The following is a 56,741-nucleotide window of genomic DNA, read 5'->3' on the forward strand; positions in this document are numbered from 1 at the left end:
CTGGCTCACCACAACCACAATAGTATCAACAAATACTTATTAAGCACTTACTAATTGTCTCTCTTCAGTAGCTTTCAACAACTGTTTGTGACCATGCACTTGTATGTGTACCCAGGCAGTCTTCAAAGGAGGACTTCAGCCCTGAAGAGGGCAAGGGAGCAAAAGTCACACACAAGACAGAAGCAGACAGACCGACAGACACACACACACACACACACACACCACAGACAAGCCCACACATGTGCACCAGACCCCAGCCTATCCCAAGGAATCTGCAAATCACATTCTGTTCAGAGAGACTCAGGCAAAGTCTCCAGGGGTCTCTAGTGTCCCACCATGCCCCTCCTCACCTCCCAGCAGGCATTTCCAAGGATAAAGCAACCAGCAGCATTTTCCACAGCAAGGTTTGACATGTTAGGACATGTTCCTGAGGGCCAGAGGGCCAGTCTAGACCGTAGCCTGCTGTCCGGGCATGCCAGAAAGCAGGCAGCTCAGGGGGAGGGAGCAACTTGGAGGGAGCTCAGCTAGAGGACGGGAGGGCCCAGACCAGCTCCCACCCCAGACTGGGCCCTTGTGGGGTGGGTGAGGGAAAGACAGAAGACCAAGGCTGGAGAAGGAGGATTTGAGGAGAGCTCCATGGTGGCTGTAGGAGCTACCCAAGCCAGGGAGGAAGTGTGGGGACGACGGCTCCATTTCTTAGAAAAGGACTGGAGAGTCCCAAACAGGGACAGTCAGCTTTCAGAGGAATTCACCTCCACGTAGAAGTGAGACCCCAGAGAAAAGGCGGAACAGAGAAGTTATATTACTGAGCAAAAGAAGTCCTGGGGGTTTTGTTTGTTTTGTTTTGTTTTGGTACTAGGGATTGAACCCAGAGACACTTTACCTGAGCTACATCCCTTTGTGTTTTTATTTGGAGACAGGGTCTCGGTTGCTTAGGGCCTTGTTAAGTTGCTGAAGCTGGCCTTGAATGTGCCATCCTCCTGCCTCAGCACCTCCACAGTCTGGTTGCTGGGATTATGGGCATGGAGGTATGGATCTCCGCACCTGGCCCTGCGCTTGGGACCCCGCACTCCACCCCCCACCTCCCCTCTCAAAGTCGCACTTATGCTCTGGTTTCCTTGACTAGGCTAGCCCCAATCACATGGCCCTGCCTAACCTGATGCGGGAGGGGGCTGGGAAATGACCGAGAGCCAAAGGATCAAGACCGATCATAATGTATCACAGAGAAATCTGTGAAAGAATTTGTGACACACAAAAACACTTCCAGCCTCCCAAACTTACCACCTGAGCCTAAAATCTCACCGTTTGAAATTCATTCCTTTGGCATAAATTCATTAAATAAGATCATATAGGCAAAGTACGTAGCCTGGTACGGAGGAATCATGCCTATAATCCCAGCAACTCAGGAAGTCGAGTGATGAGGATCAAAAGTTCAAGGTCAGCCTCAGCAACTTAGCAAGACTGTCTCAAAATTAAAAAATAAAAGGGGCTGAGGATGTGGTTCAGTGATAAAGCACTCCTTGGTTTAATCCCCAGGAACCCCCCAAAAAAGAACCACTGATTAGAAACACTCCCTGAAAAAGCATCCCTTGAAATTCAGTAGTCCCTTAAACATTAGTGGGTATCTTAGGACGGTTTCTCAGAGAACACATTGAAGTGGAGAGTCATTTGAAGGAGGTTTATTGGGGAGCGTGTTTGTAACCCACACCTGTCTGGGTATAAAGGAAACAGGATTGGGCAGAGGGAGGAGCTGAGGTCTTATGGGATCTAGAGGCCTCAGTCCATCCCACAAGGGGCCCTGGAGTTGGGATGGCCCTACAGAGTTCTCTAAAGGAAAGCAAGGGGCCAGGCCTTTACAGCCCTGCTCCAATTCATCATTTGGATGTCATTTCCCTGCAGCAAGCGGGTACATGCCCTCAGGCAAGACAGCACTCCTATCTGAAGCCAAGTCCTGAAGAAACCAAAGGCATCCTTAGCAGCAAGCTTGGCAGCCACTGGGGAGAAAAGTGCCTGGCCCACAGGGGTTGTAGGTGGCCCAGTGCAGTGTAAGCAGATCAGCTCATGTGCAGGGAGCAAAGGGTTCTCCACACCTCTGCACACACTGTTATTCCCACCTCCACTCTGAGCTCCTACTCACCCTGCCTGGCCTACCTTGCGTGACCTCCTGGGCTGAGTCTTCCACAAAGCTCCATCTGGACCCCAGAGCCTGGTGAGCAAGTCTGTCCACTGGGCCTTGTTGGCCTGCTTGGTTTCTGTGCCTACTGAGTCCTCTGAGCGGGGAACTTGGGGGGGGGAGCCATATTTTATTCATCTTTGTACCTCAGGAGCCTGGCAGCCTTCACTGGGAGCTCTGTGAATATTTATGGAAGGGCCATTTTTAGCCTGCACTCTGGGGTGAGGCTTTAGTGCCCCTGCTTCTGTGACCTCTCTGTCATTTATCCATCCATTTACTCATTCATTCATTTAAAAACATACATAGTTAACCTTCCCTGCTCAAACCCAAAACTCAAACATTAACCATCATTGGCCCTTTCCTATGTGTTCTACCCCTACCTTGAATTTTACATGTAACTATTTAAAACAATCATTTTGTCACATGTGGTCAATTATTCCAGGTCCTCTCCTACATTTCCCAGTCCCCTCCTGCTACAGTTAGACAGAGCCATGCCAACTGGTTCTAGCCAATGAAACATGATACTAAGTGACATTTGTTCCTTTAGGGGTAAGGCCAGATGAAATTCTCCAGTCTTCCTGCTCACAGTTATGGCAAAAGCAAGGTCTCATGTCCTAATGATGCCGCCACCACATGGCAAAGCCTCCATCATTGTGGGTCCCAGCAAGACTGTAGGGAGCAGAGTGTCCCTTAGCTTGCATGGGACAAGTATGTGAGAAAGAAGGAACCCTTGGTTGAGTGAAGTCCCTGAAATATGGAGGCTATTTAATACTGCAAATAGCCTAACCTAAGATGTATCCATGTCATTGTGGGAGGTTGTGGTTTGTGGATGTCTGTGTCACCCAGTACTGTATACCTCTGGGTATTCAAACTCTTTTACTCTTGCTTCCCCTTGAATGTGTCCAGCTTGTGATTTTTTTAAGTACTTGAGATTGAACCCAGGGGTACTCTACCATTGAGCTACATCCCCAGTCCTTTTTACTTTCACTTTTTTTCCTTCCCAATTTATTTTTTTATTGATTTCTTTTAAATAAATGACAGTGGAGTGCATTCAATTCATTTTATTCAATTTTTCATACCTCTGGTGTATATAAATTTACTTTTATTTTTTTGAGACAGGGTCTCCCCAAATTGCCTCACTAGCTTCAAATTTGTGATCCTCCAGTCTCAACCTCCCAAATTACTGATTAGGTGTGTACTAGCACACCCAGCTAGTTTATGAGTCTTTCTACCAACAGAATGGAACAAAAGTTACCATGTATCAATTCCAGGCCTAATCCCTAAGAAGGGCTAGCAATTTCTACTTTAAAAAATATTTTGAATTTATTTTAGTTGTAGATGGGCACAATATCTTTATTTTATTTATTTATTTTTATATGGTGCTGATGATAGAACCTCACATGTGCCAGGCAAGCTCTCTACCACTAAACCACAACCTCAGCCCCAATATCTGCTTTTGCATGCTTAGGGACCTCAACCTCCTGTGTTAAGATGTTCAGTTCCTCTAAGATCACAATGTTGTGAGAAGTCACATGCAGGGTAAACTTGGCTCCCAGCTCATAGCTCCAGCTAATCTCTCAGCCAACAGCTGGCACCACCTTGCCAGCCATGTGAGGACCACCTTGGAAGCTGATTCTACAGGCCCAGCTGAAGTCACTCAGAGACAAGGCGTCCCAATAAGTCCCTGACTAAACTAGATAATTGTGAGCAAATAAATAGTTTTGGTTGCCACTGTGGATTATTTTGTTTGTTTGTTTTACCAGGGATTGAGCCAGGGGCATTTATCCACTGAGCCACATCCCCAGCCCTTTTTATTTTGTATTTTGAGACTGAGTCTCCCTAAATGGCTTATGGCTTTGCCAAACTGCAGAGACTGACCTTGAACTTTCCATCCTCCTGCCTCAGCCTCCAGAGCTGCTGGGATTACAGGCGTGTGCCACCACCCTCAGCACCCCTGTGTTTTCACTTGGTTTGTTAGGCAGTCATACATAATTAAAACCTCATTCAATCCTTCTCTCTCTTTTTAAATATCCAAATTATCCCTTCTATCAGTGAGCATTTGGGTTATTTCCAATTTTTTTGTTGTTGTTATTATACACAGGGCTGCTGTAAATTCTCTTACCCTTGTCTCTGGGCACGTGGACAAGAGTTTCTCTTGGATGTACATCGAGGAGTAGAACTGTCCCACAATCTTCCTGAGGAGAAATGTGACTGGAGAAGCCTCCACCCCAGACATGTGTGCCTTGCCATCTCTTTGTCTTTCAGGATTATTGGGACAAGTCTAATGCACATTAGGTTGTCACTGCTTGTGGCTTTTTGGGGAGAACAAAAAGGAATCCAAAGAAATGAAGCCCTACTGGTGGAATTTCAGATACGGTGACACCTGAGAATAGACCCTGATGGGCAGGGGGAAAGACCCACGGACTCTGAGTCTGACCCTGTGGGCTGCCCCCAAAGACCCCAAGGCTCTTTAGCCCAGAACAACCTTCTGAAAGATCCCAGGGGCTGGGGCTGGGGCTCAGCGGTAGAGCACTCTCCTAGCACATGTGAGGCCCTGGGTCCAATCCTCAGCACCACATAAAAAAATAAGTAAATAAATAAAGGTATTATGTCCAACTACAACTAAAAAAATAAATAAATATTTTTAAAAATCCCAAAAAGAGCTGGAATAAGTGTTCTTTACTTTTTCTCTTCCTTAATAAGTTATTTTAAGCCCCTCCAAAGAAAAAACCCTGCCCTACGTACATCAGAGTACAGAGGGCCTATAGAGCCTCTGATGCTCCGCAGGGCTGGGTCAGTGATGTCAGGACCTCAGATCCACTCGCCATCTCACTCGCCATCTCAGCCCCCTGGCTCCCCAGCCAGGATGTGTTTTAGACTCACACGTGGTTAGGGAAACAGGCCCCAGGAGGTGCTGGCTTTGTCTGGGCTGAGGTCAGGGCAGGTCCGTGCTCTGGATGTGGCCCCTCCCTACTGTACTCCCCCTCCCATCAGCTGCTTGTCCTTGTCTTGGCTTCCCTAGGGTGGCTCTAAGTGTCATTGGAATGGCGATGTCACCAGAGCCACTGTGTAATGCAGTAGCTGCAACCCCGAGCCCTGAATACTGGTGGCCCCACTGCAGCCAACCAAGAGTCCTCAGTGATGCCTCCTAATCCTGTACCTGGGGGAAGACTAATTGCTGACGTCTCCCCTCCTGGCACCTCCTAGAAGCTCAGGAGTGGGCTTGGGAAAAATACCGGGGCTGTGTTAGGATGATACTAGCCACTGTACCAAACCATCACATCTCAGTGACAACCCAACACAAGTGCACTTCTCACCCACATATGAATCCAATAAAGGTGCTCAGTTGGCAGGTGGCTGACCTCCATGTGATGAGTCAGGGATCCAGGCTCCCTCCATCCTGTGGCTCCTCTATCCCCTAGTGCCTCAGGACCTCTGCCTCCCGCTGGAGGGGGAGAAAGGGCGCGAAGAAGGCGTGTGCATTTTGTCACACCTGGCTCAGAAGGACTTGAAAATCATCTCCCACACACATTCCACTGGTGAGAACTTGGCTTACAACCCCACCTAGGTGCACAGGTCTATGCGGTCCCTGGATATGTGCACAGATTTCTAGCCATCCCCCCACCCCAATAGCAGGGAACCCTGCAGAAGGGACCCCTTCCTTCCCCCATCTTCCTTCCAAGAGGGTCTTTTCCTGCTGAGTCTCGGACATGGCCACAAGGAAGAATAGTGCCACCTCTGCCGTGCCCAGTGGCCTCGTGCCTCAGTATCTTCGCCTATAAAATGGGTCTTTTCATATCTATGATCTTACAGCTCCCCTGAGAAACCGAAAACGATGAGGCAGACAGATCCCCGTCAACCCTGCTGAGAGACTGAAAAGGAGGTAGACACTATCCTCCCCAGTTCCCAAAGGAGGAAGCAAGACACAAAGAGACAGTGTGTGCGGCCTAAAGTGTGCACACAGCAGGACTGACTTCCTCCTTCGGCTACGCAGCTCTTTTTTTTTTTTTTAAACTAGTCAACATCAAAGTCTGAGAAGTCACTGGACTGAAATGAAGGAAAAATCCCTTACTCAGCAAATCCATCTGAAAATCCCCGAGGGCCCTAGGAGAAGGGTTTTTATGAAGAAAAGTCCTTTCATTGCCACAAATACAGATAGACCCCAATGGTTTCCTGACCAGGTGTCTAGGACTCAGCCTAGATCTGGTGGGGGCTCAGCCTTGCTGTGCTGAGACGTCAAGAAAGGTCCTAGTCCCCTTCCTGATTTTCCACATGTCCCAAATGGGGCCACTAGACTTTCGTCCCCCTAGACCAGTGATCCTCAACATACGGAGGGGGAGAAAGGGCATCCCCTGAGAAAAACGCCCAGGTCCTATACAGACATAGATTCTCTGCCAGAAGAGAAATGAAACAATCAGCACGGCTGTGTGTGGGGACAGGAGCAAGTCACCTGTGTTGCCCAGCTCCAGGGCCCCACTAACCCCTGGTGGACAGCACCCTCTGGAGTTGTGCTGCGCACAGCCTGCTGCCTTGGGGTGCAAAGTCGGTTTAATTTTATTTATTTTCTTATTTTGTTGGTACTGGGATTGAACCCAGGGGTGCTTAACCACTGAGCCACATCCCAGGCCCTTTTAAAAATATTCTATTTAGAGACAGGGTCTCGCTGAGTTGCTAGGACCTCACTAAGTTGCTGAGGCTGGCTTTGAACTCAGGATCCTCCTGCCTCAGCCTCCTGAGCCACAGGGATTACAGGTGTGCGCCACCGCCACCAGCTCAGTTTGTTTTTCATAGTCTATTTTGATTAGGAAACACCATAATTAATTAATTAATTAATTAATATATGTATATGTGTATACACACACACACATATATATATATATATATATATATATCTCCCCTGTTCTAGCCCTGTAGAAATCCACTGAATTAAAACTGGGTGAGGATCAGCTGGCTGTGTATGCAGGGGTTTGGAAAAGTCTGGAGATGCTGGTTGTGGCACACATCTGAAATCCAGGCTGAAACAGGAAGATCCCAAGTTCAAGGATAGTGTCAGCAACTTAGCATAGCTGGGGATGTAGCTCAGTGGTACAGCGCCCCTGGGCTCAATCCCTAGTATCACCCCCACGAAAAAATAATAATAATAAAATTGAAAGAAAAATCTCCTAGAAGATTGAAAATTCCCACCCTCCTTCTCCAGGTTTGGGAAGGTGGCTTTAGTCCATGTGGGCACAGGTTCCCCCAGCAGATTCTGTCACTGTGTAGAGATGAGGGAGAGGAATGGGGAGTCAGCATCGGCTGGTGGGTGGAAGTGCTCAAGGCTGGGTGAGCAGGAGATTGCGTTGCCTGCTGGGCAGTCAGGGTCCCCTCGCCCTTGCAACACCCCGATCTTTCTCCCGCATCAGCACCAGCGGCCTTGCCCGGGCTTGCCTGCAGTTGAATCATCCTGGGGCCTGGCCCAGTGCCGCAGTAATCCGCCCACTCGCTGGAAAAACACAGCTAATTATATCACAGGAGACCCAGGGCAGGAGCATATGGGTATTTTCAGCTGGCCCAGCCTGTTTCCACTTGCTTTGCATGATTCTTCTTGATTTTTTTTTTCAAAACAATAACAACCACCACCAATCAAGGAAGAAAAATTGCTGCTCCCTCCCCTGGCCCCCTTTAGTGCAGCATGATGCAGATGAGCAAGCTGGGTCCCCTAATGCTCCAGAAGAGACCCACCCCGCCCGCGGAGCCTAGAAAGCCAAAGCCAAGACGCTTGACTTCCAAATCAGAGCTCAGTAGACCCAGCGGCTCTAAGAGCAGGGTCCACGGGGTCAGCAGAATCAGAAAGACAAATATTGCTTTGACGACATCAATAACAGCAGCACGGTCATTTATTTTGTTTCAAAAAGCTTTAAAATTCTATTTGTAGTATAGTCCAAAGTGCAGAGAGTTTTGTTTTTCCATAATTTCCTGTATTTATTTTTTTGAGTAGATAATACATTCACATGGTTCACAGTCAAAATATGCAGAAAGATATGCTCTGAAACTCCCGGGGTCCTGCCCTCCAGCCACTGTTTCCTCCCCAGAGGAAGTGGCTGATGTCTCCTTCCAGATAGCCAAGGAACCAGGGCCATGGTCCTGAGCTAAAACCCTTGGAAATCAGCTGGGCTACAGACTATAGAACTGTCTGGATTTTCCCTGCACTTTGGTCCTGGGGATTGAAACCAGAGAGGCTTATTCACTGAGCCACATCCCCAGCCCTGTTTAAAATTCAAAACATTAAGTTGCTTAAGGCCCTCGATAAATTGCTTGTGCTGGCCTCAGATTCTCCTGCCTCAGCCTCCCCAGTCACTGGAATTTCAGGTATGCGCCACCTTGCCCAGCCACTTTCCTGATTTTAGGCATAATGAGGTGCATACAGTATGTATTCTATGACATCCCCTCTACGCTCTGTCCCCTGGGTCCCAAACAGTCCCAAGCAAACAAGGACAGGTAATTACCCTAGGTCTGAGGTGTCATATATTCACAATAACAGGCATAAATAGAAACAAAACATGTCTTTTCAGCTCTGGTTTTGCTACCAAATAAATTTGCTATAACCCAAAGAAAAATACTTTGTTTTTCTGAATTTTTTCTTTTGTTCAGTACTGACCACCAAACTCAGGGCTTGTGCATACTAAGCAAGCATTCTACTAGTGAACTACATCTCCAGGCCTTCAGAAATTTTTGTATTATGGAATTGTGGGTAAGGGACTGTGAGCCTGTAAGCAATATACATATAGTATGTAAATATATATAAACCATGTATGTTTATATAACATGTATATTTACATATAATGATATTTATATATTGTAATTTACATATTTATGTAGAATGTATTATATAGAACATGCACACATATATTATATAATGTATACATATATGTGTGTGTATGTGTATGTATGTATGTTTATGTGTGTGTGTATATATATATATATATATATATATATATATATATATATATATACACATATACATACATACATACATACATATATCCTCCAGTCAGGGTTCTCCAGAGAAACAAAACCAATACAAAATATGTAGATACATATCTAGATAGACAGATAGATAGGGATACATAGATATCTGAAGAAATGGCTCTTGTAGCCAAACCCAGTGGCACACACCTATAATCCCAGCAACTAGGGAGGCTGTGGTAGGAAGATCATAAATTCAAGGTCAGCTTCAGCAACTTAGTGAGGCTTTAAGCACCTTAGTGAGAACCTATGTCAATTAAAAGGGCTGTGGATGTGGCTCAGTGGTTAAGCACCCTGGGTTCAATCCCTAGTACCAAAAAAAAAAGAAAAGAAAAGAAAAGAAAAACACCTGAGATTGTGGGATGGGCAATCCATGGTTTACTAGGCAAACTGGCAGGTTGAAAATTCCAGAGGAGTTGATGTTGGAATCTTGGGTCCAAGATAGTTTAGAAGTAAGATCTGGTCCTCTTCTGGGGACCTCAATCTTTTTTCTCTTGAGACCTTCAACTGATTGTAGAGGCTCAGCGCATGGCAGAGGGCAATCAGCTCTAATCAAAATCTACTGATTAAAATATTAACCACATCTAAATATGACCTTCATAGTGGCAACTTCACTGGCACTTGACCAAAACCAAATGAGTATCACGGCCCAACCAAGCCGACACATAAAGTTAGCCAGCACACCAATTCAACCCACCAACTCAGTCCAGCCCTGAGCATTTGTCCAGGGTGAGACACGGAAGTCCCCACTTTGCCAATGTTGACAATTGCAGGAGGGGAAGGAGCTGTGGCATGCTAAACGTCACAGACAACATGAGAAGCACCTAGTGTGGGACATGGTATGAGGCTCTGAGCGGAGTCTAGAAAAGTCCCCTCACGCAAAGCCCAGAAAGACACCGGGATACATGCCTAACATAAGACAGCCAGATGTCCCCTCCTCCCCTTCTCACTCCGGTTCTTTTGTTGTTGTTTTTGCTGGGACTTGAATCCAGAGGAGCTTTACCACTGGGCCACATCCACAGTCCATTTTCTTTTTTTATTTTGAAACCAGATCTCACTCATTTGCTTAGGGCCTCACTAAATTACCCAGGCTGGCCTCAAACTTGTGATCCTTCTGCCTCAGTCTCCCTAGTTACTGCGATTACAGGGGTGCACCCCCGCCCCAGCCTTTTACTCAATTTTAAATAGCAGCATGAATATTTTATAAAGCAGACTGGCCTTAATAAAGCCTAAGTATAAGAAGATCATAATGTCCCAGGAAAGAACACAAGCCATCATGTTCCCTTCGGTCCTGTGGTGGTTTATCCATTTCAGCTCTGGTTAAGTCTCTTGAAGCTAGATCAGAGCTACCAATGGCTCTGGGATCTCAAAAGTTTCTTGCCTTCCAGGGCTGGGGTTGTAGCTCAGTGGTAGAGCGCTTGCCTTGCACTCGTGAGGCCCTGGGTCCGAAACTCGGCACTACATAAAAAAGTAAATAAAAATGAAGATATTCTGTACATCTACAAGTTAAAAATGTTTTTAAAAAATGCCTCCCAGAGCAGGACACAGTGGTGCCTACCTGGAATCCCAGCAGCTTGGGAGGCTGAGGTGGAAGGATCGCAAGTTCAAAGTCAGCCTCAATAACTTAGCAAGGCCCTGAGTGACTTAAAGAGATGCTGCCTCAAAAATAAATAAATAAATAAAATTTTTAAAAGTCTGTATGTAGCTTAGGTGGTAGAGCATCCCTGGGTTCAATCCCTGGTACAAAACAAAACAAAACAAAAAAAACACCTTCCAGCTTCTCCTGTCTGCCAAGGGCTTTGCTCCACCCCAGGACAAAGCTATTTTCCTGCTGATTTTCCTCAAGAACAAACAAATCAAAAGGTAAACAGGGTCATCTGGGCAAAAAGACCACCCAGAGTAGGTCTCTAGTGACCAGGCCTAATTAAAGAAGGGCTGGATTTTAGTAGGTAGGGCTTTGGAAATCTGAATTAAGAGCCCCCTTCCCCAAACCAAAGGAGGACCCAAGCTTGTTGGGGCTGAAGTTTACAGAATGATGGAGGCTGTGTTTATGGAAAAGAGGATACAAATTATAAACAGAATATGGCCAGGGCACCTCCCATGCAAATGATAGTTCTGGAAGCCTCCCTTCATCAGCTGCACCATAAATCCACCTTTATGTGGCACTGAAGCAGGATCAGGAGGTAGCAGTGTGTGTGCAGAAGTGGGGGGTGGCACCTGGGCCCACAGTTTTACAACGTAAAGGACCAGAATAACCTGGGCTGGAGGAGGACACTGGAGAGGTAAGGGACAGAGAATGGCGCCCTCCTGCAGCGCCTGCCAGCACACCCCCACCCCCACAGGGTGCTCCCTCCAATTTCCCATCTCCTTCAACAGTCATGATACTACCAATAATCAGAAGTAAAGAGGCTCCCACTTACTGTTGTGCCAGGCTCTGTTCTGAGTACTTTATCCACAGTGAGTTCATTAATTTTCTCCTTTCTCATTTCATGAGCATCATCACTTTCATCCCTGTTTCACAGATTAGGAAACTGAGGTAGAGATAAAGATGAAATCATTTCCCAGGCCAGTCAGAGAATCCAGACAGGCTGGCTCCAGAGTCCAGGCTCTTAACCACTAATAACAGGAACAGCTGACACTCAGGTTGGGATCACCCTGTTCCAGCTGCTCGCTGAGGGTTCGCAAGTATCTGCTCAACTAACCCTTGTAGAAGAGGCAACCTAGACTCGAAGCTGCAGAAGACAGACTTGAACCCAAACAATCTGGTTCCAAAGTCCATGATCTTCTGCACTGAACTGTAATCTTATGTTAAATTAATGCTTTTTTTATTGTGGATTTTGTTTTGGTTTGGTTTGGTTTGGTTTTGGTACTGGGCACTGGAGATTGAACCAGTGGCACTTAACCACTGAGTCACATCCCCAGACCTTTTTTTTTTTTTTTGGAAACAGGGTCTCACTAAGTTGCTTAGGGCCTCACTATGTTTCTGGGGCTGGCCTTGAATTTGTGATCCTCCTGCCTCAACCTCCAAGTCATAATTAGTTTTAAGGATAATCTGAGAACAGTGGCCATGGCTTCCATTTCTTTGTATCATATGCAGTGCCAACCCTGAAGAATGCGAACTCAATAAACAAGTGATGAATCCTCTTCAAAAACAAAAATTTCTGCCAGGCGTGGTGGCACATGCCTGTAATCCCAACGGCTTGGGAGGCTGAGGCAGGAAGATCACAAGTTCAAAGCCAGCCTCAGCAATGGTAAGGCACTTAGCAACTCAGTGAGACCCTGTCTCTAAATACAATACAAAAAAAGGCTGGGGATATTGGCTCAGTAGCCGAGTGCCCCTGAGTAGTTCAATCCCCAGTACCAAAAAAAAAAAAAAAAAAAGAAAAAAGAAAAATCTGATATTTATAAAAATCATATTCCAGGCTGGGGTCGTGGCTCAGTGGTGGAGAGCCTGCCTGACATGTGTGAGGCACTGGGTTCGATTCTCAGCACCACATACAAATAAAAATAAAGTTCCATTGCCAACTAAAAGAAATATATTTAAAAAAATCATATTCCAGGGGGGCTGGGATGTAGCTCAGTGGTAAAGCACTTGAATAGCATGCACCAAGCCCAGGGTTCCATCACCAGAGCTAAAACAATATAAAATAAAATTACATTCCCATTTCATTAGAGAAAATCTGGAAATACAGAAAGGTTCCAAGAAGAAATGCAAGTCACCCTTGATAGAGCAGTCATTTTTGTGTTTTTCTGGCCAGTTTTACAAAATGGGGATCCCACTCTATGCCCTATTTTGTGACTTCCTTTTTTCTCACTTATCAAAAGATCACAAACATTTTTGCATGTTACTACATTTTCTTCTGCAACTTCCATGGAGAAATACCGTGCCTGTTAACCAGAATGTTTTCCACAAAAAGCCCCATCCCCCGGCTGAGCCCCTCAAACCCCCCCCCCAACATGCCCCTTTCTACTTCCTGCCATCTCCGAATAACACATGCCATTACCTCTGCCTTCCCTGTTAGACCCAGGGTCTCGTCCACCCCTGCCAAGGGCATGTCCCATCCCTCTCAACACCCCCATGCCTCTCCTCTCCTATTTCCCTGTCTCCACATCACTTTGTGCCCTTCTCACACCTTCCCTCACCCATGATCAAAACTTCTCCATCTTGTGCCCATTCCCACGAAATGTGTAGAAACAACCCAATCCCACCAGCAATCTAGTATTAGGTAATGTCTGTTGCAATTCATGGAGTGACAGGAAGACAGTGCCAGGGAAGGCACTGGAAGCTGCAGGGTGGGACATCCTCCCAGGGATACAGGTGCATTCTGAACAGGGCCCTTGGAGGCCCGAAGCACAGTGCCTTAGCCTGAAAGAAGACTCCCCTCGTATAATTTCAGACTACCAGGCAGAGCCTGCGAGAGCTATTTTGGCGCAGGGAACTCTTTTGATGTGCCTCAAACTCCACCAGAGAGGCGGATGCCTAATCCACCCCGAGGGTGGGGCAGCCTGGGCGCCTTGCCCCATTAGGACGGAATGAAAAGCTTTTGAAGGTGGTGGCTCAAGACAGGTGGTTTCTTGATTCCAGCCACACTGTCTCAGCCAGGATGGGAGAAGAATGGGGGAGGGGTAGCATACAGACAGCCTGCCAGGAGGGAAAGTCTGGGTCCAGGAACTGGAAAATGGGACTTCTAGACTTGCTCTGATGACCTGGGTTTCTCTAGTATCACTGTCAGGACAGCACCTGTGCTACTCATCTCACAGGTTTTTGTAAGGATCAGGTGAGAGAAGTTCAGTAAAAGTCTTTGCCAAGGTGAAAGCCCAGTGGCAGGGGTCCATAGGCCTCTCTTCCTCTTTCTTTTTGGGGAAGGGGTTGACAGCTCCTTACTGTTTTTAAGGCACTTCCTCCCTGAGCCAAGTTTCCTCTTTTATAAATAGAGGGTAGGGGTCTTGGCACTTGGGAAGGCTCACCTGGGTTCCCTCAGCTCACAGCTCCTGTGGTCCCCACCTTTCTTCTCTCAGAGCAGCTCAGACTTTATCATTGGTGTTTATTGGAGGTCCAGGAATGACTCATTTGAACAATGTGTGGGATGACTTAATGATCCTGGATTACTTAGGATTGAGGAGTTTTCTGGGACCCAAAATTTTTCAGTGCTAAAACTGCCAGGCAGTTCTGAGAACACAGAGATGGTTGATCATTTGAAGTGTTTCCAGGGGTAGTCAGGTGTGGATGTGTTTTTCTTTGGAGTGGTGTGTATATGTTGTGTATGCCGGGGTGTGGGTTATGTGTGATTATTCACGTTGGTGCACAGTGGATGGAGGGTGGATCAGGTAGTACGTTCAGGTTTGTGTGTTGGATTTCTGCTATGAGATGGTCTATGTTGTTGGTAAGATGCATGCACATGTGTAGGGTTTCTATGGTATGTTAGATTTAGTGTGGTATGAGTAATGTATTAGATGAATGTGATTTTTATCGGCAGGGATATAAATATATGTGTATTTTGTGTTTGGTGTAGTGTGGAATGCTCATTTCACTTGTGTGAGAAGGGGAAAATGTGCATATTGTGGATGGCTGGAAAGTTGTAACTTGGTGTGCAGGCACGAGCGACTGGCGTGGTCTCTTGGCCGGAAGCATGGTGTGTAATGTATGCCTGCGTAAGTAGAGGAATAATGTGTGTGTTGTGTTTGATGTTATGGGAGGTGTTCGTGTCCCTGGCAAGCAGAATGAGTGCTGGCTACGTCTCTGAGTTCTGGAGTGCGGGGTCTGAGATTGCGTCCGGTGAGTGCGCGTGGATTTGTTCTGTGCTCTGCGCATGCTCCGAGTGCAGGGGTGCGTGGGCTCTGTGGGTGGGGGGAGATGTGTGTCATTTGTGTGCCGAACACAGAACGTTGTGGGGTGGGCTGGCTTAACTGTACCGGGGCGTGGTGGTCGCGTGTGACGTTGCCCAAGTGTGCGGGACGCACAGAACGAAATAAGGGACACCGGTGGCGACACGGTCGCGCCGAGTTGGCCCTACCGCAAGGGCGGGACGTCCTGGGGAGCCAGCCAAGGCCCTACCGCAGGGGGCGTGGCTTCTCGGGAGCGGGCCACGCCCACCTCGGGGGCCGGCGGAGGCGGCGGCTGCGGCGGCGCCGGGCAGGGCGCGGCGGCCTTACCGAGAATGGCGGCGCCGCGCGGCGCAGTCTCTCCCCGCCTGCGGGGTCTCAGCCGGGGTTTAAATTGTTCTCTTTAATCCTGGCTCTGGTTGGTCAAGCCGGTGGCCTGTCCGCGAGCTTCCCGGTTCCTGCGTCTCCCTCGGCCGCACAGCTGGACTGCTGAGGCGCCCGGAGGGAGGCGCCGCCCACCCGGTCCGGGACGCCCACGACGGCGACTCCACCCGGAGACAGCGCCGCGGGAAAGCCGAGCGCCCTGGATCGCGTGACCCCGAGTGTCCCCAAAGACCTGTCAAAAAGTGGTCGCCAGAGTCGCTCTCCAGAGACCTTTCTGAATTTCTCGCCCATGAGGGAAAGGGAACCTAGGCTTATGGCCATGCACACAGGCTGCAGGAATGCAGATGTTCCATAGGTTCCTAAGGGACCCTTCCCAGAGGGCCCCAGGTTGAATTAAACAGGGCAACAAAGTAGCTAATTGTCCCAAGTTATATTTAATTCCCGTTGTGGAGTGAAGGATTAACATGCATGCTTCAGATGTGCTTCTGGTGGAATCTACCTCTTCTCCCTGCCTCTTCTGCCTTCCTCCCATCCTTCCTCCTTTCTTCTGCCATGTTTTCATATGTGTTTGATCAATTACGTTAAATCATACGAACTTACGCTTTATGTACATCAAAATTTATTCCTGGCAAATTCATACTTTCAACTTAGTACCCTTTAGAAAATTTCTGTGTTTTACAGCATTCAGGGGAATTGTTTTTGCTTGACCAAAGTCGCAAACATTCTAAGAATCACACTGATTGGAGCAGCTTGTCCTAGTATGATGACTAGGGGAGTGTCCTGTGGTGACCTAGCTTGGCTATTATGGCTCAGGAGGCGATTGTTAAATATTTGAGAAATTTGCAAGCTAGTTGTTAATCCATTCATGGCTTGACATTGGTCCTGGAAGGAAAATTTACATCAGGGAAATCATCTTTCTACCCTATGGGAGCTGGTTTACCAGTACACAACTGGTAAGTTGACTCATTTTATTTTATTTTATTTTTGTTGACTCATTTTAATAATGAATGAGATTTATAGGAGACCCTTGGTTTAGCATGAGCTCCTGCACTAGGCCTGCTGTCCAAACCAGAAGAGTGTCACTCTTGGGTAGTTTCAGGTCACCAAGCCCAAACTAAGTTTTCTTCCATGAACTCAGGAGAAATAATAGTCGAATCCCCTAACAAGCCAGTTCTGGCAGGCATGAAAAGAGAGTTCCCTGTTCTTTTACCTTTACCCAAAAAGTGACTTTAAAACAATCAATCTGAGCCAGGCTCAGTGGCACACACCTGTAATCTCAGCTACTTAGGAGGCAGGAGGATAGCAAGTTCTAGGCCAGTCTAGGTAATTTAGTAAGACTTTGTCTCTCTCTCTCTCTCTCATTTTTTTTTTTTAAGGAGCAGGGATATAGCTAGTGCTTGCCCAACTTGTGAGGTCCTGGGTTTAATCCCCTATAATGCTAACAAACAAAAAACCAGTCTGCTTTTTGTTCTCTGCTTTTCTCAGCCTCTCTGTCTGTAAAACCAACCTCCTCTGCTCAACTCATCTGAATGTTTATTCTAGTTTATAGAGTGGTTTATAGCTCAGTTGGTAGAGTGCTCTCCTTGCATGCTCAAGGCCCTGGGTTCAATCCCCAGCACCAAAAAAAAAAAAAAAAAAAAGACTATGATGTTTATATTTGTTGTAATCTGGACTTGGAGAGACCACGGTTCAAAGCCAGCCTCAGCAATTGAGAGAGACCCTAACAACTTAGTGAGATCCTGTCTCAGAATTAAAAAGGGCTATGGATGTGACTCAGTGGTCAAGTATCTCTGAGTTAAATCCCTTGTACAAAAAAAAAAAAAAAGGTGTAATCATATCTTTTGAGTAGGCCATATGAAGTCCATGAACTCGTTTCCCCCAGAACTATATAGATCCCCAAATAGAACCTGAACCTTATGGGAAGAGTGGAATGGTTGCTAGGGAGGCATCTTGATCACTTTGGGCTATAACTGAGAGCCATAGATGGGTGGGTTACAGACAACATTTTATTTTCCCCAGTTCTGGAGACTAGAAGTCTGTGATCAGTGTGCCAGCATGGTTAGGTTCTGGTGAGGACTCCCAATTTGCAGTCTTCTTGTTGTATCTTCCTATGGTAGAAAGAGAGAGCTGTCTTGTGGCCCATTTTATGAGGGCACTAGTTCCATTCCTGAAGGCTCATGACCTAGTCACCTCCCAAAAGCCCCACCTCCTATCACTTTGGGGCTTAAGATTTCAACATATGAAGGTTGAGAAGACAGGAATGTTCTGTCTCAAGAGGCAACCAGCAAGTTCAGTGATCATAGGAGAAAACGTTGAAAACTTGGAGATGATTGATGGTAGTTCATAATTACAGTTCACTTCAGTTAATATTTATTAAACATTTACCATGTCGGGCACTGTTTGAAGCACTCTGTATATGCTGTCTCATTTGATTTCCACAATGTTCTTATGAGGTAGGCATCATTAATATCCTCATCCTGAAAATGGAGAAACAGAGGCTCAGAAAGCCTCAGTCATTGATCAAGGTTATAGAGGTAGCAAGTAGTAGAGTTTGACTTTGACCCCAGGCTCATGCCAGGGCATCTTCTCTTAGCTTTGCTACACTACATTAAATATCGCCTATATTAAATCTGTTAGGGTACACTGCAGTAACAACCCCCAATTCTCCACGTCTTATAATAATAAAGGTTTTTTTCTTGCCTGTTTGTCAGCCATGGCTCTGCATGATATGTCTTGTTCTGGGGTCCAGGCTGAAGGAGCAGACCCTATCATAGCCCTTCCCCCAAAGAGCAGTTCCCAGTACCAGGTGATAAGTCTGAGTCAATAATGTATGGCAAGCATTATTTCTTCTTGAATTCCATTGGTCAAAGCAAATCACATGGCCAAGTTTGACTCTATAATGAGGGCTGAGAAGTAGATCCCTCCTCCTCTCCAGCACTGCCAGTCACATGGCGACCTGCTGGCTAGTGAATAATTGGGAACTGTTTTAGGTTAGGTTCCCCTGAAGTGGACCTTGAGTCAAGGATTTGTGGGCTAGTGATTTATTAAGGAAGTATTCCTAGGAGAATCCAGAAAAGGAGTGGGGGAGCGGGACAGAGAAGGAGAAAAGCCAAGTAAGGGTATAATTTCAGGCAGAGTCCTGAGCTCAGTCGACTGGAGTGTAAATTATACCTTAGGGTTTATCGCAATTCAAAGCAAGGAAGCTGGGCGTTCATATTTCCACAGCTTCAATCGTTGGTTAAGTATTACTCCCAGGGGACCCAAGAAACCAGACACTGTTGGTTTTCTGAGCCTGGGTGAAGCAGCTCCAGTCACCCTGGAGAAGTTCTCCAGAAAGAGTTGCAGGTACATGGCTCTTTTGAAACCAAATCTCAAAGAAAATAGAAGAGAAACAGAACCTGAACAGAGATCTAAGAAGATCTGGGCAGAGGACTAATAATGCCTCTTTCTTATACTGTCGTATTTTGGCATCAAAGATACATGACTTTGGTTAATGGCAGGCTTTGTTGCCGGGCAGAGAGGCCAGGGTTTTGCTCCTATTTGGAACAACAGGCAATGAGGTAGGAGGTCATCACAGGTTTTTCAATAACCCAGTGTAGCATTTACTGAGTTTTTGTGTCTAAAACTGATGTCTTTCCAAAGTGAAGTCAGATATACAAACTACTGCTATACATTTCTGGCAGTAACCACCTGGAATCAGCACAGATTCCACAGGTTAAGGCCACAGACCCCATTAAGGCTGTCCTACTTAAGATGCCAGCCAGAAATTCGAGGGTCCCCAGGCCAACTGCACTTCTGATTAAATGACTACAAATGCAGGGGTTCCCATGACCATTTCAGATTTCATAATTTGCTAGGACAACTCCCAGAACTCAAGAAAATGCTAACTCACAATTGCACTTTTGTCAGAAAAGATATAAATCAGGACCAGCCAAATGAAGAGATGCATAGGGTGAGGTCTAGGAGGGTCCCCAACATGGACCTTCCTTTTCCTCTTCCTGTGGAACATGAACATGTCACCTTTCTAGCACATAGATGTGTTTACCAACTGGGAGGTTCACCAGAGCCTTGGCGTTTGGAGTTTTTATTGAGGTCTCACTTAATATGCATAATTTATTAAATTATTGGCCCTGAGATTGCAGTCAAGTCTCCAGCCCACTTCCCCTTCCTGAAGGAGGCTGGTCTGAGATCGAGTGGCTCAATCTCTAACTCTCCAATCACATGCTTGGTCTTTCTAATGTGATCATACTCTATCTTCCTTATTAGTATAAACCCAGGCATGGTCTGAAGTCTCCACCGTGATAACGAAGACACAAATATCATTTGTGAAATACTAATGATTTAAAAGCTCCTTCCCAGCAATTCAGGACAGACAAATTCTCCTCCTCCTCCTTCCCCTCCTCCTCCTCCTCCTCCTCCTTTTTGCAAAATTTGAGACAGAGTCTCCCTAAGTTGCTGAGAGTAGCCTTGAACTTGCAGTCCTCCTGCCTGAGCCTCTTGAGTTGCTGGAATTTCAGGTGTGCACCACTGTGCCCAGCCAGACAAGTTTTTATTATACAACATGTTCATCAGATTGAAGAATATATTTAACTCTGAGCAGTTTGGGTTTTTTTTTTTTTTTCAGTGTTGGGAATCAAACCCAGGAACTCACACATGCTAAGCAAGCACTCCAATACTGAGCCACATCCTGAGCCTGTTTTTTTTTTTTTAGTTGTAGACAGACACAATACCTTTATTTTCTTTATTTGTTTTTATGTGGTGCTGAGGATCGAACCCAGTGCCTTACATGTACAAGGCAAATGCTCTACCGACTGAGCTACAAACCCATCCCCGCTGAGCCTGGTTTTGTTTTGTGGTTTTAATTCCACAGGTAGACACATGTGTAAGAGCGAATGTAGCCAAGCACAGTGGTGCACTCCTATAATCCTAGCTACTCAGGAGGCTGAAGCAAGAGAACTGCAAATTTGAGGCCAGCCAGGGCAATTTAGTGAGACCTTGGCTAGGGATGTAGATAGAGCACCCCTACATTCAATCCCTAATACCGAAAATAAATAAATAAATACAAATAAAAGCAAATGCAGAACGCCAAAGAGGAAAAATGCCAAATGCAACCAAGGAAATAAGACATTACCTACAGAGGAACTAAGAGAGAGTAACAGCAGACTTCTCTTCAACAGCAATAGAAGATGGAAGATAATGGAATTCAATCTCCAGAAATTTCTCCCCCCTTCCCCTACAGACTGGAAATTGAACCCGGGGGTTTGAGCCCTTTTTTTAAACATTTTTATTTTGAGACAGGATCTCACTAAGCTTCTGAAGCAGGCCTCAAACTTGTGATCTTCCTGCCTCAGCCTCCCGAGTAGCTGAGATTACAGGTGTACAGGAGATTACAGTTGCCACCACCCCTGGCTCTTTCAGTTGTTCTTTCTTACCAGAAGATAAAACAAAATGATTATTGGACACCATAGAAATATTTATCTTCTTGAGGGAAAGTTAATATCCTGCTTTGTTATCCATTTAAAAGCCAAAATGTGCTGGGTGTGATGGCTCACTCTTGTAATCTAGCTTTTCTGGAGGCTGAGCAGGGAGGATCACAAATTTGAGGCCAGCTCAGGCGATTTAGCAAGACCCTGTCTCAAAATTTTAAAAAAGGGGCTACAGATGTTGCTCAGTAGTAGAGTGCTCCTGGGTTCTATCCCCAGTGTTGAAAAAAATGTATTTTTTTAAACTTTTTTTTATAGTTGTAGATGGACAGAATGCCTTTATTTTATTTGTTAATTTTTATGTGGTGCTGAGGATCAAACCCAGTGCCTCACACAATCTAGGCAAGCGCTTTGCCACTGAGCTACAGCCCTAGCCCTGAAAAAAATGTATTTTAATACATTCTGATGTCAATCATTCCAAAATATGTCACTCCACAGCTGCCTTTTTTTTTTTAATCTCCTGAGGTCAAACCCAAGGCCTGGTGCATACTAGGCAATTACTCTGCCACTGAGCTATACTTCCAGCCCTTTACATTATATTTTGAGACAGGGTCTTGCTAAATTGCTGAGGCCGGCCTTGAACTTAGAACCCTCCTGCCTCAGCCTTGTGAGCAGCTGGAATTCTGGACCTGTGCCACCACACCACTGCTCACAGCTCTGTGCTTGCCTTTTTTTTAATATTTATTTTTTAGTTATAGGTAGACACAATATCTTGATTTTATTTTTGGGTGGTACTGAGGATCGAACCCAGTACCCCACACATGCTAGGGGAGCGCTCTACCTCTGAGCCACACCCCAGCCCCTGCACTTGCCTATTAACAGAGGGTGTGGGCTCAACATTAGCTCACTGCTGGATGGTGAGACGCCCAGGGATTACTGGGGCCTGGTTGTTGGTGCCTGCGTTCAGTGTTCCTGCACTGTGTGTTCTGTGCTTCTCTCTGCTCTTTGTGGCTCGTCCTCTCACTGCAATGGCAGCTCTACTGAACCCTTTAACCTGCTGCTTCATTTTATACACGGCTGTCTGCATGTGGGCCAAGGGCTTCCTCCACTTTCTCCATCCTCCTAACATCCCGCTCGTTGGCAATCAGTGGCAGATTATAGTTTCCAAATACAGGCACCACAGTACCCTCTAGCCAACATGCAACATAATGTGAACACCCATCCATTCACTGCATGTACTCTCTTCCCTGAGGGGACCCAGGACACTGCATGGCTTCCAAGGCTAGCTCATGACAGGGGATGCGGTTTTCCCCCAGTCCCCTAGGCTTGCTCTCTCTCTCTCTCTCTCTCTCTCTCTCTTAGTTGTAGATGGACACAATATCTTTCTTTTATTGATTGATTTTTATGTGGTGCTGAGGATCGAACCCAGGGCGCCACATGTGCTAGGCAAGTGCTCTACCACTGAGCTGCAGCCCCAGCCTGGGATGCCTTTTCTTGACTTCCAGTCGCCATGCCATGAGGACAGCACGTGGACAGCCCCCGCCCAGGTCCTATTCCCCAGCCTGCACCAGTCTTTAAATGTGCAAGTGCCTGAGTGAAGAGTGAGGCCGGGCTCTGGGTGGTTCCAGCCCTAGCCTGTGAGCTACCTCTGCCAGGGCCAAGCCCTGCCTCAATTATGGGTTTAGGAGCAAAAGAAATGATGGTTGTTATTTTGAGGCTCCAAGTGTGGGGTGGGGCCACTCACAGCCGTAGAAAACTGGAAAACTCTGGTGACCACCTTTTTGTCACTGCTTAATAGCTGGTCGGTGTGACCTGTTGGTTGAAGCCCTTTGGGAACTCTTAATTCAAAGCGTCCTTGGCCAATTGTAAAGAAATTCAAACCTTATAAATTATTTCGAGTTTCCTCCTACAGGACACAAAGCTTCTTTGGTTTCAAAGAAAAGAAGAAACCCATTCAGTTTACCTCAGGAAAGGGGCTTTAATGCAAGAATACAGAGGGGCTCGTGGGAAACCAAGAACAGGAACTGCTACACAGTGTGGCCTTGTGGCAATAGGTGAGTATTTATAGCTTTTCTGCCCCCTCTGCGTTTATACCCTATTCTTTTCTCATTGCACGGGCGTGGTTTATTTATTCATCAATTCAGAAGTGGATCATTAGGCCTCTCCTCGCTTCCTGGTCCTCTTTCTGCATCACAGCCTTTGCGATGCAAGTGCCCTCACTGAGTTAATGCCCAGTCCCCCAATCCTTGAAAAGGCATCAGATCAATACAGCTCCTCTTTGCTATGCAAAGTCTCCCAAAGCACAAGGAGCTGGGATGATTACACCTGATGACCTTGGTTAGGTGTCTATTTTAGAACAATCAACTTGGGCTCTGGGGGGCAGGTTGAAAGTAAAGAGTCTCCCAGAAGGAATGTGGGCAGAGCATGTGGTGACTGGCATCTCTAAGACACCTCCCCTTTAAGGCTAGTTACGCCTTCTTGCCAGAAAAAAAAAAATGCTGAGATGGGCACCGTGTGACCTCCAGAGGAGAGCAGCCCCTAATCAAGAGCTCCCACCTGGGTTGGTGGGGAGACTAGGAGAAATGGAGGATCCTGAGGAACCACATCCGGCAGCAGATGTGGGCCCAGTAGGGATGGAGGTGAACCTAAAGGCAAAGAAATCACCCAGCCTACCCCTGGAGTTGGTTCAGAGGGAGTTCCCCCCAGGTCCCAGGAGCATTTCGCCCTTGACCTCTTCTAAATGCAGTTTCTGGAGTCCAATGGGCACTGAGTTCAAATCATAGCTCAGCTCATTTAAGCTGAGACCTCAGGCAGGTTACCCTCTCTAAGCCTTGATTTCTTCATCAGTCAAATGGGGATACTGCACCAACCTTGCAGGGCAAAGGTGAGAATTATATGAAGTAAAATCTGTTCAAAGGTTTAGCAAAGGGTCTGGCACATCCTATCCACTCCCTAAGCATTTCTTCCTCTACCTGGAACTGGAGCTCCCCCTCCCAGGTTGTGAAATGTACTGGGGTGAAGATCCTGTTCCTGAAGGTCCAAAGGTTTCTCATCCCAGTGACTCACACCCTCAAAGGAGTCCCCTGCCTGGGGCCTTCACACCTTGCAAAGGTGAAACTAGGTGCATGAGGCCCTCAGGGAGCTACCAACCTCACCTTCATCTTCGATCCCTAAATATCTGTAAAATAGGATTAGACAGCAAGAAGTCAGAGCCAAGATATGTGCGCACTGACCATCAATGAAGAAAAGTTTAGAGTGCAACAGTGTGGAAGCCATGCTCTTGATGTGTCCCTCTCATTGTAAGAACTCAGTGAAGTTATGAAACCCGTGGGGCGGACCTCAGTCTCCTGAAGACACTCACTGCCCTCAGGCTGTTGGGCAACTCCTCACAGTAGCAGCTACTAATGTCCATGTATATCAAATGCCAGGATGGAACACTGTGGCTAAGAAGAGGAGCACTGGGCCAGGAGCCTCAGACCCAGGCGGCACTCCCGGCCTTCCTTCCAATCAGCTCTGTGTCCTTCGGCAAGTCACTTTCCCTCTCCAAGCCTAGAGATACAGCGATACACACCTGTATTCCCAGGAGCTCAGGAGGCTGAGGTAGGAGGATTTGTAAGTTGGAGGCTAGCCTGGGCAAATTAGTGAGCCCTCGGCAACTTAGCAAGACCCTGTCTCAAAATAAAAAATAAAATGGGATGTAGCTCAGGGCTAGATCACTCCTGGGTTCAATCCCCAGCATCAAGGATACAAAGGAAAAGTTGGAACTAGATGATTTTCAAGAGGCAGCGACCTCAAGCTGGGCAGCAGTACCCTGGTGACTTCAGAGAGTACAGAGGTACACAGATCCCAGTGCAAGTCCTGTCTGTTGGTGGTGTGATCTTGGGCAACACCTTACCTCTATTGTGGACTCTCCTTTTGTCTTCTAGGCAAACCAGTCGACTGCAGTCCAAAATATTAAAGGGAGAATTCCAGAAACAAAGAATTCCTAAGTTTTCAATTGTGCCGCATTCTGAGGAACATGATGAAATCTTGCGCCATCCCACTCTGTCCTGCTTGAGAGGTGAATCATCCCTTTGTGCAACTTATACGCTCTCCACTGCCCACCCCCATTAGTCACTGAGCCTCAGTTATCAGATTGATGCTCACAATAACACTGCAGTGCTTATATTCAGGTAACCCTTATTTTACTTAATAATGGTTCCAAAGCACAAGAGTAGTGATGCTGGGGGCTGGGGCCGCGGCTCAGTGGCAGAGTACTTGCCTTGCACATATGAGGCACTGGGTTCCATCCTCAGCACCAGATAAAAAAAATAAATAAGCAATAAAAATTTTACTTTCCCTTCCAAAATGCTTAAAAAAAAAAAAAAAGAGTAGTGATTCTGGAAATTTGGATGCACCAAAGAAAAACCATAAAGTGCTTCCTTTGAGTGAAAAAATGAAATTTCATCATATGCATGTATGTCTAGGAAACAAACAGGAGAAGAGACCAAGAGCCCTACTTGATAAGCCGTCTCCTTCCTTTCCGGCTCCCACACCTCCAAGTGGCTCCTAAGACAGACTCATTAGTAACAGAAGAAAAGAGACAGAGACAGACAATATCGTCTTTGCCCATCTGAGTGTGCAGGGAGTGAATTCTTGCTCTGAAGTCACGTTATTGTCATCATCAACATGTCATATTATCATTATCATCAAAAAGTCTTCATGCTGGAGTCCGGGTCTGGACCCCTGTGGGGCCAGGAGGCTGCTCTTGGCTCTCAGGGCAGGAATCAGGAAGCAGTGCTTTCCAGGCTGGCTGGGAAACAGGGCAGGGACAGGAAGCCGGGGATCCAACCTCCCCCAAGGGATCACACTGCCAGGAGATCAAAGCAGAGCTTGAGCCCACACAGATGGATTTTGAAATTCCCAGGTCAGTGTGATTCCCTGGCCCTGCCGTTCTGGGTTTCCCCTCAGGTCCCCCCCACTCCTGACAGCCCGAGCAGGGCCTGTCACTAGGGCTCTGCACACTTGTAGGATGCAGTGTCTTTTTTTTTTCCTTTTTTCTTGTGTCTTTTCACACTGCCCTGGTATGGAGAACTCTGAAATTCAGGACATCTAGTACCAGGGATTGAACCCAGGGGCGCTTAACCACTGAGCCACATCCCCAGCCCCTTTTTTGTATTTTAGTACGAAAGAGACAGGGTCTCACTGAGTTGCTCAAGGCCTCGCTAAGTTGCTGAGGCTGGCTTTGAACTCTTAATTCTCATGCCTCAGCCTCCTGAGCTGCTGGTATTACAGGCACATACCACTGTGCCTGGCCCTTCTGATTATTAATTATGCAAATAATTATCATAAAAATTCATTAGATATGAATCATGATTTATACATTTTTCAGTTTTTAAATATTGTGGTAAAATATACTTAACATAAAATTTACCATTTAATCATTTGAAAGTGTATAATGCAGTGGCATTTAACATATTCACACTGTGCTGCAACCTTCATCAATGTCTAGCTCCTGAATATTTTCATCACCTCACGAGGAAACCCTATCACTCTCTTTTCCTATCTGCTCCACCTCTGGAAACCACTAATCAGCATTTGGTCTCTATGGACTTGCCTATTTTGGATATTTAATTTAAATATCATATGATAAGATACACAATCTTTTGTGTCTGATTGGTTTCTGTTACACATTTTCAAGATTCATCCATCTTGTAGCATGTATCAGTACTTCAGTCCTTTTATGGCTGAATAATGTTTGATTGTATTGATAGAAAATATGTTGTTTATTCATTCATTAGTTGACATCCTTTTAATACTTTTTTTTTTTTGGTAGTAGGGATTGAACCCAGGCCTCATACATGCTAGGAAAGTGCCCTATCGTTGAGCTGCATCCCCAATCCTTTTTATTATTTATCTTTGAAACAGGATCTCATGAAATTGCCGAGGCTGGCTTTGAACTTATGATGCTCCTGGCTCAGCCTCCTGAGTCACTGGGATGATAGGTGTGTGCCATCATGCCTGACTCCTTTATACTTTTAAAGTGTTTTTTAAAAACACTTCCTTTCCACTCCCCAGAATCCTGCTGCTTCGTGTTGAAGCAGCACACTCAGATGTGCAAAGACCATATTGGCTGTCTCTGTCTCTTTTCTCCTGTTACTATATCACCTGATTCTCTAAAAACTCCATAAGGTAGTTGGGACAGATATTATTTATAACTATTATGATTCTCCCCATTTTATAGATTGGTGAGACTGAGGCCCAGAAGATAGAGTGATTTTTCCCAAGTTCTCTCAGCTAGCTAATGGCAGACCTAGAACCAGAACTTGGTTCTCTTGAGTTTGGATGACCAAAACATGTGTTGAGCAGTTAGTCGACTTTGTATTCATTAGCAGTATCTTTCCACCACAAAGATTCTGGATAGATAGGTGGGGACTAATAAGGATTCAAGCCTTAGACATGCCTAATGACTACTGGCAAAGTTGGCCACTGCATACAGGGCCTGACCTGGCCAGGCCCCTGCTCAGGCCTCCTTGAGGACACCCCCACCCCGCCTCTGCGTGCTGCACCTCGCCTCTGAACCCACAGGAGTCTGGCGCAAGGGCAGGGTAGGGACTGGGGTTTGCTGCCACTGTGTTCCAGCAGCACCAAGCCAGGCGATGGGGATCCATAAATGTCTCCTCACTAAGACATTTTAAGCGTTTAGGGGTACTCTAATGTTTTGCGCTCTTCCCGGCCCCGCCGCCGTTTCATGTCACCAGTAGCAATCTCCCACCATCCAAGCAACCCCTTGGGCCTATTCCTTGGAGTGAGGAATGGACAGTCGGGGTACTAGCTCTTCAACACGAAGCAGCAGGATTCTGGGGAGTGGAAAGAATACCACCCTGCAGCAGTGAGGGTTTTGTTCCTGCTAAAATAACGACAAAGCCATGTAATGAAAAGTTTGGAAAACAGAACAAAGCAACAAAAATGACCTATAATCTTACCAGCCTAACACAACTGTTATTTCCAAGAATTCCCTTGTACTAGATTCTCTTCCTTCCTTCCTTCCTCCTGTCATGAAAGTAACACAAGATCATTGTAATATTTTAAAAAATCACCTATTATCTCATTCCCAGAAGCAATAACTGTGAATGTCTTACATATTTCCTTCCAGCCTCTTTCAATAACTTTTTTACAAAATTGAGATGGTAAAGAATATACAGTTCTCTCAGCCTATGTGTACTTTCTGTCACTTTTTTTCCTAATAATGAAAGCTCTGTATGTTTATTACAGACCTTTCTGCACCAGGCCCAGTGGTGCATGCCTGTAATTCCAGCAACTCAGGAGACTGAGGCCAGAGGATGAAATTTGAGGTCAGCCTGGAAGATTTAATAAGACCCTGTCTCAAAATAAAAAATAAACAGGGCTGGGTTTGTAACTGAGGGGTAGAGCCTGCCTGGGTTCAGTTCCTCACACCACAAATAAATAAATAAATAAATAAAATTACTTCGAATGTCCTTTCCATAAAATGGAGACTATCATGCTAAGTGAAATAAGCCAGACTCAGAAACTCAAGGGTCACATGTTGTCTCTCCTTTGGGGGAAGCTAGAATAAAATAAAAGAAAGGGGGAGAGAAGGATAGGACAGCCTAAGATAAAAGGAAGATCTGTAGTGTAGAAGGAGACCAAGAGGCAGAGTGGAGGGATGGGAAGGGGAGGGAGGCAGTGTAGAATTAATTCTTTAAAAATCATGTTATGGCTGGGGATGTGGCTCAAGTGGTAGCGCGCTCACCTGGCATGCGTGCGGCCCGGGTTCGATCCTCAGCACCACATACAAACAAAGATGTTGTGTCCGCCGAAAACTAAAAAATAAACACTAAAAATTTAAAAAAAAAAAATCATGTTATATGCCTATATAAATATACCCTTTCCATAGATTTTTTTTTCTGGGGGGGGGTAGGTACCAGGGATTGAACCTAGGGGAGCTTTACCACTGTGTTACATCCTCAGCCCTTTTTTATTTTTTTATTTCGAGATAAGTTGCTGATGGCCTTGAACTTGCAATTCTCCTGCCTCAGCCTCTCAAGCTGCTGAGATTACAGGCATGCACTACTACGCCCAGTGACGTAGATAAAAACATTAGCGTGCATTTATTAGTGGTAACCTTTCTAAATATACATTTTTATCCTTGTATCCACCTTCCTTTAAAAAAAAAAAAAAAAAAAACACCCTTTATTTTATTGATTTATTTTTATGTGGTGCTGAGAATCAAACCCAGTGCCTCATACGTGCTAGGCAAGTGCTCTACCACTGAGCCACAACCCCAGCCCTGCACCCACCTTTCTTATAAGCAGTTATAATTATTTTATTTTTAATTTTTAATAGGTAATACATTTCCATGTTACAAAATTCAAAAGATTTAAATGAGACTTTGTGGAAAGATATATTTTTTTTCTCTTTGAACACATTTAATACAATCCTGGAAATTAAAAAAAAAATTTTTCTTTTTTATTGGGGAGTTTTTTTCCCACTCCATAACCCCATCTGCCCGTTTTTCCTTCCAGTATCAAGGTTTCCTCTAAGTCTTCTCTGAAGGGTCCTTCCACACATATCTAAAGAAATCCATTTTAATGCACTTCTCAGGCCTCCGTTTTTTGTTTTTTTTTTTTTTACAGAAAGAGCTATACACACTCTTGCTCACCTTCCTTTTTTTTTTTTAAGGTGGGGTCCCAGGGATTGAACTTAGGGGCACTCGACCACTGAGCCACACCCCCAGCCCTGTTCTGTATTTTATTTAGAGACAGGGCCTCACTGAGTTGCTTAGCGCCTCACTGTTGCTGAGGCTGGCTTTGAAATCCCAATCCTCCTGCCTCAGGCTCCTTGAGCCACTGGGGTTACAGGCACGTGTCCGCTCTCCTGCACCGTCCTTTGTAACTCAACAATATATCTTAGAGGTCTTCTAATTAATATTCAAAGAGAGCTTCCTCCTTTTTTTCTTTTTTCAACATAGGATCCTGCCCCTCACCACCCATCACTCCCCACACCCCTGGTACTGGGCATAGAATCCAGGGCCTCCCACATGCTAAGCAAGTGCTCTACTATTGAGCTGCATCCCTAGCCTTTTTCAAAATTTCATTTTGAGACAGGTCCTGACTAAATTGCCCAGATTGCCCTTAATTTGTGATCCTCCCGTCTCAGTCTCCCAAGTAGCTGGGATTACTGGCATGAACCTTGCCCAGCTAGGATGCTGTTCTCTATGGGTATACCATAATTTATTAAACTAGGCCCTTAGAGAGGAACATTTGAGTTGTTGGCAATGAGTTGCAAACAAAACTATAGTAGCTGGTGGAGTTTGTCTGTCCCAACTACTCCAGAGGCTGACGTGGGAGGTTCACTTGAGCCCAGGAGTTCAAGGCCAGCCTGAGCAACATAGTAGCAAAAACAAAAAGTAATGCTACAGTGACTCCCATCAAACAGACATTGTTTCACACCTGTGAGCCTCCATCTGTAGGACAGAGTCCTAAAAATAGAAGCTGGATCAGAAGACCAAGGCATTTATAATTTTGATAGATATGGCCAAATTGTCCTCTGGAGGATCACAGCTGCATGCTGTTGAAACTGGGGTCTAGCCTTAATTACAATCCCCATCTTTTGTTATCCCTGAATACCAGAATTAGGTCTCAGCCTCAGACATAAACCTATTTCCACTTTTGTCCACTCGAATGTAACCTACAGTATACTGAAGACCTGTTAGATGACAGATGCTTGCCGGGTTCTGAGCAGATAAGTGAGAAGGCTAGCACACCTGTATGCACACCTTTAATCGCAGCAGTTTAGGAAGCTAGAGGATTGGGAGTTCAAAGCCAGCCTCAACAAGCAACTCAATGGGATCCTGTCTCTAAATAAAATACAAAAAAGGGCTGGGGATGTGATTCAGTGGTTAAGTGCCCTGAATTCAATTGCTGGTACCAAAAAATAAAATAAAATAAAGATACATTAGAGGGCCAGGGATGTAGCTCAGTGGTAGTATGCCTGTACTTGTACTGAGCACTGAGTCCTAGTACACCTGGTAATAATACTGAGCACTGAGTCCTAGTATGCCCGAGGCCTGGGGTTCCATCCCAGCACTGGAGTCGGGGAAAGGAAGTATCAGACACAAATGCTATCTTTGGAATGAGTCTGGGAGCTGGAGGTGGAGAGAGAGAAGCGTGTCCTATTCTGAATCTCATACCAGCACCCAGCAGAGAAGGGCAAATAGTGGCATTCAGTCCACACTGAGTGGATGAACAGCTCAGTCACTGAATGCCTGGTGTGGAGGAAAGGCGGGAGGCGCTGGAGCAGGGCATCCATCAGGGCAGGTTTCCCCAAGGGATTGTGGGGTTTCTTTGGCTTATTTTGGGGGAGGGTCCTGAGGATTAAACCCAGGGGCGCTTAACCACTGAGCCACGTCTGCAGCCCTTTTTTATATTTTATTTAGAGACAGGGTCTTGCTGAATTGCTTAGTGCCTCACTGTTGCTGAGGCTGGCTTTGAACTCTTGATCTCTTGCCTCAGCCTCCCGAGCCACTGGGGTTATGGCTTTAAGGGATTGTTTTTGAGAATCACCTTGTGAGCTTGTGGGCCCAAGGGCCCGAAGAGTTGTTGGCCTCCCAGCTCACAGAGGACAGTTTGGTGGGAAGAGGGAACAGGAGCAATTTCTGAGGGAGATATATATATATATATTATGGGGGTCCTCTGCTCAGCTCTGGACAATGAACATCTCCAGAATAGGCAGAGGGTCCCGTAGCTGTGACAGAGGAGAAGGGAAGATGCCAGTGTGGCTGCCCAGCTCTCAGTGCCCCCTCTGGCATGGAACACACCCACTGGGGGAGGTGCGCTCATTCTCCCTGCCCCACCCCCAGAGCACGCCCTGTGCAGTCCAGCGTCCGCACCCCCTCCTGGTGCCAACTGAGGAAAGGACGCCCACCCCGCCCCACCAACCAGATTCCAAACCCGGAAACTGGCCTGATGGCTTGGAAGGTCCACTGCACCCCAGGATCTCAGGGACTAGTCTCTATCTGGGGAAGGAAACCAGCGTGGTTTCATCAACTCTGACTCATTGACTAGAGTTTGAGAAAGGCAGAACAGTAAGAGATCTGACTTCTACAGAAAATCAAGTGTCAACCGAGTAAACTTGGGATGAGGATACGGGGGGCCCAGAGAGGGGAGGTGGACTGCCTGAGGTCACACAGGGAGGTGGAGGCAGAGCCAGGTCTAGAAACAGGGTCCCTGACTCTGGATCCAATGCTCTCTGCTCTGAAGCAGGAGATGGAGGTCCAGGATGGTGACCTTGTCGTGACTCTGGGGAGCCAGAGAGGAGAAAATATTGCCAGAGCAGGAGGCAGACTCAGAGTGACAGTGGGGGTGGGGGTCAGGGACCTCCACCTGTCCCAGTTGCTGGGTTATAAACCCTCCAAGAATTCTAGCTATTCCACTCATGTCCAAGCTCCCTGCTGGGAAGCAGGTTTGTCAGTGTCTGAGAGCCGCCTGGAGAGGAGAGGCATGGCGGCCACATGCTGAGGGAGGGGACCAGGCTACAGGGAGCAGTCCCAGCCCTGCCCTCCCAGAGCCCAGGGTGGCTTCTAGCAGTGACTCAGAGATTATGGACAATGTTCCTGGGTCCAACCAGAGTAGGAAGTGCTGGCAGTCAGTCAAATCCCTTGTTTCCTGGGTAAAGGGCAGGGGGCTACTTCTCCTGGCCTCGGGGACTTTGACTCCCGTTTGGAAGCTGCTCTGAGATCTACCAGAAATTGATTTTTCCTGCATAAAATCCTTAGAAGAGTCTCCTCTTGGGATTTAGTCTCTGAAATACCTTACTGAGCCCTCCCAAGCCCCTAGCTTTCTGTGGGGTGAGGAGTAGGTGTGTCCCCTTCTCCCAAGGAACAGGAGGAGGACAACAATTCATCCACTCAGGCACCATTGAGTGGAACAATGACATAACCTGTCTGTCTCTTGGGTCCAAGGTGCCTTTGTTGAAGGAGACTTGGTGCCTAGTACTCTCACAGCACCCTGCAACTAGGTTTGTGTGTGTGTGTGTGGTGGTTTTTTTTTTTTTTTTTTTTCATTTTTGGTACTGGGGATTGAACCCAGAGGCGCTTAACTACTGAACCACATCCCAGCCCTTTTTAAAATATTTTATTTAGAGACAGAGTCTCGCTGAGTTACTGAGGGCCTAAGTTGCTGAGGCTGGCTTTGAACTTGAGATCCTCCTGCCTCAGCCTCCAGAGCCACTGGGATTGCAGGTGTAATTGCACCGTGCCCAGCTTGCAACTAGGTTCTTAAAAGTCGCCTTCTACAGATGGGACAGTGAGGCCCAGAGAAATCATATCACCTGTCCCAGGACACCGAGATGAAAGCACCCATACCCAGGGTTCCACAGCTGTTTGTCTGGACATAGTGACTCTAGCCATCTCATAGGTTTTCGCACTAAGGCCTCACCCCCCACCCACACAAGGCCTTGCTGATTGCTGGCTGACTTTCTAACCATAAACTTACTCAGGAAAAATTTAAAGACAACAGTAGATCTGTGTTATCAATATTTGGGGACTACAGCCAGGTGTATAGCTCATGCCTGTAATCCCAACAACTCGGAAGGCTGAGGCAGAGGGATTACAAATTTGATGCCAGCCTCAGCAACTTAGCAAGACCCTGTCTCAAAAGAAAAAATGAAAAGGAGCCAGGCACAGTGGTGCACGCCTGCAATCCCAGCTGTTTGGGAGGCTGAGACAGGAGGATTGAAAGTTCAAAGCTAGCATCAGCCAAAGCGAGGCACTTAAGCAACTCAGTGAGACCCTGTCTCTAAATAAAAAATACAAAATAGGGCTGGGGATGTGGCTCAGTGGTGGAGTGCCCCTGAGTTCAATCCCCAGTACAAAAAAAAAGAAAGAAAGAAAAAAGAAAAAGGCTGGGGATGGGGCTCCTTGGCGGAGAGACCCTGGGTTTGATCCCAGTCTGGGGGGTGTGGGGGTTGCTGGGTGAGTGCTCATGTAGCTCACTGACTTGATTCTGGAAACTGAATTTTGAAAATCACCATGGTGGGTAGCAGTCTGGGTCACCTCACCCTGATCTACATGTGGGTGAGGCTGGGTGTGAGGACACAGTTCCATTTCTGTGCCCTTCGTGCCTGGCATTGAACCATGTCCTAGGAGGACAAGGAGAGACACGCCCACCTGGGTCTCACCCTCTAGTCATGCACTAGCAGACGGCAAGACCTCACACACTTCAACAAGGAGGAAACCCTGGGGCCTCTGGAGGACTGCTATTTCCCCAGGGCTGCCGTCTCAAGAGACTGTAGACCAGGGTTAGACAGGTAGTTTCTCACAGTTCCAGAGGCTGGAAGTCTGAGGTCAAGGTGTGGGCAGGGCCAGTTTCTCCTGAGGCCTCTCTCCTTGGCTTGCAGACAGCCACTCTCCTACTGCCTTGGGACTGTCCCTTTGCACACACACATCCTTGCTGTCTCCTGTATGTCCAAATTCCCTTTTCTTGGTTTTTGTTTGTTTTATTTTGTTTTGTTTTTGTTACTGAAGATTTAACCCAAGGGTGCTTTACCATTGAACTACATCCCCAGTTCTTTTTATGTTTTCTACTTAGAGACAAGGTCTCACCAAGTTGTTGAGGCTGGCCTTGAACTTGCAACTCTGCTGCCTCAGCCTCCTGAGTCACTGGGATTATAGGCATGGAGCATTGTCCTCCATTACAGTAGCATTTTCTTTTATTTGTCTGTTTGTCTGTTTGTTTATTGGTACCAGGGATTGAATCCAGGGGCACTTAACCCCTGAGCCACATCCCCAGCCCTTCGTATTTTTTATTTTGAGACAGAGTTTACTAAATTGATAAATTGCTGAGACTGGCCTTGAACTTGCAATTCTCCTACCTGAGCCTCCCGAGCTGCTAATTATAAGTTTGTGCCACTGCACCCAGCTACATTTCCTCTTTTTTTTTTTTTTTTTTTTAGAGAGAGAGAACTATTTATTATTTATTTTTTGGCGGACACAACATTTTTGTTTATTATGTGGTGCTGAGGATCGAACCCGGGCCGCACGCATGCCAGGCGAGCGCGCTACCGCTTGAGCCACATCCCCAGCCCCTACATTTCCTCTTTTTTATTTTTTAATTTTTTTCTTAGTTGTTGATGGACCTTTACTTTTCATTTATTTATATGTGGTGCTGAGAATCGAAACCAGTGCTTCACACATGCTAGGCAAGTGCTTTACCACTGAGCCACAGCCCCAGCCCAAATTTCCTCTTCTTAAAAGGACACCAGTCTCTGGATTAAGTTCTGTGCCCTTTGTGCCTGGCATTGAACCATGCCCTGGGAGGACACAGGAAAGACACACCTCCCTGGATCTCACCCTCTCATTTTCTTAATTACCCCTCTAAAGGCCCTGTCCCCACATAGTCGTACAGGCACAGGGAGCTTGGACAAATTAATGAATTCAGCCCTCATAAGGACCTAGTGTGTGTGTGTCACGTCAGCTGTGTGACCTCACCTCAGTCCAGGCACTGCAGGCCTTGTTCCTGCTTTAAAGATGAGGAGAAGGGTGTTGGGATCAGCTGTTAAAGGCTCACCATCTGCCAGCTGACAAGGGATGTCACAGCATTTGGGTTCACACTGTCCCCTTGCGTATCACCTTTTGCGGGAGAGACAGCTGGAGCCAGCTGAGTTGGAGAAGGCCATCCTGCTGAGCTGATGAGAGATGAGGGGACGGAGAGGTCAGAGGGGGGGCCTCTTAGCTTATCCAGATAGAAGAAGAGGAACTGACTTTCCAAGCCAGACATTGAGAGCTGGGGGTCCACGAAGCTCAGCCTACTCCTCCCATTTCACTGAAGGAGAAGCCGAGGCCTGGAGCGGGGAGTGACTCAATGCTTGCACAGGTCTATCTCATGGCAAGTTTTGTGTCCCTCTCCTTGGGCCAGGCAGTGCCACTCAGGCCTCTATGTCTCCCAGAGAGCTTGGCATGCCATTCAGAAAGGAGTCCACAGGGGCCTCTAGATATGAGATGCTGGGAGGAGATTGGGGGGAGGGGGGTTCTCAATCCTGACCTCTAAAGGTGTAGAAAAGTGTGTGCTCTGTTTGAGCAAGAAACAAGCAATCGCTATTTACAAACACTGGCACACGTCTGTAATCCCAGTGACTTAGGAGGCTGAGGCAGGAGGATTGAAAATTCAAGGCCAAGTCGGGATCACTGACTTGCACCCCACACAGAGCTCCACATTACCTTTGTTTGTAATATAATTTGTTTAATTCTGAGTTGACACACATTCTTGACAAAAATTGAGTTTTTGTTGGGGGACAAAAGAACTCCTTTTAGGCACAAAGCACAGATATACATCCAGTACATAAACAGATACAGGATATATCTGTGATATTAAAGTTTCATGGAGGAGGGGATCCTATGTTGATAGGAGATGGGGGCAGGGGAGTGGGGAAACACAGAAACGTCCAAAATGGCACCTTAAAAAAAATAATGAATTGGGGTGTGGTGGCCCAGGGCTGTAATCCCAGCAGCTCTGGAGGCTGAGACAGGAGCCTCTCCAGTTCAAAGCCAGCCTCAGCAAAAGTGAGGTGCTAGCAGCTCAGTAAGCCCCTGTCTCTAAATAAAATACAAAATAGGGCTGGGGGTGTGGCTCAGTGGTCGAGTGCCCCTGAGTTCAATCCCTGGTACAAAAAAAAAAAAAAGCAATAATGAACAAAAGGTTGAGAAACACTGGTCTGAATAATTTTTTTTAAGAGAGTGAGAGAGAGAGAGAGAGAGAGAGAGAATTCTTTTTTAATATTCATTTTTTAGTTATCGGCAGACACTTTGTTTGTATGTGGTGCTGAGGATAGAACCCTGGCCGCACGCATGCCAGGCGAGCGCGCTACCGCTTGAGCCACATCCCCAGCCCTGGTCCGAATAATTTAATTTTTAATGACAGCAGTGTCTGTCACAAAGCTCACAAAGTTCCTGAAGGGCTCAGTCGGCTCCTCTGAGCTCCTGTGAGCCGCCCCGACTCACCCTCAGACCTGCCAGCGACGGGAGGCAGGGGAGGCCCAGGTGGGGAAGGAGGAGTCCCATTCCCACCCCGCAGAGCAGGACATCAGGCTGATGCGAGGGGACCTGCGAGTGGTGTCACAAATCACGAAGGCCACCTCTTTGTCAGCCACCTAGTCCCTGCCCGAGACCCCCTGTCCCGGCCATATCCACTCCGCCCAGGACCCCTGCCCTCCTCCTGGCACACGGGTGGCGCCTCCTGGGGCCCCTCAACCCCACAGGGATTGGAGGACACGCCCTCACCCTGCCCCGGAGGGAGGTCCAGGGACTCCAGATCATCTTTGTGCCGAATGTCTGGTCCGCTGGTTCTGCTGAAAGGCCACCCCAGGCGGGGGGGTCAGGAAGGGAGGGGCTCCCTTCACTTTCCTTGGGAATCAGAGGAGCCCTTTCAGAGAGGCTCCTCCTCCCCATGTTCCCAGGGAGCCGGGAGGATGACACAGCCCTCAACGCTTGATTAGGCTGGGCCCGTGGAAACTTGGCCTGCCGGGGTGGGGGTGGGGACAGGCCAGGCCTGCAGACCCACGGACCAGCTGGGGCCCCCTAGGGCTGCGGGAGGGCGGGGCTCTGTGGAGGGCGGGGCTCCGTGGAGGGCGGGCTCTGTGGGGCGTGGCTCCGTGGGGGCGGGGCTCCGTGGGGGCGGGGCTCCACGAGAGGGCGGGAGCCTCAGCGGAGCACCGACTGTGTGCTCTAATTACTTTGGGGAACCAGTCCAGAGTCCCCCAAAGGCACTTTGTTTTCTGTAAACAGGGCAGAGAGAGGCCCTTTCTTCCCTCTGTTCTGTCTCTTCCTCTTTTGATCCTTTAGGAGGCTAGATAGGGTTTGGGGGCTGATTCTCCAAAGACCCAGCTGCCTCCCAAAAGAGTCCGTTTAAGTCGTGCCCCGTGGCTTAATCCCACCCCTATAATCCCAGCTACTGGGGAGGCTGAGACAGGAGGATCACAAGCTCAAGGCCAGCCTCAGCAATTTAGGGAGACTCTGTCTCAAAGCAAAAAAGTGAAAAAGGGCTGGGGATGTGGCTCAGTGGCAGAGCGCTTGCCCAGCATAGGTGAAGCCCTGGGTTCGATTCCCTGTACCTTTTTTTTTTTTTTAATTTTTATTTTTTAGTTTTCTATTTTTTAGTTTTCCGTGGATACAACATCTTTGTTTGTATGTGGTGCTGAGGATCGAACCCGGATCGCATGCATGCCAGGCGAGCGCGCTACCGCTTGAGCCACATCCCCAGCCCCGATTACCTGTACCTTAACAAAAAGAAAAAAAGGGTCAGGATGAGGAGCCGCCTCCAGACAGAAGTGCTCCTCTCCAGCCTCACCTTTGCCTTTCCCTGCCCAGTAAAATGGGCTTAATCACTGCCTTAACCACCCGCGGTCAAGGGGTGGGAGTTAATTGGTATGTGTTGAGTGCTCAGAGACTCCCAGTGGAAGCTGGGGTGTGTGTGACAATTTGTACCACCCCCACCCCCATCCTCATCTCCCTGGAGGCTTCTTTTTACAATGGTCATTTACATGTTGCACTCAGTTACTCCCCAGAGCCTCACTGAGGGCTTGCTCTGCCCCCATATCCCATAGGACTATCCCTAACTGTTTCTAGACCAGCTTCGGGGTCTTCCGAGGCCTGGAGTTGTGAGAGCCCCCAGGACCCACACACTAGAAGGTGATGACCAGCTGCCAGCATGATGTGGGATGCATGAGGGGAGAGTTGACTATAGGGCTCCAAACTGGAGATGAGGAGGGGGGTTCTGACAGGTGGGTCAATGACTGGGAGGGCTGGCCAAAGTCAGCTGGCCAGAGTTCAAGAGCAGGATTTGGAAGCTCTCACACTCACCATGCAACCCCCCCGCCCACCCCAGAAACTTTGCACATGCCGTTCCCTCTGCCTGGAACCCTTTCTTCTTTTCTTCATTTGATTATCTCTGCTCGATTTTTTTTTTGGGGGGGGGGTACTGGGGATTGAACCCGGGGTACCTAACCACTGAGCAGCATCCCCAACCTTTTTTTTTTTTTTTTGTATTTTATTTAGAGACAGGGTCTCAATGAATTGCTTAGGGCCTCACTAATTTGCTAAGGCTGGCTTTGAACTCGAGATCCTCCTGCCTCAGCCTCCCAAGCGGCTGGGATGACAGGATTACACTGCACCAGGCCCCACTCATCTTTTCTGTCCCAGCTCAAGTATTGTTTTCTCTGGGAAGCAGCCTCTCTTATTTTCGTGTTTACAGCAAATCCCTGTGATAAGTTTTCATAGCAACAGTCTGTTTATCGAGGCTTACTCTTTTGGGCATGATTTTTTAATTATTATTACTATTTTTAGTACTGGAACTTGACCCCAAGGGTGCTCTACCATTGAGCTACATCCTAGCCCTTTTTATTTTTTATTTTGAGACAGGGTCTCACTCACTAAATTGGCCTTGAACTTGTGATCCTTCTGCCTCAGCCTCACACATCCCTGGGATTGCAGGCCAGCACCACGGTGCCTGGCTGGGCATAAAATTTTACATAATGTTTCTACTAGAAGCTTCCCAAGAGCAGGTGGAACATCTGGTTTTGCTTTCCAGGGTGCAGATTTGTTTGTTTATTTATTTATTTATTTATTTATTTGAGAGATGGGTCTCTCTCTGTTGCCCAAGGTGTCCTTGAATTCCTGGGCTCAACTGATTCTCCTACTTTAGCCTACAAAATATCTGGACCACAGGGGAGCACCACCGTGCCTGCCTGAAGGTTTATTCAAGTAATTAATTAATTGATTAAATTAGTTCCCATGTCCGTGGCACCCTCCCCATTCTGCACTCTGATCCGTTTTTTAAAGTCTCTGTGACTCTCTGTGCCTCAGTTTCTCCATCTATCAAATGAGGGCAAATGAGTTAAAGCATATGAGATGCTCAGAATACAGTCAGGCACATACATTGTTCAATAAATTTGGGTGCTATGACACCAGACCCAGGGCAGTGGCCTAAGAGGTGATCAATAATTGCATTGATTGAACAAGCAACAAAGAAAACTGAAAAACAGGGGCGGGTGAGCCTGCAGGGAAGGCCTGAGGGTCTCTAAGGACGAGGCGAACTGGGACGGCCAGTCACCAGCGGCCCTCATCTCCCCACCTCCTCGGCCTTGCTTTGCCGCCTGACATCAGCAGTCATTCAAGCTACAGTTGCCTGCAGGTTGTTTTTTGGGGTTTTTTGTTTTGTTTTTTTCCAGTTCTCCAAGAAGCAGCCTCCGGTTTCCTCCCAGGTCACCAGCACCAGTTGGCTCCGCCCCACAGAGCTCTGGGCTCCGGCTCCTGGCTTGTCCTACAGGTTACTAGTTTTCAACAATTCCAGCCTCTTCCCTTGTCCCTCCAGTCCCCGGGAAGCCCTTGAAGCTCCTGTGGGTGACTTCCATGATGTTTCAGCGGTCTCCTGGGCCTCTTTAGTCCTTCCTGTAGTCTAACCTATTGAACAATCCTGCATATTAGATGCTCCCTGCTAAAGTGACTGGTGAGGTTCCTGTCTCCTGGCGGGGCCCTGACTGACAACAGGCCAGGCCTCCCTGACGGGTGATGTCAGGGAATCCTCAAGCCCAAGGCTCAGAGTGACAGAAGCAGGAGCCAGACCCACACTCCTGACTGTCTCTGTGCTAAGGGAAATGACAGCCTCACCGTTTCTGGGGGGATCCTGGGGAACAGAAATGGACGTGCTTTCCACAGGGATGTCTACCTGGCCCTGGAAAAACTGGGCCAACAGTGAAACCACACAAACAAAGGAGCTGCACGCGAAACTGCCTGCTTGAGCAAGTGCCAAGACAAACAGCCCAGGTCTCTGGGCCTCCGCTGGCTTCCTGGGCCGGTGTGGAGGTATCGCACGGAGGAGGGGCTGAGCCCCCACCCCCAGGTCTCCCTTTCAATCCCTCAGGGGTCTCTGGGACAGGCTGCCTCGCTCTGTGCTCTAGGACACGCTGGTCGGGTGTGCAACCACGAAGGGCTCACTGCCCTCAGAGAATGCCAAAGACAGAGGAGCGCGCATTAGCGGAAGGGGGAGGGTCAAAGAATGTTAATGTCTGGGCCCCGACCCAGAGATTCTGGTTCTGGCTCAACAGTGGTATTTATTAAAACTCCCCTGGCGATTCCACTGTGCAGCCAGGATTGAAATCCACTGAATTAAAAGAATGTGTTTGGATGGCGGTTCCCAAATTGAAAGTGCACCAGAAACCAGGCGAGGTGGTGCACACCTGTCATCCCAGCATCTTGGGAGGCTGAAAAAGGAGGATGGCCAGTTTGAGGCCAGCCTCAGCAACTCAGCAAGACCCTGTCTCAAAATAAAAGAAAAAGCCCAAAGGGCTGGGGGTGTAGCTCACTGGTAGAGCACTTGCCTAGCATATGTGAGGCCCTAGGTTCAAACCAGTACTGTAAAACAAACATTGGAATCACCTGGAGGAAAGGTAGACCTTACACTCTGAGGGCTGAGCCTCACTCCAAGGTTCTAATTCAGTAAGCCTGGGGTGGGACCTAAGAAGGTATGTTTCTTACAAGTGCCCGGCTGAGTTAAGCTCAGTGGAACACGCCTGTAATCCCAGCAGCTTGGGAGGCTGAGGCAGGAGGATCATGAGTTCAAAGCCAGCCTCACCAATTTTGGGAGGCCCTAAGCAAAGCAGTGAGACCCTGTCTCTAAATAAAATATGAAAAAGGGCTGGGGATGTTGTTCAGTGGGAAAGGGCCCCTGGGTTCAGTCCCTGGTACCAAACCAAACAAAAAATGCCCAGCTGATGCCCCTGGTCCTGGGACCACACTTGCAATCCCCGGGTATGGAGCCCAGCAGTCTCTCTAGGTTCAAAAGTCATCTCTGCCAGGCACAGGTGACCCTGTACCTAAGAGGGCTCTTTGAGGACAGAGACGCACAACTGTACAAAATGCTCACACGGTGCCTGTCACGTGATAATGCTCCATGAGCATCGTTATCACCATGATTGTGAGCATTAGTGGGTGAGCTGCAGAGATCTTGAGTTGCAACATGTGACTTGGAACCCTCATTTTAATCAAAGCCTCCACTTCCTCATCTGTAAAATGGGGCTAATGATACCCGGGCTCCGGCTGTGGAAGGATCAAAGGAGTTCCTCATGTGAAAGTGTTTGGAAAACTGTAAAGCCCAGTGGGGGAGTTTTATTAGAGAGGGGTCAGGCCCTCACAGCCCCATCCCAGAGCCTGGCCCTCCCTGATCTCCAGGGGACATCTGAAATAGCAGTTGCTTGTGCTCCTGAGAGGAGGATTCCAATGCCTCCCTCCAGCTGCCCACAAGCCTCCGGGCCACCCCAGGCATTTGGCGCGCCTGGGTTGGGGGAGTGCCTGGCCGGCTCCACAAACATCGCAGGGGAACAGATGGAGGGGAGGGCTGGCGCGGGTCCAGCCCATCCCCCAGCCACCGTGCTTCTGCCGGGAGAAGAATGTGGCGGAAAGGACCAAAGCTGCGGGATCAAAGCTTCCCTCCCCAGCCCCTGCCACCCTCTTCCCGGCCAGGTGCCCTTCCTCCTCGACCCTTCCTCTCCCTCCCCAGCTGCCCACCCACGCACCTCCGCCCACCGGCTCCAGGGAGGGGACATGGGCAGCAGCTGCAGGCCCAGCAAAGCAGGGAGGGCCCGAGGAAGCAGCTGTCCTGCTGGGTCAGGAGCTGGCCCCGCGGTTTCACGCCTCTTCAATCCAACTCCCCACCACGCTGCAGGCCTGCTAGGTGCAGCCCCGGGTGGCCAACGCGGAGGCTTCTTGTCTTTAAAAGACACAGGGCGGGAGCACCCTAGTGTGGGGGTGGGGGAACAACCAGGTTTGGCCTAACTCAGGGGCAGTTTGCCCCAACAGGCCAAAGCCTAGACAGGGCCAGCTCAGACGGCCCAGGCGCTCAGGCTCGGGAGTCTGTCCTAAGGAAGAACCACCCAACCCCCAGCCTGGTTCCAACCTTGCTCTGGTGGTGAGTGACTGGGCAAGTCCCTAACCTGGGGCCTGAGGACCCAGGCCACTTCCCAGGTCCAGGAAGGAAGGAGCGGGGCTGCCAGAGTGCTCCATCCCTTGGGGAAGCACTGGGTTGGCTTCCCCGCCCCCAGGAGGCCCCAGGAGAAGGATCTGGGAGGTGAGATCCAGAGAGCAGGACTGGGACAGGGAAGGAAGCCTAGGCAGGGGACATTTATCAAGCTCCAGGGGATTCTGCCTGGGGAACTGCCTGGAACTTGAGTCAGGAGAGTGTCCCTACCTATCTCCATTCCTTTAATCTTGTTCTGAAAATGCCCAGGACTGTCTGCCTCCAGAATTCTCTTATATGAGAGAAACATCCGCCCTACTCTCATGTACTTTGCTTTCCTACTATGCGTGACCTAATTTCTTTTTTTCTATTGTTACTGGGGATTGAACCCAGGTGTGCTTTACCCCTGAGCTGCCTCCTTAGCCCTTATTATTTATTCAATACCAGGGATTGAACTGAGGGACACTCAACCACTGAGCCACACCCCCAGCCCTATTTTGTATATTATTTAGACAGGGCCTCACTGAGTTGCTTAGCACCTTGCCACTGCTGAGGCTGATTTTGAGCTCGAGATCCTCCTGCTTCAGCCTCCAGAGCTGCTGGGGTTACAGGCGTGTGCCACTGCGCCTGTCCTAGCCCTCATTATATTTTGAAACATGGTCTTACTAAATTGCTGAGGCTGACCTCAAACTCGTGATCCTCCTACCTCGGTCTCCCAAGTCACTGCGATTACAGTGTGCACCACCACGCCCAGCTTGAATGTAATGCTTATCTGATGCCAAAAGCAAGGGACTGTCCCATCAGGAAGTTGCCCAAGGACCCACCTTGGACACCCAATGTCATCGTCAGGTGCTCAAGTGCTGATATCACACCAGGCAAAGGGCCTCACCCAGGGGCCCTGCTTACCCAAACACCCTGTTGGAGCCTAATTGTGTAGTGAAAGGGTCTCCGGGGGTAGAGATCTGTCCCCCTTGTCCGAGTCCCCAGGTGTCTGTCACCTCCTTGCTGTCCTCTAGCTTCTCAGAGTGCTCTGGCCCTTCCCCAAGCCTGGACTCCACGGCCCCAGCCCTTCCCACGGCCCCCTCCAGAGCTTACCTGTCCCAGGTGCCCTTCCCCTTGGTCCCTGCTGCTCGAGGCGGAGCCAGCCAGTGCATCTGACAGGCAGATCGGTGTCACTGGGTCAATGTGTCACCCTTCTAAGTAACAGATGTGCATTTTTGACAGGGCCCTTCTGGAAACGAGGCCTCGTGCCCAGAGCTGAGTGATGTAAAGATGACCAGAAAAACAGGAGGCGGCCTGGCCGGGTCTCGCTTCCTCTGCTGCCTCCCATTTCCTCCTCCATCCATCCCCTCCCTTGGCACAGCTGCAGATGCCAGGTCCCCACCCTGCACACCCTGAGAGCTGCCAGAGTGAAAGCGAAAGGAGGAGGAGCTGGAGCAGAAAGAAGAATAATGAAACCTCGGAAAGAGAAGAGGCCTCTGGCAGAATGTTGGGAAAATTCCCAGGCGGGAATTCCCAGCCCTCAGGGCCGTGCCAGGCCCAGGGCCTTCTTAAAGGACAGGCTGCAGCTCCTCCTTCACATGGTGTGCAGCTCAGGGGATCCGGACCCCCGTCCCTGTCCCAGGTGTGTGTGAGGTTGGACTTGCGATTGGAGGGTCAGAGCTAGGGCTGGGCAGGGCCCAGGGGACCTTGCTGGGCGGGTCCCACAGGTGCTGAGGGTTCTGGCCCTTCTGGGCTCTCCCTGAAGCCGGGTGCAGAGAAGAGGTGGCCGGGCAGAGCCCTGTGGCCACGGCGCCGGTGCAGGTGTGGGGAGGCCACTTGCAGAGGCTGGACTGGCAACAGCCAGGTGGTGGCAGCTCCTGGGGAAGCCAGAGACCCCGATCCCTTCAGGAAACTGGAAAAGGTCGGAACAGGAATCTGGCCTGTGCTTCTGGGAGCGTGAGCGGGTGTGGCCTTGGCTGGCAGGCGGAGGGGTGTGGCTGTGCCACCCGAAGGAGAGCCCAGTTCTGGCCAGGCAAGAGGCCTGCACTTCTCAGGAAGAGAGATCAGGGGCCAGGAAGAGGGGAGGCAGGCATGGGAGAGGGTCCAAACCCCACCTGGACGGGGAGGAGGTTGGAGGAGGCTGAAGGGAAGCATCATCAGGTCTTCCAGGCAAATCTGGGCGCCTCCAGAAAGGCCACCCGCGCCCCATGAAATGCAGCTCAGGATAATAAAACGATCAATCCACAGGGAATCGGGAGCCCGTCCTCTTTGATGGAGGCAGGAATACTTCTGCTGAGGTCACTAACTGGAGGCCGGTGTGGCCTGAGGAGTGTCTACTGCCCCGGCGACTGACCCTCCTGTCTTCACCCTCCCTCCCCCGTGAGGCCTCCTGTCCCTCCAGCCACCTGTCCTCCAGATCCAGCCCACCTGCCCTAGGCGGGCCTTCCCTGCGCTCCCGGCCGGCCCCCCTCACCTGGCCAGTGGTCATGGGGTGTGGGAGCAGCGTGGTAAGAGCCGCCCCACTCAGTACCTTCACTTCCCCATCTGTGAAATGGGGTGGTGATGAGTCCACTTCAGTGGGCGACTTAAAGAGGGAATGAGTAAATAGGGGCTTTTCTTTTTTGCAATACGGCGACTGACCCGGGGTACGCTGCCCCTGAGTGACATCCCAGTCCTTTTCATTTTTCCCGCTGAGGCCTTGTCCACCACCTTTATTGGGTGCTCAGCCCTGGGGCTCTACAGGGATGGGTGCTGCAAGGGATCGAGTGTCCCTCTGAGGGTTGGCTGTGAGGGCACACGGCCCGTGGTGGGTCCTGGTCTCCCCTAGGGTGTTAGTCCACAGGGTGGGCAGGAGCACAGTGACTCCTCCTTCAGCAGCTACTTCAGCTGCGACAGCCGCCTGTTGGGCTTGTCCTGCTTGAGCCATCACAGCGGGCCTTCCTTGAAGGCCAGGCCATGAAGGCCACGTACCTCACCTTTGGAAGTCAATAGGTTCTGGAGGCTGGCCTTGCACTTGTGATCCTCCTGCCTCAACCCCCCAAGTGGCTGGGATTCCAGGCAGAAACGTACTTTAAAATCCTGACTGAGGCTGGGGGTGCAGCTCAGTGGTAGAGAACATGCTTAGTATGCTGGAGGCCCTGGGTTTGATGCGTGCGCTCACGTGCATACACACACACACACACACACACACATACACAGTGCCTGATAGGTTGTGAGCTCTCAATGAGAGTTAGCTAACTATTATTTACATTGTAATCCCACAGGCCCCACAAAGGGGGAATTTTAGTTTTTTGTTTGTCACACTATCCTGGTGGCTGGAACAGGGAGTGTCTAGCACATAGGAGGTGCTCAATTAATGTGTGGAAATTTTTAATCCTGTGAACTCTTTATTCCAGTCAAACTCTTTCCTGTACCACACTTCACACATTTCTACCTCAGTGCCTTTGTTCATGCTGCTCCCGCCTCTCAAGGACCCTCAGCTGTCTAGCACAATTCCCACCCCACAGGGCACAACTCAGCCCAGCCTCCCCTCCCCCAGAACACCTCACCAGACTCAGAACCTGCATGAAACAAGCGCTCAGTAAACACTTAGTGGTTTCTGGGGTTTTAATGCTCTGGCTCCCAGACAGTTTCCTCCCTGAGTTGGCACTTTGTGCTTACCACCTCCGGGGATGGCCCTAAAGAAGTGGAGCACCCCGGTTGCTATATATGTCCTTCATCCTGTGGCTTTGACATTCAGAAAGGGCTTCCCAGGTGAAGCCACCTGAACAACTAGACATAACTAGACGTGGTCTCCAAGCCACATTTTCCGGGCTTCCTCCCTGGTGATTGAAAGACATGGCGTTCTGTTTGCCAAAAGAAATACGAGCCCAGGCTCTACCTCCGCAGGCTGCTTTCTGCCCTGGACGGGCCAACAGTGGCCTCAGACTCCCTGTTGACACGCTAAAAAAAGAAATTCCATGGTGACCAGTTGACTCAAGCCAGCTCCTGATGGATGGAAGGCGGCAGTTTCAAAATAATCCCCCACGACACCAAAGGCTCTCCACCCAGTTCTCAACGAGGATAAAACTGGAAACGGTGAAACCCAAGCCGAGTGTGCAAAGCCAGCACTCCAACGGCCTTCGGCCGCCCCGGGGGGAAAGCCGAGTCGGGTCTCCCGGGTGCTCAGGCTGTCAGCCCCTGTCGCGACCCCACCCTGGGGACAGCCTCTTCATCTCCGGAGGACGCCCACTCTGGCATTAGGAGGGTCTGTCCTGAAAGCAGGGGCAGCAGGGGCAGGAGATGACAAATGACAGCTGTGGCCCAGGCTGGGCCCTCCTTGCTCCCCGCCCACAGACGGGCACTGCCCTCACATCCTCACATCCACAGCTCGACCCACCCAGCACCAGGAGGGCAGGCCCCGTTACTCCCGCCATTTTACAGGTGGGGAAACTCAGGCTCAGAGGTTAACTCTCCCGCCGAATCAGGGTGAAATGGCTGGGCCGGTCAGCACTGGTTCTGCTGGATCCCGAGTCTGGGGCTGAGTGGAATTTGGTGTGGGCTGTTCCCTCCCCGTGAGAGTCCCCAGGTGTTGGACCGACACCCTCCTCTCGGTGGCAGCCTGGCTTCGTGCCTCCGGGTGGCTGCTATCTGCGTGAACTTTGTGCTCTGCCCCGTGGACCCAGAAGAAGGGATCGCTGATAAGGAGGACACTGCCCAGGTTTATAGTTTCCTCCTAGCCTCTCTGGCGACATCCGAGTCTGTGCTTCCCCCTTCTCCCCACCTATAAAGTCATCCACAGGACACTCGTCCACATTCACAGCCACAGGGCACACCCCCACTGCCAGTCACCCTCATAATCACACTTGCAGTTGCCCCAATCACACTCTTGCACTCATACACCCACAGTGTGTGTACTAGTGCGCACACACGCGCGTACGCACGCTCATCTCTGTGCTGGTGAATGGTGAGGACCAGGGGGCATGAAGATGTGGCTTCCTGGGCTGGAGGCAGCTCAGTGGTGGAGTGCCTGCCTGGCTTGTGGGAGGCCCTGGTGCCACATAACATTCACCTCCTGGAAACCACACCCATCTCTTCTGGCTGCCCTTCCCAGGCCACTGGAATCGCAGGCCTCTACCTCATTTCATGCTTAATAAGCAAACCACTCATTTTTCTTCCAACAAGTATTTATTAAACACTGTCTTAGTTGTAAACACCCCCCTCTTGAAGGACCCTGGTGTTCGGGAGCTCCAGGGGGCTGAAGGCAAACCTACCAGTCAGGCGGGCACACTGAGAACCTGCTCTTCCCCCTGCTGCCACCTTGTGACCGGAGCCTGGAACTGCAGGCCCTGTGCCCAGGGAAGTTCAGAGCCAGGTGAGCAGCCAGGAGAGGTCCTATCGACTGCCCTCCTCTACAGATGTACAGTGGAGTAAATGCAGACCCCTCTTCCTTCACTGGGCTCCCAGGTCCCCAGGAGATGTGGCTGCTGTCTTGCAGGCACACGCCGTTGCACCCATTGGACCAGAGGATGGCAGGCCCCTGGTGATCAAGCCAGTAGTCACGCACCACAGGATTCTTGGCCTATATCCCTGTCTTCCAGTAGGTTAGGCCAAGCCTCGGTGAAAAGGGCACAGCAGGTGACTGCAACCTCAGATGCTCACCTTTCTCAGGACTTTGGGGCCTACATGGGGCCTTCAGTCTGGAGCTGAAGCTGACCTTTCCCGTGTTCTCACCCACCTTCTGACAGATTTGCTTCAGGACCCTGCTTTGGTGAGGCAACCCAGAATATGGTCCCATCTTTCCTTTGTACCCAGAGCTGGCACAGTGATCTCATCCAATCTTTTTTTTTTTTTTTTGGTACCTGGCAATGAACTCAGAGGCACTCAGCCATTGAGCCATTATATTTCCTATTTTGAGACCGGATCTCCCTAAGCTGCTTATGGCCTCACTTGAGTCAGTGAGGCTGGCCTCAAACCCTCAACCCCCCTGCCTCAGCCTCCCAAGTCCCTGGGATTACAGGTGTGCACATCCCATGCCCCGCCTCAGTCTCTCTTTATTTTTTAATGCTGATTCTTTGTTTATATGTGGTGCTGAGAATTGAACCCAGTGCCTCACATATGCTAGGCAAGTGCTCTACCATGAGCCTCAGCCACAGCCCTCAGTCTCATTTTTACTCATTACTTTTAGTCCCACAGAGGCAGTGGGTGACTTAATCCTACTCCCAGGGGATGGCTGCTGTCCTCAGGTCAGGGCTCTCACTCACTCCACTCCCCTGCTCTAAGGGGCAGCCCTTCTAGCAGATGTGTTTGTTTCTAGGTGTTCCTGCGGGGTTCTGCAGGCCTGGGCTGCTCTCCAGCATTGCAGAGAGTCATCTATGGCCATTTTTGTAACACACCGCATGCTAACGTGGAGACAATGTCAAGGTGTAAAATATGGAAGATGGCAGCACCCTGGAGTTCATTCAGACTGTGTATTAATGACTATGGAAGTGACTGTACTTTTTGAGCTGTATTTCCTACAACGCCTGACTGGGCACGGTGACCTGGAGGCCTGAGTCCTCATCTCAGCTCTGCCAGACTTCACAGGACCTCCAGCAGATCCTGCACCTTGGTGAGGGTGTCTCTCTTGAATTGTCTTGTGATACTCAGAAAACTGTCACCTAGCACTCAACAGCTCCAGAATTCATTTATTCACATCAAGGCTCCTCTTGAGCACCTACTCTGAGCCAGGCTGGGTTCCACCCCAGCTCCTCCACTATTGCTGTTAAACTGGGCAAGTTACTCGACTTTCTGTGCCTGTTTCCAAAAATTAGGATCATAATAGCACCTACTCTATGACAGCCATTGTGCAGATGACCTAGGTCACCACAGGTGAACAAGGCCTGGCACCCACCAGATGCTCTCAGTAAGGGTCATTTAGACCCTTTAATAGCCCTGTGAAGTCATGTAATTGGTTCCATTTTACAGATGAAGAGACTGAGGCTCAGGACACAGAGCAGCTTGCCCGGGCTTGCATATTGGTACTGCCAGGAGCCAAATCCAGGTCTCCAGACGGCCATAGGACCTCTGTCCCCAGTGTGCTCCTTTGGGGATGTCATGCAAACCTTTCTGATGCTGATCTGAATGGCCAGATGAGCTGACAAAGACAATTCTGTCACCTTTACATCCACTGTCTCTGCGAAAGAACCCACCTTCTCCAGGGGTTTTGTGGGTGCCCACGTTCACCAGCCTCTGCACAGGGGCGGGTCCTGTGGCAGGCTGCCAACAGCATGCACAGTAGAGGGCACTGGAAAGTTCGGCTGCATCTGGCCATGGCATGCCCTCCTCTGGGGTAAGGTTCTCTTCTAAGCTTCAGTGTCTGCATCTGTACAGTGGGGGCAGGAATTCTTAACAGAATTCTGTGAGGATTGAGTTTTAAGAGAGTAGTCCAAGCTGCGTGTAGTGACACATGCCTATAATCCCAGCGGCTTGAGAGGCTGAGACAGGAGGATCGTGAGTTCAAAGCTAGCCTCTGCAATGGCACGGTGCTTAGCAACTCAGTGAGACCCTGTCTCTAAATAAAACACAAAATAGGGCTGGGGATGTGGCTCAGTGGTTGAGTGCCCCTGAGTTCAATCCCCAGTACCAAAAAAAAAAAAAAAAGAGAGAGAGAGAGAATGGTCCAGTCTTGACCAAATACTAACATTCACCTGGTCCCTGAAAAACAAAAGGCCCATCCTCTATAGCCTCAGGCAGATTTGGGCAGATCATGGTGCCCTGTATACACCTAACTGCTCTTTCCCCCTCTGGATGTGCCATCCTCATAGGCCCAGAAAGGTTGAGTAACTTGCGCAGTTTAACAGTTCATGTTTTTGTCTTGAGTCACCTAAGAAAAATTTGGGGGCTCACCTGTATTCCCAGCTACTGGAGAGGCTGAGGCAGTGGGAGCCTAAGTCCAAATCAGCTTAGGCAAATGAGCAAAAACCTGTCTTCAAAATACAGGATTAGAAAGGGGAACAGGCTGGGGATGTAGCGCTCAGGGGTAGTGCACCCCTGAGTCAACCATCAGTACCAAAATAATAATAGTAATAAGATAAAATTAATTGATGGTGCAGGGAAAGACCTTGAGGGCTCTTTGGTCCTGGTAGAGCAAACTTGTCTATCAGGGTTGCCTCCTTCTACAGATGGAAACAGATCCTGCCTCCCTTCATCTGACCCTCAGGGCCACCAGGAGATCTGACTGCCCTCTTGGCACAGGAGATGGGTGGGAGTGCCAACTAGCAGGTTATGACTTGACCGTCACACCACTGAGGTTCGATGGCTACTGTAAAACGATCCTAATAATAGATTCGGGGAAATAATTTGCCCATAATCTACTTGATCTCACCCAGCTCCTTGCATAATTTTAGCAGGGGAGTGTACTGAAACAGTGTGTTGTTTCCCCCTTCAAAAACAGGGGAATTATTTGCTGGGAACCCCAAAATGGACAGGCCCAAAACAGAAAAGACCAAAAAAAAATAAGAGCTAAGAATCCCGACATCAGCGAGGGGGAAGCCCAGAACGACAGTGCCCGGGGTCATGGTATCACCTGACCCCCTCCACACATGACCAAGTCCCTTCCCAGGCCAAGCACACAGAATAAAGAGAGCACACAAGCCAGGGAAAACTACAAAACCAGAGAAGCATTAGGTCCCTCCTTTTCTTGATTGTATGTGCTCATTTTTCTACCACAGTCATGGGTTACCTTTGAACTAAAGTAATTAATTAAAGGGGGTGGGGTGATGTGAAAGAAATTGCTGAGTCTGACTCTGAACCAGGCAGAGTTAGTGCTTTACATACGTCACCCCACGTCCCTGTCCCAACAGGCCTGGAAGAGAAACAGTGTGGCTCCTGTCCACAGCTGGGAGACTGAGGCTCCCTGAGAAGTCAAGCCTTCACTATTAGGAGTGGGGTACAAATAGACGGCAGTGTCACCAAGCCAGCACCTCAACTCTGGGGAAAGCAGAACATTTTCCTCCTCCTAAAACCTTTTCCTTACTCCTTAAACAGAACCTCTGAGCAAAGCTTTCCCCATCAGAGAAACTCCAGGGACCTGCCCTGGGTCCTTTAAGATCAGTTTAACTAGTTGATAAATAGCAGAATTGTGTCCAACTAGTAAAGTTATAGTGCATGATTTTTTTTCCCCCTTCAGTGCTGGGATTGAATCCAGAGCCTCACACATACTAGGGAAGCACTCAACCAAACCACTGAGCTACACATCCCCAACCCCTGAACTGAATTTCAAAATGTGTTTCTCCTAAAAACAATGTTTGCATCTCCTATTCTCCTTCTATTCAACAATTACAACTTGTTCTCTTAAAAAATGCTAATTATAGGGGTTGGGGCTATAGCTCAGTGGTAGAGCACTTGCCTGGCATATGCAAAGCCCTGGGTTGAATCCCCAGTAAATAAATACAAATTATACTGTGATAAGAAACATATCCTAAAACGGACTTGATGTAAGAACTTTTCTCAAAAAATAAAAAAAAAAGCAGGGGTAAATTAAAGTCTCACCATGTATAAACTGAGTCCTCTTTTCTAAAAGCAAATGAAAGCTGGGCATGGCGGCAGCTCACCTGCACTCCCAGCTACTGGGGAAGCTGAGGCAGGAAGATCTCAAGTTCAAGGCCAGCCTAGACAATTTAAAATATAAAAATGTAGGGTGGGGCTGTGGCTCAGTGGTAGAGTGCTTGCCTAGCATGCATGAGGCACTGGGTTCCATCCTCAGCACCACATAAATGTAAAATAAAGATATTGTGTCCACCTAAAACTAAAAACATTAAAAAATGTGCATATATATATATATATATATATATATATAAAAATGTAAAACGGGCTGGGGAGGTAGCTCAGTGAGAGTATCTCTGGGTTCAAGCCCCAGCACAAATAATAATAATAATAAAGTCTGTAAAGGCAAATGCAGATAAATAGCATTCTTTAAATCCTGGGGGTGAGTAGCCACCTGTTCAGTGCCCTGAGCCAACACTTGTTGCCAATATGTCTGCAGACAACAGGCCAGCCCTAGTAATACAGTGCCCCGCCCCACACTGTGGCCCCACCCTGATACTGAAACTGGATGATGGGGTAATGCTCTAAGCTGCCCAGGGGAATGGGACAGATGGAGCCCTGTGGCTTGGAAAACCCTCTTTAAAAAACCAGTGCAATTCTCACATTCACAGGTATCTTTCCTGTTGCTCAAGAGTCCCAATCTGGCCACAGTGAAGAGAATAAGTGATAAAAAGAGGAGAGGATCTTTCAGAAGACAGCCTTGGGGCTCGTGCAGGCACAAACCACTGGATGAATCAGACCTGTGTTGACTCTGGAACTGAGTTCTGTTTGCCATCTGTCTGAGGCCTTTATCTGCCAGGGAAACGGGCAAGGGGCCAAGGTGAGAGGCCTCTCAGGGTGAGAGGTTGAACCACCAGGCTGTAGCATGCTGAGGAGCACTAGTCTGGGAGTCAGGAGGCCCAGCCCAGAAGATGGCCCCAGCTGGGATTCATGATTCTGAGCAACTCAGCCCACCCTCCTGGGCCTCAGCTCTTCATCTGTAGCATAAAGTGTGGGTAACACCAGGAGTATCACACCAATGGCTACAGGGGTGTCACAGACACCTGAGTTTAAAATACATACACAATTCAATTCATTTATTTTTCCAGTACTGGCAATTGAATCCAGGGGTGTTCTACCACTGCCCTACAGCAGTCCTTTTTAAATTTTTTTTTTTTTTTTTTTTTTTTTTTTTTTTTGAGACAGGGTCTCACTGAGTTGATGAAGCTGGCCTGGCTTTGGGATCCTCCTGCCTCACAAAAGTCTCTCGGATCACAGGCTTGTTACTCTCTGCTCCTAACATTTTTTTTTTTTAAGTTTTCTTTTTCAGTGTCTAGGGGTGTAGTTGGGTGGTACAGTGCTTGTCTAACATGCTTGAGGTCCTGGGTTTGATCTCCAGCTTCATTTAAAATTTTTTTTTACATAAAACCTATTCACCATATGCACATCACCATGCTAAAGTGAATTTGCACTTCTGTGTTGCTTGGGGTTAGACTTTCTTTTCACCACTGAGACTGCAAAATAAGATGTTAAAAACTGTTAACATTTACAACCAAAATACAGAAATGAATTGGGCTCTGGGGTTGATCTAAGATCACATTCCTCAAATAAACTAAAGAAATATTATTATAACTATTTCATTAAAAATATTTGTATTCTATAAATTTACAAAATTTCATCCCCCAAATACTTTGGTTATTTTTGAAGTTTGAAAATCATACCCAATGATCTCTAGGGTCCTTCCCGAGCCCTGGCACCCACACCCTGAACAAATCCACAGGGTGGTCAGTTGTGAGTGCACGTGGAACCTTCTCAGTTTCCTGCCTTGGCACACATGGCTCTTGTTTATAGCCAACTTTCTACCCAAATCCCACTCAACACCTAGCTGAACTGAAACCTCTCCCACACCAAATACTGAAAATGCATCTTGGGGACCTAAATGGTATCACAGATCCTGCTTCAAGTGGTTAGGTTTAAGTGAGCTGGTGTAAAATGCTCAGCAAAATGCTGGCACAAAAGTACTCAAGGAATGGTCATTACTATCACTACTGTGTTCATATGGGAAGATCTTTGGAGTCAGTTGCAAACTCAATTATACTGAAGAGGTCCCTGTGACCTCAGGGAAAGAATTCGGCCTTCTCTCAGAGGTGCAGCACTGCCTCCTAGTGGGTGGTTGGGCAACTGTTTTGTTTTTTGTGCTACCGGAGATTGAACCAGGAATGCTCAACCACTGAACCACATCCCTAGCACCGCCCCCAATACTTCCTCCCACCCTTTTAAGACAGGGTCTTGCTAAGTTCTAAAGACACTGTCTAGAAATATTGATTACTCTTCATTCCAACTATGCAGTTTTTCCTAATCCAACTACTGCCCTTCTATCAGAGGATATACACTATCTTGGAGTTGGAGATTTACCCCAAACGGGTTGAGAAAGAAGCATTGCACATATACTCAGCATATGGTAATATTTTTATGTACATTTCATATATTAATACTCCTTAACCACATGGAATAGGTCATTGCAAACTATATTACAAAAGCAGTTATTAGTTCTAAGACCAGTATATTGGTGAAAATATTGAACTTCCTAATTTTTCCAATTTGGCAGCCTCAGGCTTATTTCACCCACTTTATTTTTTTTTTTAAGAGAATATTTTTTTAATATTTATTTTTTAGTTTTCGGTGGACACAACATCTTTGTATGTGGTGCTGAGGATCGAACCCAGGCCACACGCATGCCAGGAGAGCGCGCTACCGCTTGAGCCACATCCCCAGCCCTCACCCACTTTATTATATTCAAATAACTATCCTATCATTCCCTTCTGGCTCCAGTTCTCATTCTAGTGTCTACATGTACTTCCTGTAGGTCAATGTGTAATGACTTCAAGCATCTGACCCGTTTTCTAGCATAGTACCTGATATTTACAAAAAGGTTATGAATTTTTCATATTAAAAGGTTCCTGGGCTGGGGTTGTAGCTCAGAGGGAGAGAGCACTCGCCTATCATGCGTAAGGCGCTGGGTTCGATCCTCAGCACCACAAAAGTCCATTTATAACTAAAAAAAAAATACTACAAAAAAAAAGGTTATGTGAACACATATATATGTATGTACACATATACACGTTTAAAAAAATTTTTTTGTTCCTGTGGTATGGGGGAATGGAACCCAGAAGTTTCTTCATTACTGACAAACCCTGTACCGCCAAGTTGTCCTCAGCCCTATTTCATTTATTTTTTTTTTTGAGAGAGAATTTTTAATATTTATTTTTTAGTTATTGGCGGACATAACATCTTTGTATGTGGTGCTGAGGATTGAACCCGGGCCACACGCATACCAGGCGAGCGCACTACCGCTTGAGCCACATCCCTAGCCCCTTAGCCCTATTTTAATGTTGAATGTGTAGAAAGGGCTTCCCTGGGGCTGGGGGTGTAACTAATTCAGCAGTAGATTGCATATCAGCATTTATGAAACCCTGTGTTTAATCCCCAGCAACAACAAAAACAATTTCATTTCAATGGTGAAAGATTTTTATTTTATAAAATATCAGGGCCCAAATTTAACAGCTGAGAACACTGCGTTTCTTGGAGTTGGAGATTTACCCCAAACGGGTTGAGAAACAAGCATTGCACATATACTCAGCATATGGTAATTCCACTTGAGTGCCCTTCCTCCTAGTTGTCTACCTTTTCTCCCCAAACCTTGCTCAGGGGATCTCTCCCCCAGTAGCAGAAATATGAATGTGTTAAACGAAGAAGCAAAGGAAAGCATTTTCTGGTGAGTTTTATCTGGGTGCTGGAACATCAGGAGTTTTCAGTCCAATGCCACAGCCTATTAAGAAACTGAATCAGGGCTGGGGTTGAGGCTCAGCAGTAGAGAACTCACCTAGCATGTGAGGCCCTGGGTTTGATCCTCAACACCAAGAAACAAAGAAATGAAAGAAACCGAAACTGAATCAGAAGAAACTGCATCTTGCTTCTGCCAGCAAGAGCAGGGCTGGGAAGAGGGTGTGGCCAGTAGGCAGGGTCCCAGGTCAAGTGCACAGATGTGGCTTATTCCTTATACTTGGAGGCTGAAGGAAGTGGGGTAAGGAGACTCAAAAATGGCTAACAGGACTACTATGGGGTCCTAGGGAACTTTCAAAGCCCCAGCATCCAGGACCCACTTCAAACTAAATCAGAACCCCGGGAAGGAGGGAACCCAGGTAACAGTTCTCAAAAGCTCCCCAGGTGATTCCAACAATACACACATACCTTGGAACTCAGTGTCCTGCAGCCTCAAAACAGGAATACAGGGAGCAAGTCAATGCACCCACTCCCAGTAGGCAAATAATGGGGGATTTTTATTGCCTGCCTAGCACCAAAAGTTTTGAGACATGTTTTCCCAATATTGCCTAAGCCGCCCCA

The 56,741-nt window shown here is 48.3% G+C and overlaps 3 long non-coding RNA genes across 4 annotated transcripts; 1 reads left to right on the plus strand and 2 right to left on the minus strand.

Moving 5' to 3' along the window:
* Positions 1 to 15,364: 15,364 nt before the first annotated feature.
* Positions 15,365 to 28,265, plus strand: LOC124096667 (uncharacterized). Of its 2 annotated transcripts, none has more exons than XR_009227372.1 (5): positions 15,365 to 16,338; positions 22,721 to 22,862; positions 24,237 to 24,408; positions 24,735 to 24,868; positions 28,063 to 28,265. It is a non-coding gene; the product is annotated as an uncharacterized LOC124096667 (long non-coding RNA). The 2 variants fall into 2 exon arrangements; XR_006852975.2 differs by lacking the exon at positions 28,063 to 28,265 and adding an exon at positions 25,275 to 25,833 and having other exon boundaries at positions 15,366 to 16,338.
* LOC124096668 (uncharacterized) lies at positions 17,374 to 19,750 on the minus strand. The gene is made up of 2 exons (XR_006852976.2): positions 17,771 to 19,750; positions 17,374 to 17,493 (listed from the first exon to the last, which is right to left on the minus strand). It is a non-coding gene; the product is annotated as an uncharacterized LOC124096668 (long non-coding RNA).
* On the minus strand, positions 27,679 to 44,150 carry LOC131424413 (uncharacterized). Its single transcript, XR_009227373.1, has 3 exons — positions 43,908 to 44,150; positions 35,297 to 35,493; positions 27,679 to 28,631 (listed from the first exon to the last, which is right to left on the minus strand). It is a non-coding gene; the product is annotated as an uncharacterized LOC131424413 (long non-coding RNA).
* Positions 44,151 to 56,741: the final 12,591 nt, after the last annotated feature.

Source organism: Marmota monax, unplaced genomic scaffold (genome assembly GCF_021218885.2).
Source record: "Marmota monax isolate L192 unplaced genomic scaffold, Marmota_monax_Labrador192_F-V1.1 WCK01_AAM20220418_F8-fsc00127, whole genome shotgun sequence".
Taxonomy (NCBI): domain Eukaryota; kingdom Metazoa; phylum Chordata; class Mammalia; order Rodentia; family Sciuridae; genus Marmota; species Marmota monax.